The sequence below is a fragment of the Macaca fascicularis genome, chromosome 3, assembly GCF_037993035.2.
Source record: "Macaca fascicularis isolate 582-1 chromosome 3, T2T-MFA8v1.1".
Classification (NCBI taxonomy): domain Eukaryota; kingdom Metazoa; phylum Chordata; class Mammalia; order Primates; family Cercopithecidae; genus Macaca; species Macaca fascicularis.
The window spans coordinates 40,138,994-40,211,082 of NC_088377.1; positions in this window are offsets into that span (position 1 = coordinate 40,138,994).

Here is a 72,089-nt window from a genome sequence, read left to right on the forward strand (position 1 = left end):
CATGCTTCTGGGGATCATTCTCCTGAAAATGGTGGCTCCTTTCTCCCTGTGGAGCAACTCTCTACGCAGCGCTTCTTTCCTCCCCCAGGACTCATTTCATCGGGCCCGGGAAGCCTTCTGATTCAACACACCTGACCCATGAAAAGAAAAGGGAAAGAAAGGAGGCCAAAGGTCACACTCTCCTCATTCCACCATCCTCCCTAAAATCATCCTGATTTCATGGGCCCTGAGACCGGGGATGCTTCTGTACACCTCGAGGCCTTGGCGCCTGGCCCAAATTCTATTCTCTTTCTCATTATCTGAAAAATTTTAAGAAAATCCCTAGAGCCAGGATCTTTATTCCTAGAAAGCCCAAAGTCCCAAAGAAACACCCAAATTCTGTCCCTCTTAGTTTGGGAAACAAGTCTACCTTCATCAGCATGACATTTTCCACCAAATGTGGTAACTGCAAGTCCACCACACAATGCTTCACTGGAATTGGAAGCAACATCTCAGACGATGAAAAATACATGCAAGAATCCCCAAGACAAATGGTTTATTTTTCCCTTTCTTACTAAAACAACTGCCAGTATTAACAATGGTATGCAAATCTCTTTTAGACGCCCTGCTTTTAAATCTCTATGTTTCTTCCTGAGACAGGGACTCATTCCCATCACCCAGGCATTTACAGTGTTTAATTCTGGTTATATGCTATTCTCAGATTTACAACTATTTATTTCATCTCTCTCAAATGTTGATCTATTATCACATACGTATTAAAATATTATCTCCCATGCCGCGTGATATGTTGTTTTTATATTCATCCTTTCTTAAACGAACCAAAGGTTTTAGTTGGATTAGATTGTGATTAGTCAAGTCTTCTGATTTCATGATTTCTTAAATTGCGGTCATACGACCTCAATCACTGGAAAGAGAATGTCATGAGTATTTCTCTTTACTTGCAATCACAAATTCGGGGAATGTCATCAATTGGTATGTCGGTGATTGCATGATTTCCTGAAAGTCTTTCACAGTCTAATTTGGGCACTAAGTATTTCGTCTAGGTTCAGTGCATGTTTCCAACACTTGATGCTTTATGATTTGGGTATATAGCTTCCACAAGAGCATTTCCTGCAAAGACATGTCTTGGTCCCCACTGGTAAGTCATTTCACTCGAACACGGAATCAATAGGCTGAACATGGAAAGGTTACTGCTAGAATACTTATTAGACTGCATGGATCTATTCTTTGATATTAAGGAAACAAATACACCGTGTTATTAACTGTACTTCATTGATGATTCTCAAGTCAGAAAGTACAGGTGTGACTTCCTGTCCTTCAATGCCTGAAAGGATGATCCTATCTGCCAAAAGCACATAGTTAGAAGCACATCGCAGCTCAAACACACACACACCCAGAAATATAAACAAAGAAACACTCACATGGGCATGATTCTGCATGTTTTAAGTAAACTAACGCATTTTAAGTAAACTACCACTTAAGTTTACTGTTTTAAGTAAACACCACTGTTTTAAGTAAACTAACGCATTCCCCAGGAGTTTCAAGTGAACTCCCTGGGGAATACAAGGGGACACACCCTATGATTCATTCTTTAACTGAGTGCTGATATTGGATTGGTGGACCGCGTACCTGATGGGTGGGTGGGGTGTTCGAGGTAGGCGGGGTTGAGTTATATAAGGGCTGATGCGGCCAGATGGCGTGTCATTTGAAGACTCTCTCGGAAGAGATAGCATCTTTCTGCAACGTGCGGTCCCAGCAGAGAAAGCTTGTGATCCTTGCTCCTGGCGACATGGAGGCCGATTCACTCCACTTGGGAGGTGAGTGGCAGTTCAACCACTTTTCAAAACTCACATCTTCTCGGCCAGATGCAGCTTTTGCTGAAATCCAGCGGACTTCTCTACCTGAGAAGTCACCACTGTCATCTGAGACCCATGTCGACCTCTGTGATGGTTTGGCTCCTGTGGCAAGACAGCCTGCCCCTGGGGAGAAGCTTCCTCTCAGTAGCAGGAGACCTGCTGCGGTGGGGGCTGGGCTCCAGAATATGGGAAATACTTGCTATGTGAATGCTTCCCTGCAGTGCCTGACATACACACCACCCCTTGCCAACTACATGCTGTCCCGGGAGCACTCTCAACTTTGTCATCATCACAAGTGCTGCATGCTGTGTACGATGGAAGCTCACATCACACGGGCCCTCCACCGTCCTGGCCACGTCATCCAGCCCTCACAGGCATTGGTTGCTGGCTTCCATCGAGGCAAGCAGGAAGATGCCCATGAATTTCTGATGTTCATTGTGGATGCCATGAAAAAGGCATGCCTTCCCGGGCACAAGCAGGTAGATCATGACTCTGAGGACACCACCCTCATCCACCAGATATTTGGAGGCTGCTGGAGATCTCAAATCAAGTGTCTCCACTGCCAGGGCGTTTCGGACACCTTTGACCCTTACCTGGACATTGCCCTGGATATCCAGGCAGCTCAGAGTGTGAAGCAAGCTTTGGAACAGGTGGTGAAGCCCGAAGAACTCAATGGAGAGAATGCCTATCATTGTGGTCTTTGTCTCCAGAAGGCGCCTGCCTCCAAGACGTTCACTCTACACACTTCTGCCAAGGTCCTCATCCTTGTATTGAAGAGATTCTCCGATGTCACAGGCAACAAACTTGCCAAGAATGTGCAATACCCTGAGTGCCTTGACATGCAGCCATACATGTCTCAGCAGAGCACAGGGCCTCTTGTCTATGTCCTCTATGCTGTGCTGGTCCATGCTGGGTGGAGTTGTCACAACGGACATTACCTCTCTTATGTCAAAGCTCCAGGAGGCCAGTGGTATAAAATGGATGACGCCGAGGTCACTGCCTGTAGCATCGCTTCTGTCCTGAGTCAACAGGCCTATGTCCTCTTTTACATCCAGAAGAGTCAACTGGAAAGATGCAGTGAGAGTGTGTCAATAGGCAGGGAACCAGGAGCCCTTGGTGCTGAACACGAAGACAGGCGAGCAACGCAAGGAGAGCTCCAGAGAGAACCCTGCCTCCAGGTACCCGACTTGGAGGAGCACTTGGTGGAAAGAGCCACTCAGGAAAGCACCTTAGACCACTGGAAGTTCCTCCAAGAGCAAAACAAAACCAAGCCTGACTTCAACGTCAGAAAAGTCGAATGTACCCTGCCTCCCAACGTGCTTGTGATTCATCCATCAAAATACAAGAGTGGGATGAACAACCGTCATCCTGAACAGCAAAGCTCCCTGCTGAACCTCTCTTCAAGGAACCTGGCACCTCAGGAGTCCATGAACACTGGCACACTCACTTCTCTGCAAGGGAGGACCAGGAGATCCAAAGGGAGGAACAAACACAGCAAGAGGGCTCTGTTTGTGTGCCAGTGATCTCAGGAAAAGTCTCCGTGCAAACGCAGGAGTGCATGCGCACACACACTGACACACACACACATACACGTACACACACACACACACACACCCACGAGGGGGTTCGCGCGCGCACACACACACACCATCACATACGCAGTCAATCCGACATAAAGTAATGAGGAGCCCAGGTGTCTGTCTACACAAGAGGGAAAACTGGATAGTGATGGCTGCGTTTCAGGATGAGCCCAGACATGGGAAACATCGAGTTTTGCAGTCGTGAGTCTTCTGAACCTGTGGAGGGATTGTCTGTGTGTTTGTGTTCACGGTAGATGTCATTCAGTGTGAATTTCTGAATATGACATATTGCGGTGTTGGGTTGCGCGTGAGGTTATTGCAGGGGACGGGGTTGACTATTTTCTCTTGGGGTGTGTTTCATTCGTCAGTTGTTGGTGAGCACCAGAAGTTGAAATTTTGCGAACGTGGGACTTCTGTGGACCCTTCTCGCTACCTTGAGTAGTGGAAACTGGAACGCATTTGAAGAGAGGAAGGGTGTTCTTCTTTTGAACCTGCCTCGCCTCTTTTACATTACTTGTTGAATGGACGTCAGGCGCCCTAGGACTTGTGCCCTTGGTGGAACCCACAGAATGCTGGAGACAGACAGACAGACACACTTGCCTATTGAATGGTGTCCATTTCCAATGAATTGAAGCAGAAAATCATCCCACTGGTTTGTGAGTCATTTGGAAGTAAGTCGTATTGATAATAAAGGAAATCAGACACAGGAGCGTGTGTGTATTCAACTAAAATAAAATCAGCAAGCACTGAAATAAATCGCATTTGGTGTGCATCAAAATGGCGTCTGGGAGATTCCGGGTCAATCGTCCAGCTGCGAAAGGTGCATCTCTGAAGCACAGTCCCTGACCTGCAGTGAGACTTGTTCATCCGAGGTGGTGTTGCAGTGGAAATGATTGTGGGAAATGGCCCCTTCCTTTTGTGTATTCGCTGATTGGATTTCAGGCTCCGTTTCTCGTTCGGTACAGCGATCCAAGTTGACCAACCCGAGGGGAAAGATGTCCAGGGCATAACTCAGGGCTCCATACAACCACAGAATCTTGGGTGCAACCCTGCTCAAGCACACAAATGCGCGTATTAACAGTGTCTCTGTGTGACGTGTGTGCAAAGTACAGTGTGATGAGCATGACTGGCAGACAGGTGATCCATTGGGCTCACCTGAAAATCAGTTATGAGCATGAAAGAACACCGACGCCCAGGTCCCCGCTTCAGACATAACACCCACCAGCGTCTTGTGTGAAGCCACGGCATCTGGACTGCTCATGCTTCTGGGGATCATTCTCCTGAAAATGGTGGCTCCTTTCTCCCTGTGGAGCAACTCTCTACGCAGCGCTTCTTTCCTCCCCCAGGACTCATTTCATCGGGCCCGGGAAGCCTTCTGATTCAACACACCTGACCCATGAAAAGAAAAGGGAAAGAAAGGAGGCCAAAGGTCACACTCTCCTCATTCCACCATCCTCCCTAAAATCATCCTGATTTCATGGGCCCTGAGACCGGGGATGCTTCTGTACACCTCGAGGCCTTGGCGCCTGGCCCAAATTCTATTCTCTTTCTCATTATCTGAAAAATTTTAAGAAAATCCCTAGAGCCAGGATCTTTATTCCTAGAAAGCCCAAAGTCCCAAAGAAACACCCAAATTCTGTCCCTCTTAGTTTGGGAAACAAGTCTACCTTCATCAGCATGACATTTTCCACCAAATGTGGTAACTGCAAGTCCACCACACAATGCTTCACTGGAATTGGAAGCAACATCTCAGACGATGAAAAATACATGCAAGAATCCCCAAGACAAATGGTTTATTTTTCCCTTTCTTACTAAAACAACTGCCAGTATTAACAATGGTATGCAAATCTCTTTTAGACGCCCTGCTTTTAAATCTCTATGTTTCTTCCTGAGACAGGGACTCATTCCCATCACCCAGGCATTTACAGTGTTTAATTCTGGTTATATGCTATTCTCAGATTTACAACTATTTATTTCATCTCTCTCAAATGTTGATCTATTATCACATACGTATTAAAATATTATCTCCCATGCCGCGTGATATGTTGTTTTTATATTCATCCTTTCTTAAACGAACCAAAGGTTTTAGTTGGATTAGATTGTGATTAGTCAAGTCTTCTGATTTCATGATTTCTTAAATTGCGGTCATACGACCTCAATCACTGGAAAGAGAATGTCATGAGTATTTCTCTTTACTTGCAATCACAAATTCGGGGAATGTCATCAATTGGTATGTCGGTGATTGCATGATTTCCTGAAAGTCTTTCACAGTCTAATTTGGGCACTAAGTATTTCGTCTAGGTTCAGTGCATGTTTCCAACACTTGATGCTTTATGATTTGGGTATATAGCTTCCACAAGAGCATTTCCTGCAAAGACATGTCTTGGTCCCCACTGGTAAGTCATTTCACTCGAACACGGAATCAATAGGCTGAACATGGAAAGGTTACTGCTAGAATACTTATTAGACTGCATGGATCTATTCTTTGATATTAAGGAAACAAATACACCGTGTTATTAACTGTACTTCATTGATGATTCTCAAGTCAGAAAGCACAGGTGTGACTTCCTGTCCTTCAATGCCTGAAAGGATGATCCTATCTGCCAAAAGCACATAGTTAGAAGCACATCGCAGCTCAAACACACACACACCCAGAAATATAAACAAACACAAAGAAACACTCACATGGGCATGATTCTGCATGTTTTAAGTAAACTAACGCATTTTAAGTAAACTACCACTTAAGTTTACTGTTTTAAGTAAACACCACTGTTTTAAGTAAACTAACGCATTCCCCAGGAGTTTCAAGTGAACTCCCTGGGGAATACAAGGGGACACACCCTATGATTCATTCTTTAACTGAGTGCTGATATTGGATTGGTGGACCGCGTACCTGATGGGTGGGTGGGGTGTTCGAGGTAGGCGGGGTTGAGTTATATAAGGGCTGATGCGGCCAGATGGCGTGTCATTTGAAGACTCTCTCGGAAGAGATAGCATCTTTCTGCAACGTGCGGTCCCAGCAGAGAAAGCTTGTGATCCTTGCTCCTGGCGACATGGAGGCCGATTCACTCCACTTGGGAGGTGAGTGGCAGTTCAACCACTTTTCAAAACTCACATCTTCTCGGCCAGATGCAGCTTTTGCTGAAATCCAGCGGACTTCTCTACCTGAGAAGTCACCACTGTCATCTGAGACCCATGTCGACCTCTGTGATGGTTTGGCTCCTGTGGCAAGACAGCCTGCCCCTGGGGAGAAGCTTCCTCTCAGTAGCAGGAGACCTGCTGCGGTGGGGGCTGGGCTCCAGAATATGGGAAATACTTGCTATGTGAATGCTTCCCTGCAGTGCCTGACATACACACCACCCCTTGCCAACTACATGCTGTCCCGGGAGCACTCTCAACTTTGTCATCATCACAAGTGCTGCATGCTGTGTACGATGGAAGCTCACATCACACGGGCCCTCCACCGTCCTGGCCACGTCATCCAGCCCTCACAGGCATTGGTTGCTGGCTTCCATCGAGGCAAGCAGGAAGATGCCCATGAATTTCTGATGTTCATTGTGGATGCCATGAAAAAGGCATGCCTTCCCGGGCACAAGCAGGTAGATCATGACTCTGAGGACACCACCCTCATCCACCAGATATTTGGAGGCTGCTGGAGATCTCAAATCAAGTGTCTCCACTGCCAGGGCGTTTCGGACACCTTTGACCCTTACCTGGACATTGCCCTGGATATCCAGGCAGCTCAGAGTGTGAAGCAAGCTTTGGAACAGGTGGTGAAGCCCGAAGAACTCAATGGAGAGAATGCCTATCATTGTGGTCTTTGTCTCCAGAAGGCGCCTGCCTCCAAGACGTTCACTCTACACACTTCTGCCAAGGTCCTCATCCTTGTATTGAAGAGATTCTCCGATGTCACAGGCAACAAACTTGCCAAGAATGTGCAATACCCTGAGTGCCTTGACATGCAGCCATACATGTCTCAGCAGAGCACAGGGCCTCTTGTCTATGTCCTCTATGCTGTGCTGGTCCATGCTGGGTGGAGTTGTCACAACGGACATTACCTCTCTTATGTCAAAGCTCCAGGAGGCCAGTGGTATAAAATGGATGACGCCGAGGTCACTGCCTGTAGCATCGCTTCTGTCCTGAGTCAACAGGCCTATGTCCTCTTTTACATCCAGAAGAGTCAACTGGAAAGATGCAGTGAGAGTGTGTCAATAGGCAGGGAACCAGGAGCCCTTGGTGCTGAACACGAAGACAGGCGAGCAACGCAAGGAGAGCTCCAGAGAGAACCCTGCCTCCAGGTACCCGACTTGGAGGAGCACTTGGTGGAAAGAGCCACTCAGGAAAGCACCTTAGACCACTGGAAGTTCCTCCAAGAGCAAAACAAAACCAAGCCTGACTTCAACGTCAGAAAAGTCGAATGTACCCTGCCTCCCAACGTGCTTGTGATTCATCCATCAAAATACAAGAGTGGGATGAACAACCGTCATCCTGAACAGCAAAGCTCCCTGCTGAACCTCTCTTCAAGGAACCTGGCACCTCAGGAGTCCATGAACACTGGCACACTCACTTCTCTGCAAGGGAGGACCAGGAGATCCAAAGGGAGGAACAAACACAGCAAGAGGGCTCTGTTTGTGTGCCAGTGATCTCAGGAAAAGTCTCCGTGCAAACGCAGGAGTGCATGCGCACACACACTGACACACACACACATACACGTACACACACACACACACACACCCACGAGGGGGTTCGCGCGCGCACACACACACACCATCACATACGCAGTCAATCCGACATAAAGTAATGAGGAGCCCAGGTGTCTGTCTACACAAGAGGGAAAACTGGATAGTGATGGCTGCGTTTCAGGATGAGCCCAGACATGGGAAACATCGAGTTTTGCAGTCGTGAGTCTTCTGAACCTGTGGAGGGATTGTCTGTGTGTTTGTGTTCACGGTAGATGTCATTCAGTGTGAATTTCTGAATATGACATATTGCGGTGTTGGGTTGCGCGTGAGGTTATTGCAGGGGACGGGGTTGACTATTTTCTCTTGGGGTGTGTTTCATTCGTCAGTTGTTGGTGAGCACCAGAAGTTGAAATTTTGCGAACGTGGGACTTCTGTGGACCCTTCTCGCTACCTTGAGTAGTGGAAACTGGAACGCATTTGAAGAGAGGAAGGGTGTTCTTCTTTTGAACCTGCCTCGCCTCTTTTACATTACTTGTTGAATGGACGTCAGGCGCCCTAGGACTTGTGCCCTTGGTGGAACCCACAGAATGCTGGAGACAGACAGACAGACACACTTGCCTATTGAATGGTGTCCATTTCCAATGAATTGAAGCAGAAAATCATCCCACTGGTTTGTGAGTCATTTGGAAGTAAGTCGTATTGATAATAAAGGAAATCAGACACAGGAGCGTGTGTGTATTCAACTAAAATAAAATCAGCAAGCACTGAAATAAATCGCATTTGGTGTGCATCAAAATGGCGTCTGGGAGATTCCGGGTCAATCGTCCAGCTGCGAAAGGTGCATCTCTGAAGCACAGTCCCTGACCTGCAGTGAGACTTGTTCATCCGAGGTGGTGTTGCAGTGGAAATGATTGTGGGAAATGGCCCCTTCCTTTTGTGTATTCGCTGATTGGATTTCAGGCTCCGTTTCTCGTTCGGTACAGCGATCCAAGTTGACCAACCCGAGGGGAAAGATGTCCAGGGCATAACTCAGGGCTCCATACAACCACAGAATCTTGGGTGCAACCCTGCTCAAGCACACAAATGCGCGTATTAACAGTGTCTCTGTGTGACGTGTGTGCAAAGTACAGTGTGATGAGCATGACTGGCAGACAGGTGATCCATTGGGCTCACCTGAAAATCAGTTATGAGCATGAAAGAACACCGACGCCCAGGTCCCCGCTTCAGACATAACACCCACCAGCGTCTTGTGTGAAGCCACGGCATCTGGACTGCTCATGCTTCTGGGGATCATTCTCCTGAAAATGGTGGCTCCTTTCTCCCTGTGGAGCAACTCTCTACGCAGCGCTTCTTTCCTCCCCCAGGACTCATTTCATCGGGCCCGGGAAGCCTTCTGATTCAACACACCTGACCCATGAAAAGAAAAGGGAAAGAAAGGAGGCCAAAGGTCACACTCTCCTCATTCCACCATCCTCCCTAAAATCATCCTGATTTCATGGGCCCTGAGACCGGGGATGCTTCTGTACACCTCGAGGCCTTGGCGCCTGGCCCAAATTCTATTCTCTTTCTCATTATCTGAAAAATTTTAAGAAAATCCCTAGAGCCAGGATCTTTATTCCTAGAAAGCCCAAAGTCCCAAAGAAACACCCAAATTCTGTCCCTCTTAGTTTGGGAAACAAGTCTACCTTCATCAGCATGACATTTTCCACCAAATGTGGTAACTGCAAGTCCACCACACAATGCTTCACTGGAATTGGAAGCAACATCTCAGACGATGAAAAATACATGCAAGAATCCCCAAGACAAATGGTTTATTTTTCCCTTTCTTACTAAAACAACTGCCAGTATTAACAATGGTATGCAAATCTCTTTTAGACGCCCTGCTTTTAAATCTCTATGTTTCTTCCTGAGACAGGGACTCATTCCCATCACCCAGGCATTTACAGTGTTTAATTCTGGTTATATGCTATTCTCAGATTTACAACTATTTATTTCATCTCTCTCAAATGTTGATCTATTATCACATACGTATTAAAATATTATCTCCCATGCCGCGTGATATGTTGTTTTTATATTCATCCTTTCTTAAACGAACCAAAGGTTTTAGTTGGATTAGATTGTGATTAGTCAAGTCTTCTGATTTCATGATTTCTTAAATTGCGGTCATACGACCTCAATCACTGGAAAGAGAATGTCATGAGTATTTCTCTTTACTTGCAATCACAAATTCGGGGAATGTCATCAATTGGTATGTCGGTGATTGCATGATTTCCTGAAAGTCTTTCACAGTCTAATTTGGGCACTAAGTATTTCGTCTAGGTTCAGTGCATGTTTCCAACACTTGATGCTTTATGATTTGGGTATATAGCTTCCACAAGAGCATTTCCTGCAAAGACATGTCTTGGTCCCCACTGGTAAGTCATTTCACTCGAACACGGAATCAATAGGCTGAACATGGAAAGGTTACTGCTAGAATACTTATTAGACTGCATGGATCTATTCTTTGATATTAAGGAAACAAATACACCGTGTTATTAACTGTACTTCATTGATGATTCTCAAGTCAGAAAGCACAGGTGTGACTTCCTGTCCTTCAATGCCTGAAAGGATGATCCTATCTGCCAAAAGCACATAGTTAGAAGCACATCGCAGCTCAAACACACACACACCCAGAAATATAAACAAACACAAAGAAACACTCACATGGGCATGATTCTGCATGTTTTAAGTAAACTAACGCATTTTAAGTAAACTACCACTTAAGTTTACTGTTTTAAGTAAACACCACTGTTTTAAGTAAACTAACGCATTCCCCAGGAGTTTCAAGTGAACTCCCTGGGGAATACAAGGGGACACACCCTATGATTCATTCTTTAACTGAGTGCTGATATTGGATTGGTGGACCGCGTACCTGATGGGTGGGTGGGGTGTTCGAGGTAGGCGGGGTTGAGTTATATAAGGGCTGATGCGGCCAGATGGCGTGTCATTTGAAGACTCTCTCGGAAGAGATAGCATCTTTCTGCAACGTGCGGTCCCAGCAGAGAAAGCTTGTGATCCTTGCTCCTGGCGACATGGAGGCCGATTCACTCCACTTGGGAGGTGAGTGGCAGTTCAACCACTTTTCAAAACTCACATCTTCTCGGCCAGATGCAGCTTTTGCTGAAATCCAGCGGACTTCTCTACCTGAGAAGTCACCACTGTCATCTGAGACCCATGTCGACCTCTGTGATGGTTTGGCTCCTGTGGCAAGACAGCCTGCCCCTGGGGAGAAGCTTCCTCTCAGTAGCAGGAGACCTGCTGCGGTGGGGGCTGGGCTCCAGAATATGGGAAATACTTGCTATGTGAATGCTTCCCTGCAGTGCCTGACATACACACCACCCCTTGCCAACTACATGCTGTCCCGGGAGCACTCTCAACTTTGTCATCATCACAAGTGCTGCATGCTGTGTACGATGGAAGCTCACATCACACGGGCCCTCCACCGTCCTGGCCACGTCATCCAGCCCTCACAGGCATTGGTTGCTGGCTTCCATCGAGGCAAGCAGGAAGATGCCCATGAATTTCTGATGTTCATTGTGGATGCCATGAAAAAGGCATGCCTTCCCGGGCACAAGCAGGTAGATCATGACTCTGAGGACACCACCCTCATCCACCAGATATTTGGAGGCTGCTGGAGATCTCAAATCAAGTGTCTCCACTGCCAGGGCGTTTCGGACACCTTTGACCCTTACCTGGACATTGCCCTGGATATCCAGGCAGCTCAGAGTGTGAAGCAAGCTTTGGAACAGGTGGTGAAGCCCGAAGAACTCAATGGAGAGAATGCCTATCATTGTGGTCTTTGTCTCCAGAAGGCGCCTGCCTCCAAGACGTTCACTCTACACACTTCTGCCAAGGTCCTCATCCTTGTATTGAAGAGATTCTCCGATGTCACAGGCAACAAACTTGCCAAGAATGTGCAATACCCTGAGTGCCTTGACATGCAGCCATACATGTCTCAGCAGAGCACAGGGCCTCTTGTCTATGTCCTCTATGCTGTGCTGGTCCATGCTGGGTGGAGTTGTCACAACGGACATTACCTCTCTTATGTCAAAGCTCCAGGAGGCCAGTGGTATAAAATGGATGACGCCGAGGTCACTGCCTGTAGCATCGCTTCTGTCCTGAGTCAACAGGCCTATGTCCTCTTTTACATCCAGAAGAGTCAACTGGAAAGATGCAGTGAGAGTGTGTCAATAGGCAGGGAACCAGGAGCCCTTGGTGCTGAACACGAAGACAGGCGAGCAACGCAAGGAGAGCTCCAGAGAGAACCCTGCCTCCAGGTACCCGACTTGGAGGAGCACTTGGTGGAAAGAGCCACTCAGGAAAGCACCTTAGACCACTGGAAGTTCCTCCAAGAGCAAAACAAAACCAAGCCTGACTTCAACGTCAGAAAAGTCGAATGTACCCTGCCTCCCAACGTGCTTGTGATTCATCCATCAAAATACAAGAGTGGGATGAACAACCGTCATCCTGAACAGCAAAGCTCCCTGCTGAACCTCTCTTCAAGGAACCTGGCACCTCAGGAGTCCATGAACACTGGCACACTCACTTCTCTGCAAGGGAGGACCAGGAGATCCAAAGGGAGGAACAAACACAGCAAGAGGGCTCTGTTTGTGTGCCAGTGATCTCAGGAAAAGTCTCCGTGCAAACGCAGGAGTGCATGCGCACACACACTGACACACACACACATACACGTACACACACACACACACACACCCACGAGGGGGTTCGCGCGCGCACACACACACACCATCACATACGCAGTCAATCCGACATAAAGTAATGAGGAGCCCAGGTGTCTGTCTACACAAGAGGGAAAACTGGATAGTGATGGCTGCGTTTCAGGATGAGCCCAGACATGGGAAACATCGAGTTTTGCAGTCGTGAGTCTTCTGAACCTGTGGAGGGATTGTCTGTGTGTTTGTGTTCACGGTAGATGTCATTCAGTGTGAATTTCTGAATATGACATATTGCGGTGTTGGGTTGCGCGTGAGGTTATTGCAGGGGACGGGGTTGACTATTTTCTCTTGGGGTGTGTTTCATTCGTCAGTTGTTGGTGAGCACCAGAAGTTGAAATTTTGCGAACGTGGGACTTCTGTGGACCCTTCTCGCTACCTTGAGTAGTGGAAACTGGAACGCATTTGAAGAGAGGAAGGGTGTTCTTCTTTTGAACCTGCCTCGCCTCTTTTACATTACTTGTTGAATGGACGTCAGGCGCCCTAGGACTTGTGCCCTTGGTGGAACCCACAGAATGCTGGAGACAGACAGACAGACACACTTGCCTATTGAATGGTGTCCATTTCCAATGAATTGAAGCAGAAAATCATCCCACTGGTTTGTGAGTCATTTGGAAGTAAGTCGTATTGATAATAAAGGAAATCAGACACAGGAGCGTGTGTGTATTCAACTAAAATAAAATCAGCAAGCACTGAAATAAATCGCATTTGGTGTGCATCAAAATGGCGTCTGGGAGATTCCGGGTCAATCGTCCAGCTGCGAAAGGTGCATCTCTGAAGCACAGTCCCTGACCTGCAGTGAGACTTGTTCATCCGAGGTGGTGTTGCAGTGGAAATGATTGTGGGAAATGGCCCCTTCCTTTTGTGTATTCGCTGATTGGATTTCAGGCTCCGTTTCTCGTTCGGTACAGCGATCCAAGTTGACCAACCCGAGGGGAAAGATGTCCAGGGCATAACTCAGGGCTCCATACAACCACAGAATCTTGGGTGCAACCCTGCTCAAGCACACAAATGCGCGTATTAACAGTGTCTCTGTGTGACGTGTGTGCAAAGTACAGTGTGATGAGCATGACTGGCAGACAGGTGATCCATTGGGCTCACCTGAAAATCAGTTATGAGCATGAAAGAACACCGACGCCCAGGTCCCCGCTTCAGACATAACACCCACCAGCGTCTTGTGTGAAGCCACGGCATCTGGACTGCTCATGCTTCTGGGGATCATTCTCCTGAAAATGGTGGCTCCTTTCTCCCTGTGGAGCAACTCTCTACGCAGCGCTTCTTTCCTCCCCCAGGACTCATTTCATCGGGCCCGGGAAGCCTTCTGATTCAACACACCTGACCCATGAAAAGAAAAGGGAAAGAAAGGAGGCCAAAGGTCACACTCTCCTCATTCCACCATCCTCCCTAAAATCATCCTGATTTCATGGGCCCTGAGACCGGGGATGCTTCTGTACACCTCGAGGCCTTGGCGCCTGGCCCAAATTCTATTCTCTTTCTCATTATCTGAAAAATTTTAAGAAAATCCCTAGAGCCAGGATCTTTATTCCTAGAAAGCCCAAAGTCCCAAAGAAACACCCAAATTCTGTCCCTCTTAGTTTGGGAAACAAGTCTACCTTCATCAGCATGACATTTTCCACCAAATGTGGTAACTGCAAGTCCACCACACAATGCTTCACTGGAATTGGAAGCAACATCTCAGACGATGAAAAATACATGCAAGAATCCCCAAGACAAATGGTTTATTTTTCCCTTTCTTACTAAAACAACTGCCAGTATTAACAATGGTATGCAAATCTCTTTTAGACGCCCTGCTTTTAAATCTCTATGTTTCTTCCTGAGACAGGGACTCATTCCCATCACCCAGGCATTTACAGTGTTTAATTCTGGTTATATGCTATTCTCAGATTTACAACTATTTATTTCATCTCTCTCAAATGTTGATCTATTATCACATACGTATTAAAATATTATCTCCCATGCCGCGTGATATGTTGTTTTTATATTCATCCTTTCTTAAACGAACCAAAGGTTTTAGTTGGATTAGATTGTGATTAGTCAAGTCTTCTGATTTCATGATTTCTTAAATTGCGGTCATACGACCTCAATCACTGGAAAGAGAATGTCATGAGTATTTCTCTTTACTTGCAATCACAAATTCGGGGAATGTCATCAATTGGTATGTCGGTGATTGCATGATTTCCTGAAAGTCTTTCACAGTCTAATTTGGGCACTAAGTATTTCGTCTAGGTTCAGTGCATGTTTCCAACACTTGATGCTTTATGATTTGGGTATATAGCTTCCACAAGAGCATTTCCTGCAAAGACATGTCTTGGTCCCCACTGGTAAGTCATTTCACTCGAACACGGAATCAATAGGCTGAACATGGAAAGGTTACTGCTAGAATACTTATTAGACTGCATGGATCTATTCTTTGATATTAAGGAAACAAATACACCGTGTTATTAACTGTACTTCATTGATGATTCTCAAGTCAGAAAGTACAGGTGTGACTTCCTGTCCTTCAATGCCTGAAAGGATGATCCTATCTGCCAAAAGCACATAGTTAGAAGCACATCGCAGCTCAAACACACACACACCCAGAAATATAAACAAACACAAAGAAACACTCACATGGGCATGATTCTGCATGTTTTAAGTAAACTAACGCATTTTAAGTAAACTACCACTTAAGTTTACTGTTTTAAGTAAACACCACTGTTTTAAGTAAACTAACGCATTCCCCAGGAGTTTCAAGTGAACTCCCTGGGGAATACAAGGGGACACACCCTATGATTCATTCTTTAACTGAGTGCTGATATTGGATTGGTGGACCGCGTACCTGATGGGTGGGTGGGGTGTTCGAGGTAGGCGGGGTTGAGTTATATAAGGGCTGATGCGGCCAGATGGCGTGTCATTTGAAGACTCTCTCGGAAGAGATAGCATCTTTCTGCAACGTGCGGTCCCAGCAGAGAAAGCTTGTGATCCTTGCTCCTGGCGACACGGAGGCCGATTCACTCCACTTGGGAGGTGAGTGGCAGTTCAACCACTTTTCAAAACTCACATCTTCTCGGCCAGATGCAGCTTTTGCTGAAATCCAGCGGACTTCTCTACCTGAGAAGTCACCACTGTCATCTGAGACCCATGTCGACCTCTGTGATGGTTTGGCTCCTGTGGCAAGACAGCCTGCCCCTGGGGAGAAGCTTCCTCTCAGTAGCAGGAGACCTGCTGCGGTGGGGGCTGGGCTCCAGAATATGGGAAATACTTGCTATGTGAATGCTTCCCTGCAGTGCCTGACATACACACCACCCCTTGCCAACTACATGCTGTCCCGGGAGCACTCTCAACTTTGTCATCATCACAAGTGCTGCATGCTGTGTACGATGGAAGCTCACATCACACGGGCCCTCCACCGTCCTGGCCACGTCATCCAGCCCTCACAGGCATTGGTTGCTGGCTTCCATCGAGGCAAGCAGGAAGATGCCCATGAATTTCTGATGTTCATTGTGGATGCCATGAAAAAGGCATGCCTTCCCGGGCACAAGCAGGTAGATCATGACTCTGAGGACACCACCCTCATCCACCAGATATTTGGAGGCTGCTGGAGATCTCAAATCAAGTGTCTCCACTGCCAGGGCGTTTCGGACACCTTTGACCCTTACCTGGACATTGCCCTGGATATCCAGGCAGCTCAGAGTGTGAAGCAAGCTTTGGAACAGGTGGTGAAGCCCGAAGAACTCAATGGAGAGAATGCCTATCATTGTGGTCTTTGTCTCCAGAAGGCGCCTGCCTCCAAGACGTTCACTCTACACACTTCTGCCAAGGTCCTCATCCTTGTATTGAAGAGATTCTCCGATGTCACAGGCAACAAACTTGCCAAGAATGTGCAATACCCTGAGTGCCTTGACATGCAGCCATACATGTCTCAGCAGAGCACAGGACCTCTTGTCTATGTCCTCTATGCTGTGCTGGTCCATGCTGGGTGGAGTTGTCACAACGGACATTACCTCTCTTATGTCAAAGCTCCAGGAGGCCAGTGGTATAAAATGGATGACGCCGAGGTCACTGCCTGTAGCATCGCTTCTGTCCTGAGTCAACAGGCCTATGTCCTCTTTTACATCCAGAAGAGTCAACTGGAAAGATGCAGTGAGAGTGTGTCAATAGGCAGGGAACCAGGAGCCCTTGGTGCTGAACACGAAGACAGGCGAGCAACGCAAGGAGAGCTCCAGAGAGAACCCTGCCTCCAGGTACCCGACTTGGAGGAGCACTTGGTGGAAAGAGCCACTCAGGAAAGCACCTTAGACCACTGGAAGTTCCTCCAAGAGCAAAACAAAACCAAGCCTGACTTCAACGTCAGAAAAGTCGAATGTACCCTGCCTCCCAACGTGCTTGTGATTCATCCATCAAAATACAAGAGTGGGATGAACAACCGTCATCCTGAACAGCAAAGCTCCCTGCTGAACCTCTCTTCAAGGAACCTGGCACCTCAGGAGTCCATGAACACTGGCACACTCACTTCTCTGCAAGGGAGGACCAGGAGATCCAAAGGGAGGAACAAACACAGCAAGAGGGCTCTGTTTGTGTGCCAGTGATCTCAGGAAAAGTCTCCGTGCAAACGCAGGAGTGCATGCGCACACACACTGACACACACACACATACACGTACACACACACACACACACACCCACGAGGGGGTTCGCGCGCGCACACACACACACCATCACATACGCAGTCAATCCGACATAAAGTAATGAGGAGCCCAGGTGTCTGTCTACACAAGAGGGAAAACTGGATAGTGATGGCTGCGTTTCAGGATGAGCCCAGACATGGGAAACATCGAGTTTTGCAGTCGTGAGTCTTCTGAACCTGTGGAGGGATTGTCTGTGTGTTTGTGTTCACGGTAGATGTCATTCAGTGTGAATTTCTGAATATGACATATTGCGGTGTTGGGTTGCGCGCGAGGTTATTGCAGGGGACGGGGTTGACTATTTTCTCTTGGGGTGTGTTTCATTCGTCAGTTGTTGGTGAGCACCAGAAGTTGAAATTTTGCGAACGTGGGACTTCTGTGGACCCTTCTCGCTACCTTGAGTAGTGGAAACTGGAACGCATTTGAAGAGAGGAAGGGTGTTCTTCTTTTGAACCTGCCTCGCCTCTTTTACATTACTTGTTGAATGGACGTCAGGCGCCCTAGGACTTGTGCCCTTGGTGGAACCCACAGAATGCTGGAGACAGACAGACAGACACACTTGCCTATTGAATGGTGTCCATTTCCAATGAATTGAAGCAGAAAATCATCCCACTGGTTTGTGAGTCATTTGGAAGTAAGTCGTATTGATAATAAAGGAAATCAGACACAGGAGCGTGTGTGTATTCAACTAAAATAAAATCAGCAAGCACTGAAATAAATCGCATTTGGTGTGCATCAAAATGGCGTCTGGGAGATTCCGGGTCAATCGTCCAGCTGCGAAAGGTGCATCTCTGAAGCACAGTCCCTGACCTGCAGTGAGACTTGTTCATCCGAGGTGGTGTTGCAGTGGAAATGATTGTGGGAAATGGCCCCTTCCTTTTGTGTATTCGCTGATTGGATTTCAGGCTCCGTTTCTCGTTCGGTACAGCGATCCAAGTTGACCAACCCGAGGGGAAAGATGTCCAGGGCATAACTCAGGGCTCCATACAACCACAGAATCTTGGGTGCAACCCTGCTCAAGCACACAAATGCGCGTATTAACAGTGTCTCTGTGTGACGTGTGTGCAAAGTACAGTGTGATGAGCATGACTGGCAGACAGGTGATCCATTGGGCTCACCTGAAAATCAGTTATGAGCATGAAAGAACACCGACGCCCAGGTCCCCGCTTCAGACATAACACCCACCAGCGTCTTGTGTGAAGCCACGGCATCTGGACTGCTCATGCTTCTGGGGATCATTCTCCTGAAAATGGTGGCTCCTTTCTCCCTGTGGAGCAACTCTCTACGCAGCGCTTCTTTCCTCCCCCAGGACTCATTTCATCGGGCCCGGGAAGCCTTCTGATTCAACACACCTGACCCATGAAAAGAAAAGGGAAAGAAAGGAGGCCAAAGGTCACACTCTCCTCATTCCACCATCCTCCCTAAAATCATCCTGATTTCATGGGCCCTGAGACCGGGGATGCTTCTGTACACCTCGAGGCCTTGGCGCCTGGCCCAAATTCTATTCTCTTTCTCATTATCTGAAAAATTTTAAGAAAATCCCTAGAGCCAGGATCTTTATTCCTAGAAAGCCCAAAGTCCCAAAGAAACACCCAAATTCTGTCCCTCTTAGTTTGGGAAACAAGTCTACCTTCATCAGCATGACATTTTCCACCAAATGTGGTAACTGCAAGTCCACCACACAATGCTTCACTGGAATTGGAAGCAACATCTCAGACGATGAAAAATACATGCAAGAATCCCCAAGACAAATGGTTTATTTTTCCCTTTCTTACTAAAACAACTGCCAGTATTAACAATGGTATGCAAATCTCTTTTAGACGCCCTGCTTTTAAATCTCTATGTTTCTTCCTGAGACAGGGACTCATTCCCATCACCCAGGCATTTACAGTGTTTAATTCTGGTTATATGCTATTCTCAGATTTACAACTATTTATTTCATCTCTCTCAAATGTTGATCTATTATCACATACGTATTAAAATATTATCTCCCATGCCGCGTGATATGTTGTTTTTATATTCATCCTTTCTTAAACGAACCAAAGGTTTTAGTTGGATTAGATTGTGATTAGTCAAGTCTTCTGATTTCATGATTTCTTAAATTGCGGTCATACGACCTCAATCACTGGAAAGAGAATGTCATGAGTATTTCTCTTTACTTGCAATCACAAATTCGGGGAATGTCATCAATTGGTATGTCGGTGATTGCATGATTTCCTGAAAGTCTTTCACAGTCTAATTTGGGCACTAAGTATTTCGTCTAGGTTCAGTGCATGTTTCCAACACTTGATGCTTTATGATTTGGGTATATAGCTTCCACAAGAGCATTTCCTGCAAAGACATGTCTTGGTCCCCACTGGTAAGTCATTTCACTCGAACACGGAATCAATAGGCTGAACATGGAAAGGTTACTGCTAGAATACTTATTAGACTGCATGGATCTATTCTTTGATATTAAGGAAACAAATACACCGTGTTATTAACTGTACTTCATTGATGATTCTCAAGTCAGAAAGTACAGGTGTGACTTCCTGTCCTTCAATGCCTGAAAGGATGATCGTATCTGCCAAAAGCACATAGTTAGAAGCACATCGCAGCTCAAACACACACACACCCAGAAATATAAACAAACACAAAGAAACACTCACATGGGCATGATTCTGCATGTTTTAAGTAAACTAACGCATTTTAAGTAAACTACCACTTAAGTTTACTGTTTTAAGTAAACACCACTGTTTTAAGTAAACTAACGCATTCCCCAGGAGTTTCAAGTGAACTCCCTGGGGAATACAAGGGGACACACCCTATGATTCATTCTTTAACTGAGTGCTGATATTGGATTGGTGGACCGCGTACCTGATGGGTGGGTGGGGTGTTCGAGGTAGGCGGGGTTGAGTTATATAAGGGCTGATGCGGCCAGATGGCGTGTCATTTGAAGACTCTCTCGGAAGAGATAGCATCTTTCTGCAACGTGCGGTCCCAGCAGAGAAAGCTTGTGATCCTTGCTCCTGGCGACATGGAGGCCGATTCACTCCACTTGGGAGGTGAGTGGCAGTTCAACCACTTTTCAAAACTCACATCTTCTCGGCCAGATGCAGCTTTTGCTGAAATCCAGCGGACTTCTCTACCTGAGAAGTCACCACTGTCATCTGAGACCCATGTCGACCTCTGTGATGGTTTGGCTCCTGTGGCAAGACAGCCTGCCCCTGGGGAGAAGCTTCCTCTCAGTAGCAGGAGACCTGCTGCGGTGGGGGCTGGGCTCCAGAATATGGGAAATACTTGCTATGTGAATGCTTCCCTGCAGTGCCTGACATACACACCACCCCTTGCCAACTACATGCTGTCCCGGGAGCACTCTCAACTTTGTCATCATCACAAGTGCTGCATGCTGTGTACGATGGAAGCTCACATCACACGGGCCCTCCACCGTCCTGGCCACGTCATCCAGCCCTCACAGGCATTGGTTGCTGGCTTCCATCGAGGCAAGCAGGAAGATGCCCATGAATTTCTGATGTTCATTGTGGATGCCATGAAAAAGACATGCCTTCCCGGGCACAAGCAGGTAGATCATGACTCTGAGGACACCACCCTCATCCACCAGATATTTGGAGGCTGCTGGAGATCTCAAATCAAGTGTCTCCACTGCCAGGGCGTTTCGGACACCTTTGACCCTTACCTGGACATTGCCCTGGATATCCAGGCAGCTCAGAGTGTGAAGCAAGCTTTGGAACAGGTGGTGAAGCCCGAAGAACTCAATGGAGAGAATGCCTATCATTGTGGTCTTTGTCTCCAGAAGGCGCCTGCCTCCAAGACGTTCACTCTACACACTTCTGCCAAGGTCCTCATCCTTGTATTGAAGAGATTCTCCGATGTCACAGGCAACAAACTTGCCAAGAATGTGCAATACCCTGAGTGCCTTGACATGCAGCCATACATGTCTCAGCAGAGCACAGGGCCTCTTGTCTATGTCCTCTATGCTGTGCTGGTCCATGCTGGGTGGAGTTGTCACAACGGACATTACCTCTCTTATGTCAAAGCTCCAGGAGGCCAGTGGTATAAAATGGATGACGCCGAGGTCACTGCCTGTAGCATCGCTTCTGTCCTGAGTCAACAGGCCTATGTCCTCTTTTACATCCAGAAGAGTCAACTGGAAAGATGCAGTGAGAGTGTGTCAATAGGCAGGGAACCAGGAGCCCTTGGTGCTGAACACGAAGACAGGCGAGCAACGCAAGGAGAGCTCCAGAGAGAACCCTGCCTCCAGGTACCCGACTTGGAGGAGCACTTGGTGGAAAGAGCCACTCAGGAAAGCACCTTAGACCACTGGAAGTTCCTCCAAGAGCAAAACAAAACCAAGCCTGACTTCAACGTCAGAAAAGTCGAATGTACCCTGCCTCCCAACGTGCTTGTGATTCATCCATCAAAATACAAGAGTGGGATGAACAACCGTCATCCTGAACAGCAAAGCTCCCTGCTGAACCTCTCTTCAAGGAACCTGGCACCTCAGGAGTCCATGAACACTGGCACACTCACTTCTCTGCAAGGGAGGACCAGGAGATCCAAAGGGAGGAACAAACACAGCAAGAGGGCTCTGTTTGTGTGCCAGTGATCTCAGGAAAAGTCTCCGTGCAAACGCAGGAGTGCATGCGCACACACACTGACACACACACACATACACGTACACACACACACACACACACCCACGAGGGGGTTCGCGCGCGCGCACACACACACCATCACATACGCAGTCAATCCGACATAAAGTAATGAGGAGCCCAGGTGTCTGTCTACACAAGAGGGAAAACTGGATAGTGATGGCTGCGTTTCAGGATGAGCCCAGACATGGGAAACATCGAGTTTTGCAGTCGTGAGTCTTCTGAACCTGTGGAGGGATTGTCTGTGTGTTTGTGTTCACGGTAGATGTCATTCAGTGTGAATTTCTGAATATGACATATTGCGGTGTTGGGTTGCGCGTGAGGTTATTGCAGGGGACGGGGTTGACTATTTTCTCTTGGGGTGTGTTTCATTCGTCAGTTGTTGGTGAGCACCAGAAGTTGAAATTTTGCGAACGTGGGACTTCTGTGGACCCTTCTCGCTACCTTGAGTAGTGGAAACTGGAACGCATTTGAAGAGAGGAAGGGTGTTCTTCTTTTGAACCTGCCTCGCCTCTTTTACATTACTTGTTGAATGGACGTCAGGCGCCCTAGGACTTGTGCCCTTGGTGGAACCCACAGAATGCTGGAGACAGACAGACAGACACACTTGCCTATTGAATGGTGTCCATTTCCAATGAATTGAAGCAGAAAATCATCCCACTGGTTTGTGAGTCATTTGGAAGTAAGTCGTATTGATAATAAAGGAAATCAGACACAGGAGCGTGTGTGTATTCAACTAAAATAAAATCAGCAAGCACTGAAATAAATCGCATTTGGTGTGCATCAAAATGGCGTCTGGGAGATTCCGGGTCAATCGTCCAGCTGCGAAAGGTGCATCTCTGAAGCACAGTCCCTGACCTGCAGTGAGACTTGTTCATCCGAGGTGGTGTTGCAGTGGAAATGATTGTGGGAAATGGCCCCTTCCTTTTGTGTATTCGCTGATTGGATTTCAGGCTCCGTTTCTCGTTCGGTACAGCGATCCAAGTTGACCAACCCGAGGGGAAAGATGTCCAGGGCATAACTCAGGGCTCCATACAACCACAGAATCTTGGGTGCAACCCTGCTCAAGCACACAAATGCGCGTATTAACAGTGTCTCTGTGTGACGTGTGTGCAAAGTACAGTGTGATGAGCATGACTGGCAGACAGGTGATCCATTGGGCTCACCTGAAAATCAGTTATGAGCATGAAAGAACACCGACGCCCAGGTCCCCGCTTCAGACATAACACCCACCAGCGTCTTGTGTGAAGCCACGGCATCTGGACTGCTCATGCTTCTGGGGATCATTCTCCTGAAAATGGTGGCTCCTTTCTCCCTGTGGAGCAACTCTCTACGCAGCGCTTCTTTCCTCCCCCAGGACTCATTTCATCGGGCCCGGGAAGCCTTCTGATTCAACACACCTGACCCATGAAAAGAAAAGGGAAAGAAAGGAGGCCAAAGGTCACACTCTCCTCATTCCACCATCCTCCCTAAAATCATCCTGATTTCATGGGCCCTGAGACCGGGGATGCTTCTGTACACCTCGAGGCCTTGGCGCCTGGCCCAAATTCTATTCTCTTTCTCATTATCTGAAAAATTTTAAGAAAATCCCTAGAGCCAGGATCTTTATTCCTAGAAAGCCCAAAGTCCCAAAGAAACACCCAAATTCTGTCCCTCTTAGTTTGGGAAACAAGTCTACCTTCATCAGCATGACATTTTCCACCAAATGTGGTAACTGCAAGTCCACCACACAATGCTTCACTGGAATTGGAAGCAACATCTCAGACGATGAAAAATACATGCAAGAATCCCCAAGACAAATGGTTTATTTTTCCCTTTCTTACTAAAACAACTGCCAGTATTAACAATGGTATGCAAATCTCTTTTAGACGCCCTGCTTTTAAATCTCTATGTTTCTTCCTGAGACAGGGACTCATTCCCATCACCCAGGCATTTACAGTGTTTAATTCTGGTTATATGCTATTCTCAGATTTACAACTATTTATTTCATCTCTCTCAAATGTTGATCTATTATCACATACGTATTAAAATATTATCTCCCATGCCGCGTGATATGTTGTTTTTATATTCATCCTTTCTTAAACGAACCAAAGGTTTTAGTTGGATTAGATTGTGATTAGTCAAGTCTTCTGATTTCATGATTTCTTAAATTGCGGTCATACGACCTCAATCACTGGAAAGAGAATGTCATGAGTATTTCTCTTTACTTGCAATCACAAATTCGGGGAATGTCATCAATTGGTATGTCGGTGATTGCATGATTTCCTGAAAGTCTTTCACAGTCTAATTTGGGCACTAAGTATTTCGTCTAGGTTCAGTGCATGTTTCCAACACTTGATGCTTTATGATTTGGGTATATAGCTTCCACAAGAGCATTTCCTGCAAAGACATGTCTTGGTCCCCACTGGTAAGTCATTTCACTCGAACACGGAATCAATAGGCTGAACATGGAAAGGTTACTGCTAGAATACTTATTAGACTGCATGGATCTATTCTTTGATATTAAGGAAACAAATACACCGTGTTATTAACTGTACTTCATTGATGATTCTCAAGTCAGAAAGTACAGGTGTGACTTCCTGTCCTTCAATGCCTGAAAGGATGATCGTATCTGCCAAAAGCACATAGTTAGAAGCACATCGCAGCTCAAACACACACACACCCAGAAATATAAACAAACACAAAGAAACACTCACATGGGCATGATTCTGCATGTTTTAAGTAAACTAACGCATTTTAAGTAAACTACCACTTAAGTTTACTGTTTTAAGTAAACACCACTGTTTTAAGTAAACTAACGCATTCCCCAGGAGTTTCAAGTGAACTCCCTGGGGAATACAAGGGGACACACCCTATGATTCATTCTTTAACTGAGTGCTGATATTGGATTGGTGGACCGCGTACCTGATGGGTGGGTGGGGTGTTCGAGGTAGGCGGGGTTGAGTTATATAAGGGCTGATGCGGCCAGATGGCGTGTCATTTGAAGACTCTCTCGGAAGAGATAGCATCTTTCTGCAACGTGCGGTCCCAGCAGAGAAAGCTTGTGATCCTTGCTCCTGGCGACATGGAGGCCGATTCACTCCACTTGGGAGGTGAGTGGCAGTTCAACCACTTTTCAAAACTCACATCTTCTCGGCCAGATGCAGCTTTTGCTGAAATCCAGCGGACTTCTCTACCTGAGAAGTCACCACTGTCATCTGAGACCCATGTCGACCTCTGTGATGGTTTGGCTCCTGTGGCAAGACAGCCTGCCCCTGGGGAGAAGCTTCCTCTCAGTAGCAGGAGACCTGCTGCGGTGGGGGCTGGGCTCCAGAATATGGGAAATACTTGCTATGTGAATGCTTCCCTGCAGTGCCTGACATACACACCACCCCTTGCCAACTACATGCTGTCCCGGGAGCACTCTCAACTTTGTCATCATCACAAGTGCTGCATGCTGTGTACGATGGAAGCTCACATCACACGGGCCCTCCACCGTCCTGGCCACGTCATCCAGCCCTCACAGGCATTGGTTGCTGGCTTCCATCGAGGCAAGCAGGAAGATGCCCATGAATTTCTGATGTTCATTGTGGATGCCATGAAAAAGGCATGCCTTCCCGGGCACAAGCAGGTAGATCATGACTCTGAGGACACCACCCTCATCCACCAGATATTTGGAGGCTGCTGGAGATCTCAAATCAAGTGTCTCCACTGCCAGGGCGTTTCGGACACCTTTGACCCTTACCTGGACATTGCCCTGGATATCCAGGCAGCTCAGAGTGTGAAGCAAGCTTTGGAACAGGTGGTGAAGCCCGAAGAACTCAATGGAGAGAATGCCTATCATTGTGGTCTTTGTCTCCAGAAGGCGCCTGCCTCCAAGACGTTCACTCTACACACTTCTGCCAAGGTCCTCATCCTTGTATTGAAGAGATTCTCCGATGTCACAGGCAACAAACTTGCCAAGAATGTGCAATACCCTGAGTGCCTTGACATGCAGCCATACATGTCTCAGCAGAGCACAGGGCCTCTTGTCTATGTCCTCTATGCTGTGCTGGTCCATGCTGGGTGGAGTTGTCACAACGGACATTACCTCTCTTATGTCAAAGCTCCAGGAGGCCAGTGGTATAAAATGGATGACGCCGAGGTCACTGCCTGTAGCATCGCTTCTGTCCTGAGTCAACAGGCCTATGTCCTCTTTTACATCCAGAAGAGTCAACTGGAAAGATGCAGTGAGAGTGTGTCAATAGGCAGGGAACCAGGAGCCCTTGGTGCTGAACACGAAGACAGGCGAGCAACGCAAGGAGAGCTCCAGAGAGAACCCTGCCTCCAGGTACCCGACTTGGAGGAGCACTTGGTGGAAAGAGCCACTCAGGAAAGCACCTTAGACCACTGGAAGTTCCTCCAAGAGCAAAACAAAACCAAGCCTGACTTCAACGTCAGAAAAGTCGAATGTACCCTGCCTCCCAACGTGCTTGTGATTCATCCATCAAAATACAAGAGTGGGATGAACAACCGTCATCCTGAACAGCAAAGCTCCCTGCTGAACCTCTCTTCAAGGAACCTGGCACCTCAGGAGTCCATGAACACTGGCACACTCACTTCTCTGCAAGGGAGGACCAGGAGATCCAAAGGGAGGAACAAACACAGCAAGAGGGCTCTGTTTGTGTGCCAGTGATCTCAGGAAAAGTCTCCGTGCAAACGCAGGAGTGCATGCGCACACACACTGACACACACACACATACACGTACACACACACACACACACACCCACGAGGGGGTTCGCGCGCGCACACACACACACCATCACATACGCAGTCAATCCGACATAAAGTAATGAGGAGCCCAGGTGTCTGTCTACACAAGAGGGAAAACTGGATAGTGATGGCTGCGTTTCAGGATGAGCCCAGACATGGGAAACATCGAGTTTTGCAGTCGTGAGTCTTCTGAACCTGTGGAGGGATTGTCTGTGTGTTTGTGTTCACGGTAGATGTCATTCAGTGTGAATTTCTGAATATGACATATTGCGGTGTTGGGTTGCGCGTGAGGTTATTGCAGGGGACGGGGTTGACTATTTTCTCTTGGGGTGTGTTTCATTCGTCAGTTGTTGGTGAGCACCAGAAGTTGAAATTTTGCGAACGTGGGACTTCTGTGGACCCTTCTCGCTACCTTGAGTAGTGGAAACTGGAACGCATTTGAAGAGAGGAAGGGTGTTCTTCTTTTGAACCTGCCTCGCCTCTTTTACATTACTTGTTGAATGGACGTCAGGCGCCCTAGGACTTGTGCCCTTGGTGGAACCCACAGAATGCTGGAGACAGACAGACAGACACACTTGCCTATTGAATGGTGTCCATTTCCAATGAATTGAAGCAGAAAATCATCCCACTGGTTTGTGAGTCATTTGGAAGTAAGTCGTATTGATAATAAAGGAAATCAGACACAGGAGCGTGTGTGTATTCAACTAAAATAAAATCAGCAAGCACTGAAATAAATCGCATTTGGTGTGCATCAAAATGGCGTCTGGGAGATTCCGGGTCAATCGTCCAGCTGCGAAAGGTGCATCTCTGAAGCACAGTCCCTGACCTGCAGTGAGACTTGTTCATCCGAGGTGGTGTTGCAGTGGAAATGATTGTGGGAAATGGCCCCTTCCTTTTGTGTATTCGCTGATTGGATTTCAGGCTCCGTTTCTCGTTCGGTACAGCGATCCAAGTTGACCAACCCGAGGGGAAAGATGTCCAGGGCATAACTCAGGGCTCCATACAACCACAGAATCTTGGGTGCAACCCTGCTCAAGCACACAAATGCGCGTATTAACAGTGTCTCTGTGTGACGTGTGTGCAAAGTACAGTGTGATGAGCATGACTGGCAGACAGGTGATCCATTGGGCTCACCTGAAAATCAGTTATGAGCATGAAAGAACACCGACGCCCAGGTCCCCGCTTCAGACATAACACCCACCAGCGTCTTGTGTGAAGCCACGGCATCTGGACTGCTCATGCTTCTGGGGATCATTCTCCTGAAAATGGTGGCTCCTTTCTCCCTGTGGAGCAACTCTCTACGCAGCGCTTCTTTCCTCCCCCAGGACTCATTTCATCGGGCCCGGGAAGCCTTCTGATTCAACACACCTGACCCATGAAAAGAAAAGGGAAAGAAAGGAGGCCAAAGGTCACACTCTCCTCATTCCACCATCCTCCCTAAAATCATCCTGATTTCATGGGCCCTGAGACCGGGGATGCTTCTGTACACCTCGAGGCCTTGGCGCCTGGCCCAAATTCTATTCTCTTTCTCATTATCTGAAAAATTTTAAGAAAATCCCTAGAGCCAAGATCTTTATTCCTAGAAAGCCCAAAGTCCCAAAGAAACACCCAAATTCTGTCCCTCTTAGTTTGGGAAACAAGTCTACCTTCATCAGCATGACATTTTCCACCAAATGTGGTAACTGCAAGTCCACCACACAATGCTTCACTGGAATTGGAAGCAACATCTCAGACGATGAAAAATACATGCAAGAATCCCCAAGACAAATGGTTTATTTTTCCCTTTCTTACTAAAACAACTGCCAGTATTAACAATGGTATGCAAATCTCTTTTAGACGCCCTGCTTTTAAATCTCTATGTTTCTTCCTGAGACAGGGACTCATTCCCATCACCCAGGCATTTACAGTGTTTAATTCTGGTTATATGCTATTCTCAGATTTACAACTATTTATTTCATCTCTCTCAAATGTTGATCTATTATCACATACGTATTAAAATATTATCTCCCATGCCGCGTGATATGTTGTTTTTATATTCATCCTTTCTTAAACGAACCAAAGGTTTTAGTTGGATTAGATTGTGATTAGTCAAGTCTTCTGATTTCATGATTTCTTAAATTGCGGTCATACGACCTCAATCACTGGAAAGAGAATGTCATGAGTATTTCTCTTTACTTGCAATCACAAATTCGGGGAATGTCATCAATTGGTATGTCGGTGATTGCATGATTTCCTGAAAGTCTTTCACAGTCTAATTTGGGCACTAAGTATTTCGTCTAGGTTCAGTGCATGTTTCCAACACTTGATGCTTTATGATTTGGGTATATAGCTTCCACAAGAGCATTTCCTGCAAAGACATGTCTTGGTCCCCACTGGTAAGTCATTTCACTCGAACACGGAATCAATAGGCTGAACATGGAAAGGTTACTGCTAGAATACTTATTAGACTGCATGGATCTATTCTTTGATATTAAGGAAACAAATACACCGTGTTATTAACTGTACTTCATTGATGATTCTCAAGTCAGAAAGTACAGGTGTGACTTCCTGTCCTTCAATGCCTGAAAGGATGATCGTATCTGCCAAAAGCACATAGTTAGAAGCACATCGCAGCTCAAACACACACACACCCAGAAATATAAACAAACACAAAGAAACACTCACATGGGCATGATTCTGCATGTTTTAAGTAAACTAACGCATTTTAAGTAAACTACCACTTAAGTTTACTGTTTTAAGTAAACACCACTGTTTTAAGTAAACTAACGCATTCCCCAGGAGTTTCAAGTGAACTCCCTGGGGAATACAAGGGGACACACCCTATGATTCATTCTTTAACTGAGTGCTGATATTGGATTGGTGGACCGCGTACCTGATGGGTGGGTGGGGTGTTCGAGGTAGGCGGGGTTGAGTTATATAAGGGCTGATGCGGCCAGATGGCGTGTCATTTGAAGACTCTCTCGGAAGAGATAGCATCTTTCTGCAACGTGCGGTCCCAGCAGAGAAAGCTTGTGATCCTTGCTCCTGGCGACATGGAGGCCGATTCACTCCACTTGGGAGGTGAGTGGCAGTTCAACCACTTTTCAAAACTCACATCTTCTCGGCCAGATGCAGCTTTTGCTGAAATCCAGCGGACTTCTCTACCTGAGAAGTCACCACTGTCATCTGAGACCCATGTCGACCTCTGTGATGGTTTGGCTCCTGTGGCAAGACAGCCTGCCCCTGGGGAGAAGCTTCCTCTCAGTAGCAGGAGACCTGCTGCGGTGGGGGCTGGGCTCCAGAATATGGGAAATACTTGCTATGTGAATGCTTCCCTGCAGTGCCTGACATACACACCACCCCTTGCCAACTACATGCTGTCCCGGGAGCACTCTCAACTTTGTCATCATCACAAGTGCTGCATGCTGTGTACGATGGAAGCTCACATCACACGGGCCCTCCACCGTCCTGGCCACGTCATCCAGCCCTCACAGGCATTGGTTGCTGGCTTCCATCGAGGCAAGCAGGAAGATGCCCATGAATTTCTGATGTTCATTGTGGATGCCATGAAAAAGGCATGCCTTCCCGGGCACAAGCAGGTAGATCATGACTCTGAGGACACCACCCTCATCCACCAGATATTTGGAGGCTGCTGGAGATCTCAAATCAAGTGTCTCCACTGCCAGGGCGTTTCGGACACCTTTGACCCTTACCTGGACATTGCCCTGGATATCCAGGCAGCTCAGAGTGTGAAGCAAGCTTTGGAACAGGTGGTGAAGCCCGAAGAACTCAATGGAGAGAATGCCTATCATTGTGGTCTTTGTCTCCAGAAGGCGCCTGCCTCCAAGACGTTCACTCTACACACTTCTGCCAAGGTCCTCATCCTTGTATTGAAGAGATTCTCCGATGTCACAGGCAACAAACTTGCCAAGAATGTGCAATACCCTGAGTGCCTTGACATGCAGCCATACATGTCTCAGCAGAGCACAGGGCCTCTTGTCTATGTCCTCTATGCTGTGCTGGTCCATGCTGGGTGGAGTTGTCACAACGGACATTACCTCTCTTATGTCAAAGCTCCAGGAGGCCAGTGGTATAAAATGGATGACGCCGAGGTCACTGCCTGTAGCATCGCTTCTGTCCTGAGTCAACAGGCCTATGTCCTCTTTTACATCCAGAAGAGTCAACTGGAAAGATGCAGTGAGAGTGTGTCAATAGGCAGGGAACCAGGAGCCCTTGGTGCTGAACACGAAGACAGGCGAGCAACGCAAGGAGAGCTCCAGAGAGAACCCTGCCTCCAGGTACCCGACTTGGAGGAGCACTTGGTGGAAAGAGCCACTCAGGAAAGCACCTTAGACCACTGGAAGTTCCTCCAAGAGCAAAACAAAACCAAGCCTGACTTCAACGTCAGAAAAGTCGAATGTACCCTGCCTCCCAACGTGCTTGTGATTCATCCATCAAAATACAAGAGTGGGATGAACAACCGTCATCCTGAACAGCAAAGCTCCCTGCTGAACCTCTCTTCAAGGAACCTGGCACCTCAGGAGTCCATGAACACTGGCACACTCACTTCTCTGCAAGGGAGGACCAGGAGATCCAAAGGGAGGAACAAACACAGCAAGAGGGCTCTGTTTGTGTGCCAGTGATCTCAGGAAAAGTCTCCGTGCAAACGCAGGAGTGCATGCGCACACACACTGACACACACACACATACACGTACACACACACACACACACACCCACGAGGGGGTTCGCGCGCGCACACACACACACCATCACATACGCAGTCAATCCGACATAAAGTAATGAGGAGCCCAGGTGTCTGTCTACACAAGAGGGAAAACTGGATAGTGATGGCTGCGTTTCAGGATGAGCCCAGACATGGGAAACATCGAGTTTTGCAGTCGTGAGTCTTCTGAACCTGTGGAGGGATTGTCTGTGTGTTTGTGTTCACGGTAGATGTCATTCAGTGTGAATTTCTGAATATGACATATTGCGGTGTTGGGTTGCGCGTGAGGTTATTGCAGGGGACGGGGTTGACTATTTTCTCTTGGGGTGTGTTTCATTCGTCAGTTGTTGGTGAGCACCAGAAGTTGAAATTTTGCGAACGTGGGACTTCTGTGGACCCTTCTCGCTACCTTGAGTAGTGGAAACTGGAACGCATTTGAAGAGAGGAAGGGTGTTCTTCTTTTGAACCTGCCTCGCCTCTTTTACATTACTTGTTGAATGGACGTCAGGCGCCCTAGGACTTGTGCCCTTGGTGGAACCCACAGAATGCTGGAGACAGACAGACAGACACACTTGCCTATTGAATGGTGTCCATTTCCAATGAATTGAAGCAGAAAATCATCCCACTGGTTTGTGAGTCATTTGGAAGTAAGTCGTATTGATAATAAAGGAAATCAGACACAGGAGCGTGTGTGTATTCAACTAAAATAAAATCAGCAAGCACTGAAATAAATCGCATTTGGTGTGCATCAAAATGGCGTCTGGGAGATTCCGGGTCAATCGTCCAGCTGCGAAAGGTGCATCTCTGAAGCACAGTCCCTGACCTGCAGTGAGACTTGTTCATCCGAGGTGGTGTTGCAGTGGAAATGATTGTGGGAAATGGCCCCTTCCTTTTGTGTATTCGCTGATTGGATTTCAGGCTCCGTTTCTCGTTCGGTACAGCGATCCAAGTTGACCAACCCGAGGGGAAAGATGTCCAGGGCATAACTCAGGGCTCCATACAACCACAGAATCTTGGGTGCAACCCTGCTCAAGCACACAAATGCGCGTATTAACAGTGTCTCTGTGTGACGTGTGTGCAAAGTACAGTGTGATGAGCATGACTGGCAGACAGGTGATCCATTGGGCTCACCTGAAAATCAGTTATGAGCATGAAAGAACACCGACGCCCAGGTCCCCGCTTCAGACATAACACCCACCAGCGTCTTGTGTGAAGCCACGGCATCTGGACTGCTCATGCTTCTGGGGATCATTCTCCTGAAAATGGTGGCTCCTTTCTCCCTGTGGAGCAACTCTCTACGCAGCGCTTCTTTCCTCCCCCAGGACTCATTTCATCGGGCCCGGGAAGCCTTCTGATTCAACACACCTGACCCATGAAAAGAAAAGGGAAAGAAAGGAGGCCAAAGGTCACACTCTCCTCATTCCACCATCCTCCCTAAAATCATCCTGATTTCATGGGCCCTGAGACCGGGGATGCTTCTGTACACCTCGAGGCCTTGGCGCCTGGCCCAAATTCTATTCTCTTTCTCATTATCTGAAAAATTTTAAGAAAATCCCTAGAGCCAGGATCTTTATTCCTAGAAAGCCCAAAGTCCCAAAGAAACACCCAAATTCTGTCCCTCTTAGTTTGGGAAACAAGTCTACCTTCATCAGCATGACATTTTCCACCAAATGTGGTAACTGCAAGTCCACCACACAATGCTTCACTGGAATTGGAAGCAACATCTCAGACGATGAAAAATACATGCAAGAATCCCCAAGACAAATGGTTTATTTTTCCCTTTCTTACTAAAACAACTGCCAGTATTAACAATGGTATGCAAATCTCTTTTAGACGCCCTGCTTTTAAATCTCTATGTTTCTTCCTGAGACAGGAACTCATTCCCATCACCCAGGCATTTACAGTGTTTAATTCTGGTTATATGCTATTCTCAGATTTACAACTATTTATTTCATCTCTCTCAAATGTTGATCTATTATCACATACGTATTAAAATATTATCTCCCATGCCGCGTGATATGTTGTTTTTATATTCATCCTTTCTTAAACGAACCAAAGGTTTTAGTTGGATTAGATTGTGATTAGTCAAGTCTTCTGATTTCATGATTTCTTAAATTGCGGTCATACGACCTCAATCACCGGAAAGAGAATGTCATGAGTATTTCTCTTTACTTGGAATCACAAATTCGGGGAATGTCATCAATTGGTATGTCGGTGATTGCATGATTTCCTGAAAGTCTTTCACAGTCTAATTTGGGCACTAAGTATTTCGTCTAGGTTCAGTGCATGTTTCCAACACTTGATGCTTTATGATTTGGGTATATAGCTTCCACAAGAGCATTTCCTGCAAAGACATGTCTTGGTCCCCACTGGTAAGTCATTTCACTCGAACACGGAATCAATAGGCTGAACATGGAAAGGTTACTGCTAGAATACTTATTAGACTGCATGGATCTATTCTTTGATATTAAGGAAACAAATACACCGTGTTATTAACTGTACTTCATTGATGATTCTCAAGTCAGAAAGTACAGGTGTGACTTCCTGTCCTTCAATGCCTGAAAGGATGATCCTATCTGCCAAAAGCACATAGTTAGAAGCACATCGCAGCTCAAACACACACACACCCAGAAATATAAACAAACACAAAGAAACACTCACATGGGCATGATTCTGCATGTTTTAAGTAAACTAACGCATTTTAAGTAAACTACCACTTAAGTTTACTGTTTTAAGTAAACACCACTGTTTTAAGTAAACTAACGCATTCCCCAGGAGTTTCAAGTGAACTCCCTGGGGAATACAAGGGGACACACCCTATGATTCATTCTTTAACTGAGTGCTGATATTGGATTGGTGGACCGCGTACCTGATGGGTGGGTGGGGTGTTCGAGGTAGGCGGGGTTGAGTTATATAAGGGCTGATGCGGCCAGATGGCGTGTCATTTGAAGACTCTCTCGGAAGAGATAGCATCTTTCTGCAACGTGCGGTCCCAGCAGAGAAAGCTTGTGATCCTTGCTCCTGGCGACATGGAGGCCGATTCACTCCACTTGGGAGGTGAGTGGCAGTTCAACCACTTTTCAAAACTCACATCTTCTCGGCCAGATGCAGCTTTTGCTGAAATCCAGCGGACTTCTCTACCTGAGAAGTCACCACTGTCATCTGAGACCCATGTCGACCTCTGTGATGGTTTGGCTCCTGTGGCAAGACAGCCTGCCCCTGGGGAGAAGCTTCCTCTCAGTAGCAGGAGACCTGCTGCGGTGGGGGCTGGGCTCCAGAATATGGGAAATACTTGCTATGTGAATGCTTCCCTGCAGTGCCTGACATACACACCACCCCTTGCCAACTACATGCTGTCCCGGGAGCACTCTCAACTTTGTCATCATCACAAGTGCTGCATGCTGTGTACGATGGAAGCTCACATCACACGGGCCCTCCACCGTCCTGGCCACGTCATCCAGCCCTCACAGGCATTGGTTGCTGGCTTCCATCGAGGCAAGCAGGAAGATGCCCATGAATTTCTGATGTTCATTGTGGATGCCATGAAAAAGGCATGCCTTCCCGGGCACAAGCAGGTAGATCATGACTCTGAGGACACCACCCTCATCCACCAGATATTTGGAGGCTGCTGGAGATCTCAAATCAAGTGTCTCCACTGCCAGGGCGTTTCGGACACCTTTGACCCTTACCTGGACATTGCCCTGGATATCCAGGCAGCTCAGAGTGTGAAGCAAGCTTTGGAACAGGTGGTGAAGCCCGAAGAACTCAATGGAGAGAATGCCTATCATTGTGGTCTTTGTCTCCAGAAGGCGCCTGCCTCCAAGACGTTCACTCTACACACTTCTGCCAAGGTCCTCATCCTTGTATTGAAGAGATTCTCCGATGTCACAGGCAACAAACTTGCCAAGAATGTGCAATACCCTGAGTGCCTTGACATGCAGCCATACATGTCTCAGCAGAGCACAGGACCTCTTGTCTATGTCCTCTATGCTGTGCTGGTCCATGCTGGGTGGAGTTGTCACAACGGACATTACCTCTCTTATGTCAAAGCTCCAGGAGGCCAGTGGTATAAAATGGATGACGCCGAGGTCACTGCCTGTAGCATCGCTTCTGTCCTGAGTCAACAGGCCTATGTCCTCTTTTACATCCAGAAGAGTCAACTGGAAAGATGCAGTGAGAGTGTGTCAATAGGCAGGGAACCAGGAGCCCTTGGTGCTGAACACGAAGACAGGCGAGCAACGCAAGGAGAGCTCCAGAGAGAACCCTGCCTCCAGGTACCCGACTTGGAGGAGCACTTGGTGGAAAGAGCCACTCAGGAAAGCACCTTAGACCACTGGAAGTTCCTCCAAGAGCAAAACAAAACCAAGCCTGACTTCAACGTCAGAAAAGTCGAATGTACCCTGCCTCCCAACGTGCTTGTGATTCATCCATCAAAATACAAGAGTGGGATGAACAACCGTCATCCTGAACAGCAAAGCTCCCTGCTGAACCTCTCTTCAAGGAACCTGGCACCTCAGGAGTCCATGAACACTGGCACACTCACTTCTCTGCAAGGGAGGACCAGGAGATCCAAAGGGAGGAACAAACACAGCAAGAGGGCTCTGTTTGTGTGCCAGTGATCTCAGGAAAAGTCTCCGTGCAAACGCAGGAGTGCATGCGCACACACACTGACACACACACACATACACGTACACACACACACACACACACCCACGAGGGGGTTCGCGCGCGCACACACACACACCATCACATACGCAGTCAATCCGACATAAAGTAATGAGGAGCCCAGGTGTCTGTCTACACAAGAGGGAAAACTGGATAGTGATGGCTGCGTTTCAGGATGAGCCCAGACATGGGAAACATCGAGTTTTGCAGTCGTGAGTCTTCTGAACCTGTGGAGGGATTGTCTGTGTGTTTGTGTTCACGGTAGATGTCATTCAGTGTGAATTTCTGAATATGACATATTGCGGTGTTGGGTTGCGCGTGAGGTTATTGCAGGGGACGGGGTTGACTATTTTCTCTTGGGGTGTGTTTCATTCGTCAGTTGTTGGTGAGCACCAGAAGTTGAAATTTTGCGAACGTGGGACTTCTGTGGACCCTTCTCGCTACCTTGAGTAGTGGAAACTGGAACGCATTTGAAGAGAGGAAGGGTGTTCTTCTTTTGAACCTGCCTCGCCTCTTTTACATTACTTGTTGAATGGACGTCAGGCGCCCTAGGACTTGTGCCCTTGGTGGAACCCACAGAATGCTGGAGACAGACAGACAGACACACTTGCCTATTGAATGGTGTCCATTTCCAATGAATTGAAGCAGAAAATCATCCCACTGGTTTGTGAGTCATTTGGAAGTAAGTCGTATTGATAATAAAGGAAATCAGACACAGGAGCGTCTGTGTATTCAACTAAAATAAAATCAGCAAGCACTGAAATAAATCGCATTTGGTGTGCATCAAAATGGCGTCTGGGAGATTCCGGGTCAATCGTCCAGCTGCGAAAGGTGCATCTCTGAAGCACAGTCCCTGACCTGCAGTGAGACTTGTTCATCCGAGGTGGTGTTGCAGTGGAAATGATTGTGGGAAATGGCCCCTTCCTTTTGTGTATTCGCTGATTGGATTTCAGGCTCCGTTTCTCGTTCGGTACAGCGATCCAAGTTGACCAACCCGAGGGGAAAGATGTCCAGGGCATAACTCAGGGCTCCATACAACCACAGAATCTTGGGTGCAACCCTGCTCAAGCACACAAATGCGCGTATTAACAGTGTCTCTGTGTGACGTGTGTGCAAAGTACAGTGTGATGAGCATGACTGGCAGACAGGTGATCCATTGGGCTCACCTGAAAATCAGTTATGAGCATGAAAGAACACCGACGCCCAGGTCCCCGCTTCAGACATAACACCCACCAGCGTCTTGTGTGAAGCCACGGCATCTGGACTGCTCATGCTTCTGGGGATCATTCTCCTGAAAATGGTGGCTCCTTTCTCCCTGTGGAGCAACTCTCTACGCAGCGCTTCTTTCCTCCCCCAGGACTCATTTCATCGGGCCCGGGAAGCCTTCTGATTCAACACACCTGACCCATGAAAAGAAAAGGGAAAGAAAGGAGGCCAAAGGTCACACTCTCCTCATTCCACCATCCTCCCTAAAATCATCCTGATTTCATGGGCCCTGAGACCGGGGATGCTTCTGTACACCTCGAGGCCTTGGCGCCTGGCCCAAATTCTATTCTCTTTCTCATTATCTGAAAAATTTTAAGAAAATCCCTAGAGCCAGGATCTTTATTCCTAGAAAGCCCAAAGTCCCAAAGAAACACCCAAATTCTGTCCCTCTTAGTTTGGGAAACAAGTCTACCTTCATCAGCATGACATTTTCCACCAAATGTGGTAACTGCAAGTCCACCACACAATGCTTCACTGGAATTGGAAGCAACATCTCAGACGATGAAAAATACATGCAAGAATCCCCAAGACAAATGGTTTATTTTTCCCTTTCTTACTAAAACAACTGCCAGTATTAACAATGGTATGCAAATCTCTTTTAGACGCCCTGCTTTTAAATCTCTATGTTTCTTCCTGAGACAGGGACTCATTCCCATCACCCAGGCATTTACAGTGTTTAATTCTGGTTATATGCTATTCTCAGATTTACAACTATTTATTTCATCTCTCTCAAATGTTGATCTATTATCACATACGTATTAAAATATTATCTCCCATGCCGCGTGATATGTTGTTTTTATATTCATCCTTTCTTAAACGAACCAAAGGTTTTAGTTGGATTAGATTGTGATTAGTCAAGTCTTCTGATTTCATGATTTCTTAAATTGCGGTCATACGACCTCAATCACTGGAAAGAGAATGTCATGAGTATTTCTCTTTACTTGCAATCACAAATTCGGGGAATGTCATCAATTGGTATGTCGGTGATTGCATGATTTCCTGAAAGTCTTTCACAGTCTAATTTGGGCACTAAGTATTTCGTCTAGGTTCAGTGCATGTTTCCAACACTTGATGCTTTATGATTTGGGTATATAGCTTCCACAAGAGCATTTCCTGCAAAGACATGTCTTGGTCCCCACTGGTAAGTCATTTCACTCGAACACGGAATCAATAGGCTGAACATGGAAAGGTTACTGCTAGAATACTTATTAGACTGCATGGATCTATTCTTTGATATTAAGGAAACAAATACACCGTGTTATTAACTGTACTTCATTGATGATTCTCAAGTCAGAAAGTACAGGTGTGACTTCCTGTCCTTCAATGCCTGAAAGGATGATCCTATCTGCCAAAAGCACATAGTTAGAAGCACATCGCAGCTCAAACACACACACACCCAGAAATATAAACAAACACAAAGAAACACTCACATGGGCATGATTCTGCATGTTTTAAGTAAACTAACGCATTTTAAGTAAACTACCACTTAAGTTTACTGTTTTAAGTAAACACCACTGTTTTAAGTAAACTAACGCATTCCCCAGGAGTTTCAAGTGAACTCCCTGGGGAATACAAGGGGACACACCCTATGATTCATTCTTTAACTGAGTGCTGATATTGGATTGGTGGACCGCGTACCTGATGGGTGGGTGGGGTGTTCGAGGTAGGCGGGGTTGAGTTATATAAGGGCTGATGCGGCCAGATGGCGTGTCATTTGAAGACTCTCTCGGAAGAGATAGCATCTTTCTGCAACGTGCGGTCCCAGCAGAGAAAGCTTGTGATCCTTGCTCCTGGCGACATGGAGGCCGATTCACTCCACTTGGGAGGTGAGTGGCAGTTCAACCACTTTTCAAAACTCACATCTTCTCGGCCAGATGCAGCTTTTGCTGAAATCCAGCGGACTTCTCTACCTGAGAAGTCACCACTGTCATCTGAGACCCATGTCGACCTCTGTGATGGTTTGGCTCCTGTGGCAAGACAGCCTGCCCCTGGGGAGAAGCTTCCTCTCAGTAGCAGGAGACCTGCTGCGGTGGGGGCTGGGCTCCAGAATATGGGAAATACTTGCTATGTGAATGCTTCCCTGCAGTGCCTGACATACACACCACCCCTTGCCAACTACATGCTGTCCCGGGAGCACTCTCAACTTTGTCATCATCACAAGTGCTGCATGCTGTGTACGATGGAAGCTCACATCACACGGGCCCTCCACCGTCCTGGCCACGTCATCCAGCCCTCACAGGCATTGGTTGCTGGCTTCCATCGAGGCAAGCAGGAAGATGCCCATGAATTTCTGATGTTCATTGTGGATGCCATGAAAAAGGCATGCCTTCCCGGGCACAAGCAGGTAGATCATGACTCTGAGGACACCACCCTCATCCACCAGATATTTGGAGGCTGCTGGAGATCTCAAATCAAGTGTCTCCACTGCCAGGGCGTTTCGGACACCTTTGACCCTTACCTGGACATTGCCCTGGATATCCAGGCAGCTCAGAGTGTGAAGCAAGCTTTGGAACAGGTGGTGAAGCCCGAAGAACTCAATGGAGAGAATGCCTATCATTGTGGTCTTTGTCTCCAGAAGGCGCCTGCCTCCAAGACGTTCACTCTACACACTTCTGCCAAGGTCCTCATCCTTGTATTGAAGAGATTCTCCGATGTCACAGGCAACAAACTTGCCAAGAATGTGCAATACCCTGAGTGCCTTGACATGCAGCCATACATGTCTCAGCAGAGCACAGGGCCTCTTGTCTATGTCCTCTATGCTGTGCTGGTCCATGCTGGGTGGAGTTGTCACAACGGACATTACCTCTCTTATGTCAAAGCTCCAGGAGGCCAGTGGTATAAAATGGATGACGCCGAGGTCACTGCCTGTAGCATCGCTTCTGTCCTGAGTCAACAGGCCTATGTCCTCTTTTACATCCAGAAGAGTCAACTGGAAAGATGCAGTGAGAGTGTGTCAATAGGCAGGGAACCAGGAGCCCTTGGTGCTGAACACGAAGACAGGCGAGCAACGCAAGGAGAGCTCCAGAGAGAACCCTGCCTCCAGGTACCCGACTTGGAGGAGCACTTGGTGGAAAGAGCCACTCAGGAAAGCACCTTAGACCACTGGAAGTTCCTCCAAGAGCAAAACAAAACCAAGCCTGACTTCAACGTCAGAAAAGTCGAATGTACCCTGCCTCCCAACGTGCTTGTGATTCATCCATCAAAATACAAGAGTGGGATGAACAACCGTCATCCTGAACAGCAAAGCTCCCTGCTGAACCTCTCTTCAAGGAACCTGGCACCTCAGGAGTCCATGAACACTGGCACACTCACTTCTCTGCAAGGGAGGACCAGGAGATCCAAAGGGAGGAACAAACACAGCAAGAGGGCTCTGTTTGTGTGCCAGTGATCTCAGGAAAAGTCTCCGTGCAAACGCAGGAGTGCATGCGCACACACACTGACACACACACACATACACGTACACACACACACACACACACCCACGAGGGGGTTCGCGCGCGCACACACACACACCATCACATACGCAGTCAATCCGACATAAAGTAATGAGGAGCCCAGGTGTCTGTCTACACAAGAGGGAAAACTGGATAGTGATGGCTGCGTTTCAGGATGAGCCCAGACATGGGAAACATCGAGTTTTGCAGTCGTGAGTCTTCTGAACCTGTGGAGGGATTGTCTGTGTGTTTGTGTTCACGGTAGATGTCATTCAGTGTGAATTTCTGAATATGACATATTGCGGTGTTGGGTTGCGCGTGAGGTTATTGCAGGGGACGGGGTTGACTATTTTCTCTTGGGGTGTGTTTCATTCGTCAGTTGTTGGTGAGCACCAGAAGTTGAAATTTTGCGAACGTGGGACTTCTGTGGACCCTTCTCGCTACCTTGAGTAGTGGAAACTGGAACGCATTTGAAGAGAGGAAGGGTGTTCTTCTTTTGAACCTGCCTCGCCTCTTTTACATTACTTGTTGAATGGACGTCAGGCGCCCTAGGACTTGTGCCCTTGGTGGAACCCACAGAATGCTGGAGACAGACAGACAGACACACTTGCCTATTGAATGGTGTCCATTTCCAATGAATTGAAGCAGAAAATCATCCCACTGGTTTGTGAGTCATTTGGAAGTAAGTCGTATTGATAATAAAGGAAATCAGACACAGGAGCGTGTGTGTATTCAACTAAAATAAAATCAGCAAGCACTGAAATAAATCGCATTTGGTGTGCATCAAAATGGCGTCTGGGAGATTCCGGGTCAATCGTCCAGCTGCGAAAGGTGCATCTCTGAAGCACAGTCCCTGACCTGCAGTGAGACTTGTTCATCCGAGGTGGTGTTGCAGTGGAAATGATTGTGGGAAATGGCCCCTTCCTTTTGTGTATTCGCTGATTGGATTTCAGGCTCCGTTTCTCGTTCGGTACAGCGATCCAAGTTGACCAACCCGAGGGGAAAGATGTCCAGGGCATAACTCAGGGCTCCATACAACCACAGAATCTTGGGTGCAACCCTGCTCAAGCACACAAATGCGCGTATTAACAGTGTCTCTGTGTGACGTGTGTGCAAAGTACAGTGTGATGAGCATGACTGGCAGACAGGTGATCCATTGGGCTCACCTGAAAATCAGTTATGAGCATGAAAGAACACCGACGCCCAGGTCCCCGCTTCAGACATAACACCCACCAGCGTCTTGTGTGAAGCCACGGCATCTGGACTGCTCATGCTTCTGGGGATCATTCTCCTGAAAATGGTGGCTCCTTTCTCCCTGTGGAGCAACTCTCTACGCAGCGCTTCTTTCCTCCCCCAGGACTCATTTCATCGGGCCCGGGAAGCCTTCTGATTCAACACACCTGACCCATGAAAAGAAAAGGGAAAGAAAGGAGGCCAAAGGTCACACTCTCCTCATTCCACCATCCTCCCTAAAATCATCCTGATTTCATGGGCCCTGAGACCGGGGATGCTTCTGTACACCTCGAGGCCTTGGCGCCTGGCCCAAATTCTATTCTCTTTCTCATTATCTGAAAAATTTTAAGAAAATCCCTAGAGCCAGGATCTTTATTCCTAGAAAGCCCAAAGTCCCAAAGAAACACCCAAATTCTGTCCCTCTTAGTTTGGGAAACAAGTCTACCTTCATCAGCATGACATTTTCCACCAAATGTGGTAACTGCAAGTCCACCACACAATGCTTCACTGGAATTGGAAGCAACATCTCAGACGATGAAAAATACATGCAAGAATCCCTAAGACAAATGGTTTATTTTTCCCTTTCTTACTAAAACAACTGCCAGTATTAACAATGGTATGCAAATCTCTTTTAGACGCCCTGCTTTTAAATCTCTATGTTTCTTCCTGAGACAGGGACTCATTCCCATCACCCAGGCATTTACAGTGTTTAATTCTGGTTATATGCTATTCTCAGATTTACAACTATTTATTTCATCTCTCTCAAATGTTGATCTATTATCACATACGTATTAAAATATTATCTCCCATGCCGCGTGATATGTTGTTTTTATATTCATCCTTTCTTAAACGAACCAAAGGTTTTAGTTGGATTAGATTGTGATTAGTCAAGTCTTCTGATTTCATGATTTCTTAAATTGCGGTCATACGACCTCAATCACTGGAAAGAGAATGTCATGAGTATTTCTCTTTACTTGCAATCACAAATTCGGGGAATGTCATCAATTGGTATGTCGGTGATTGCATGATTTCCTGAAAGTCTTTCACAGTCTAATTTGGGCACTAAGTATTTCGTCTAGGTTCAGTGCATGTTTCCAACACTTGATGCTTTATGATTTGGGTATATAGCTTCCACAAGAGCATTTCCTGCAAAGACATGTCTTGGTCCCCACTGGTAAGTCATTTCACTCGAACACGGAATCAATAGGCTGAACATGGAAAGGTTACTGCTAGAATACTTATTAGACTGCATGGATCTATTCTTTGATATTAAGGAAACAAATACACCGTGTTATTAACTGTACTTCATTGATGATTCTCAAGTCAGAAAGTACAGGTGTGACTTCCTGTCCTTCAATGCCTGAAAGGATGATCCTATCTGCCAAAAGCACATAGTTAGAAGCACATCGCAGCTGAAACACACACACACCCAGAAATATAAACAAACACAAAGAAACACTCACATGGGCATGATTCTGCATGTTTTAAGAAAACTAACGCATTTTAAGTAAACTACCACTTAAGTTTACTGTTTTAAGTAAACACCACTGTTTTAAGTAAACTAACGCATTCCCCAGGAGTTTCAAGTGAACTCCCTGGGGAATACAAGGGGACACACCCTATGATTCATTCTTTAACTGAGTGCTGATATTGGATTGGTGGACCGCGTACCTGATGGGTGGGTGGGGTGTTCGAGGTAGGCGGGGTTGAGTTATATAAGGGCTGATGCGGCCAGATGGCGTGTCATTTGAAGACTCTCTCGGAAGAGATAGCATCTTTCTGCAACGTGCGGTCCCAGCAGAGAAAGCTTGTGATCCTTGCTCCTGGCGACATGGAGGCCGATTCACTCCACTTGGGAGGTGAGTGGCAGTTCAACCACTTTTCAAAACTCACATCTTCTCGGCCAGATGCAGCTTTTGCTGAAATCCAGCGGACTTCTCTACCTGAGAAGTCACCACTGTCATCTGAGACCCATGTCGACCTCTGTGATGGTTTGGCTCCTGTGGCAAGACAGCCTGCCCCTGGGGAGAAGCTTCCTCTCAGTAGCAGGAGACCTGCTGCGGTGGGGGCTGGGCTCCAGAATATGGGAAATACTTGCTATGTGAATGCTTCCCTGCAGTGCCTGACATACACACCACCCCTTGCCAACTACATGCTGTCCCGGGAGCACTCTCAACTTTGTCATCATCACAAGTGCTGCATGCTGTGTACGATGGAAGCTCACATCACACGGGCCCTCCACCGTCCTGGCCACGTCATCCAGCCCTCACAGGCATTGGTTGCTGGCTTCCATCGAGGCAAGCAGGAAGATGCCCATGAATTTCTGATGTTCATTGTGGATGCCATGAAAAAGGCATGCCTTCCCGGGCACAAGCAGGTAGATCATGACTCTGAGGACACCACCCTCATCCACCAGATATTTGGAGGCTGCTGGAGATCTCAAATCAAGTGTCTCCACTGCCAGGGCGTTTCGGACACCTTTGACCCTTACCTGGACATTGCCCTGGATATCCAGGCAGCTCAGAGTGTGAAGCAAGCTTTGGAACAGGTGGTGAAGCCCGAAGAACTCAATGGAGAGAATGCCTATCATTGTGGTCTTTGTCTCCAGAAGGCGCCTGCCTCCAAGACGTTCACTCTACACACTTCTGCCAAGGTCCTCATCCTTGTATTGAAGAGATTCTCCGATGTCACAGGCAACAAACTTGCCAAGAATGTGCAATACCCTGAGTGCCTTGACATGCAGCCATACATGTCTCAGCAGAGCACAGGGCCTCTTGTCTATGTCCTCTATGCTGTGCTGGTCCATGCTGGGTGGAGTTGTCACAACGGACATTACCTCTCTTATGTCAAAGCTCCAGGAGGCCAGTGGTATAAAATGGATGACGCCGAGGTCACTGCCTGTAGCATCGCTTCTGTCCTGAGTCAACAGGCCTATGTCCTCTTTTACATCCAGAAGAGTCAACTGGAAAGATGCAGTGAGAGTGTGTCAATAGGCAGGGAACCAGGAGCCCTTGGTGCTGAACACGAAGACAGGCGAGCAACGCAAGGAGAGCTCCAGAGAGAACCCTGCCTCCAGGTACCCGACTTGGAGGAGCACTTGGTGGAAAGAGCCACTCAGGAAAGCACCTTAGACCACTGGAAGTTCCTCCAAGAGCAAAACAAAACCAAGCCTGACTTCAACGTCAGAAAAGTCGAATGTACCCTGCCTCCCAACGTGCTTGTGATTCATCCATCAAAATACAAGAGTGGGATGAACAACCGTCATCCTGAACAGCAAAGCTCCCTGCTGAACCTCTCTTCAAGGAACCTGGCACCTCAGGAGTCCATGAACACTGGCACACTCACTTCTCTGCAAGGGAGGACCAGGAGATCCAAAGGGAGGAACAAACACAGCAAGAGGGCTCTGTTTGTGTGCCAGTGATCTCAGGAAAAGTCTCCGTGCAAACGCAGGAGTGCATGCGCACACACACTGACACACACACACATACACGTACACACACACACACACACACCCACGAGGGGGTTCGCGCGCGCACACACACACACCATCACATACGCAGTCAATCCGACATAAAGTAATGAGGAGCCCAGGTGTCTGTCTACACAAGAGGGAAAACTGGATAGTGATGGCTGCGTTTCAGGATGAGCCCAGACATGGGAAACATCGAGTTTTGCAGTCGTGAGTCTTCTGAACCTGTGGAGGGATTGTCTGTGTGTTTGTGTTCACGGTAGATGTCATTCAGTGTGAATTTCTGAATATGACATATTGCGGTGTTGGGTTGCGCGTGAGGTTATTGCAGGGGACGGGGTTGACTATTTTCTCTTGGGGTGTGTTTCATTCGTCAGTTGTTGGTGAGCACCAGAAGTTGAAATTTTGCGAACGTGGGACTTCTGTGGACCCTTCTCGCTACCTTGAGTAGTGGAAACTGGAACGCATTTGAAGAGAGGAAGGGTGTTCTTCTTTTGAACCTGCCTCGCCTCTTTTACATTACTTGTTGAATGGACGTCAGGCGCCCTAGGACTTGTGCCCTTGGTGGAACCCACAGAATGCTGGAGACAGACAGACAGACACACTTGCCTATTGAATGGTGTCCATTTCCAATGAATTGAAGCAGAAAATCATCCCACTGGTTTGTGAGTCATTTGGAAGTAAGTCGTATTGATAATAAAGGAAATCAGACACAGGAGCGTGTGTGTATTCAACTAAAATAAAATCAGCAAGCACTGAAATAAATCGCATTTGGTGTGCATCAAAATGGCGTCTGGGAGATTCCGGGTCAATCGTCCAGCTGCGAAAGGTGCATCTCTGAAGCACAGTCCCTGACCTGCAGTGAGACTTGTTCATCCGAGGTGGTGTTGCAGTGGAAATGATTGTGGGAAATGGCCCCTTCCTTTTGTGTATTCGCTGATTGGATTTCAGGCTCCGTTTCTCGTTCGGTACAGCGATCCAAGTTGACCAACCCGAGGGGAAAGATGTCCAGGGCATAACTCAGGGCTCCATACAACCACAGAATCTTGGGTGCAACCCTGCTCAAGCACACAAATGCGCGTATTAACAGTGTCTCTGTGTGACGTGTGTGCAAAGTACAGTGTGATGAGCATGACTGGCAGACAGGTGATCCATTGGGCTCACCTGAAAATCAGTTATGAGCATGAAAGAACACCGACGCCCAGGTCCCCGCTTCAGACATAACACCCACCAGCGTCTTGTGTGAAGCCACGGCATCTGGACTGCTCATGCTTCTGGGGATCATTCTCCTGAAAATGGTGGCTCCTTTCTCCCTGTGGAGCAACTCTCTACGCAGCGCTTCTTTCCTCCCCCAGGACTCATTTCATCGGGCCCGGGAAGCCTTCTGATTCAACACACCTGACCCATGAAAAGAAAAGGGAAAGAAAGGAGGCCAAAGGTCACACTCTCCTCATTCCACCATCCTCCCTAAAATCATCCTGATTTCATGGGCCCTGAGACCGGGGATGCTTCTGTACACCTCGAGGCCTTGGCGCCTGGCCCAAATTCTATTCTCTTTCTCATTATCTGAAAAATTTTAAGAAAATCCCTAGAGCCAGGATCTTTATTCCTAGAAAGCCCAAAGTCCCAAAGAAACACCCAAATTCTGTCCCTCTTAGTTTGGGAAACAAGTCTACCTTCATCAGCATGACATTTTCCACCAAATGTGGTAACTGCAAGTCCACCACACAATGCTTCACTGGAATTGGAAGCAACATCTCAGACGATGAAAAATACATGCAAGAATCCCCAAGACAAATGGTTTATTTTTCCCTTTCTTACTAAAACAACTGCCAGTATTAACAATGGTATGCAAATCTCTTTTAGACGCCCTGCTTTTAAATCTCTATGTTTCTTCCTGAGACAGGAACTCATTCCCATCACCCAGGCATTTACAGTGTTTAATTCTGGTTATATGCTATTCTCAGATTTACAACTATTTATTTCATCTCTCTCAAATGTTGATCTATTATCACATACGTATTAAAATATTATCTCCCATGCCGCGTGATATGTTGTTTTTATATTCATCCTTTCTTAAACGAACCAAAGGTTTTAGTTGGATTAGATTGTGATTAGTCAAGTCTTCTGATTTCATGATTTCTTAAATTGCGGTCATACGACCTCAATCACCGGAAAGAGAATGTCATGAGTATTTCTCTTTACTTGGAATCACAAATTCGGGGAATGTCATCAATTGGTATGTCGGTGATTGCATGATTTCCTGAAAGTCTTTCACAGTCTAATTTGGGCACTAAGTATTTCGTCTAGGTTCAGTGCATGTTTCCAACACTTGATGCTTTATGATTTGGGTATATAGCTTCCACAAGAGCATTTCCTGCAAAGACATGTCTTGGTCCCCACTGGTAAGTCATTTCACTCGAACACGGAATCAATAGGCTGAACATGGAAAGGTTACTGCTAGAATACTTATTAGACTGCATGGATCTATTCTTTGATATTAAGGAAACAAATACACCGTGTTATTAACTGTACTTCATTGATGATTCTCAAGTCAGAAAGTACAGGTGTGACTTCCTGTCCTTCAATGCCTGAAAGGATGATCCTATCTGCCAAAAGCACATAGTTAGAAGCACATCGCAGCTCAAACACACACACACCCAGAAATATAAACAAACACAAAGAAACACTCACATGGGCATGATTCTGCATGTTTTAAGTAAACTAACGCATTTTAAGTAAACTACCACTTAAGTTTACTGTTTTAAGTAAACACCACTGTTTTAAGTAAACTAACGCATTCCCCAGGAGTTTCAAGTGAACTCCCTGGGGAATACAAGGGGACACACCCTATGATTCATTCTTTAACTGAGTGCTGATATTGGATTGGTGGACCGCGTACCTGATGGGTGGGTGGGGTGTTCGAGGTAGGCGGGGTTGAGTTATATAAGGGCTGATGCGGCCAGATGGCGTGTCATTTGAAGACTCTCTCGGAAGAGATAGCATCTTTCTGCAACGTGCGGTCCCAGCAGAGAAAGCTTGTGATCCTTGCTCCTGGCGACATGGAGGCCGATTCACTCCACTTGGGAGGTGAGTGGCAGTTCAACCACTTTTCAAAACTCACATCTTCTCGGCCAGATGCAGCTTTTGCTGAAATCCAGCGGACTTCTCTACCTGAGAAGTCACCACTGTCATCTGAGACCCATGTCGACCTCTGTGATGGTTTGGCTCCTGTGGCAAGACAGCCTGCCCCTGGGGAGAAGCTTCCTCTCAGTAGCAGGAGACCTGCTGCGGTGGGGGCTGGGCTCCAGAATATGGGAAATACTTGCTATGTGAATGCTTCCCTGCAGTGCCTGACATACACACCACCCCTTGCCAACTACATGCTGTCCCGGGAGCACTCTCAACTTTGTCATCATCACAAGTGCTGCATGCTGTGTACGATGGAAGCTCACATCACACGGGCCCTCCACCGTCCTGGCCACGTCATCCAGCCCTCACAGGCATTGGTTGCTGGCTTCCATCGAGGCAAGCAGGAAGATGCCCATGAATTTCTGATGTTCATTGTGGATGCCATGAAAAAGGCATGCCTTCCCGGGCACAAGCAGGTAGATCATGACTCTGAGGACACCACCCTCATCCACCAGATATTTGGAGGCTGCTGGAGATCTCAAATCAAGTGTCTCCACTGCCAGGGCGTTTCGGACACCTTTGACCCTTACCTGGACATTGCCCTGGATATCCAGGCAGCTCAGAGTGTGAAGCAAGCTTTGGAACAGGTGGTGAAGCCCGAAGAACTCAATGGAGAGAATGCCTATCATTGTGGTCTTTGTCTCCAGAAGGCGCCTGCCTCCAAGACGTTCACTCTACACACTTCTGCCAAGGTCCTCATCCTTGTATTGAAGAGATTCTCCGATGTCACAGGCAACAAACTTGCCAAGAATGTGCAATACCCTGAGTGCCTTGACATGCAGCCATACATGTCTCAGCAGAGCACAGGACCTCTTGTCTATGTCCTCTATGCTGTGCTGGTCCATGCTGGGTGGAGTTGTCACAACGGACATTACCTCTCTTATGTCAAAGCTCCAGGAGGCCAGTGGTATAAAATGGATGACGCCGAGGTCACTGCCTGTAGCATCGCTTCTGTCCTGAGTCAACAGGCCTATGTCCTCTTTTACATCCAGAAGAGTCAACTGGAAAGATGCAGTGAGAGTGTGTCAATAGGCAGGGAACCAGGAGCCCTTGGTGCTGAACACGAAGACAGGCGAGCAACGCAAGGAGAGCTCCAGAGAGAACCCTGCCTCCAGGTACCCGACTTGGAGGAGCACTTGGTGGAAAGAGCCACTCAGGAAAGCACCTTAGACCACTGGAAGTTCCTCCAAGAGCAAAACAAAACCAAGCCTGACTTCAACGTCAGAAAAGTCGAATGTACCCTGCCTCCCAACGTGCTTGTGATTCATCCATCAAAATACAAGAGTGGGATGAACAACCGTCATCCTGAACAGCAAAGCTCCCTGCTGAACCTCTCTTCAAGGAACCTGGCACCTCAGGAGTCCATGAACACTGGCACACTCACTTCTCTGCAAGGGAGGACCAGGAGATCCAAAGGGAGGAACAAACACAGCAAGAGGGCTCTGTTTGTGTGCCAGTGATCTCAGGAAAAGTCTCCGTGCAAACGCAGGAGTGCATGCGCACACACACTGACACACACACACATACACGTACACACACACACACACACACCCACGAGGGGGTTCGCGCGCGCACACACACACACCATCACATACGCAGTCAATCCGACATAAAGTAATGAGGAGCCCAGGTGTCTGTCTACACAAGAGGGAAAACTGGATAGTGATGGCTGCGTTTCAGGATGAGCCCAGACATGGGAAACATCGAGTTTTGCAGTCGTGAGTCTTCTGAACCTGTGGAGGGATTGTCTGTGTGTTTGTGTTCACGGTAGATGTCATTCAGTGTGAATTTCTGAATATGACATATTGCGGTGTTGGGTTGCGCGTGAGGTTATTGCAGGGGACGGGGTTGACTATTTTCTCTTGGGGTGTGTTTCATTCGTCAGTTGTTGGTGAGCACCAGAAGTTGAAATTTTGCGAACGTGGGACTTCTGTGGACCCTTCTCGCTACCTTGAGTAGTGGAAACTGGAACGCATTTGAAGAGAGGAAGGGTGTTCTTCTTTTGAACCTGCCTCGCCTCTTTTACATTACTTGTTGAATGGACGTCAGGCGCCCTAGGACTTGTGCCCTTGGTGGAACCCACAGAATGCTGGAGACAGACAGACAGACACACTTGCCTATTGAATGGTGTCCATTTCCAATGAATTGAAGCAGAAAATCATCCCACTGGTTTGTGAGTCATTTGGAAGTAAGTCGTATTGATAATAAAGGAAATCAGACACAGGAGCGTCTGTGTATTCAACTAAAATAAAATCAGCAAGCACTGAAATAAATCGCATTTGGTGTGCATCAAAATGGCGTCTGGGAGATTCCGGGTCAATCGTCCAGCTGCGAAAGGTGCATCTCTGAAGCACAGTCCCTGACCTGCAGTGAGACTTGTTCATCCGAGGTGGTGTTGCAGTGGAAATGATTGTGGGAAATGGCCCCTTCCTTTTGTGTATTCGCTGATTGGATTTCAGGCTCCGTTTCTCGTTCGGTACAGCGATCCAAGTTGACCAACCCGAGGGGAAAGATGTCCAGGGCATAACTCAGGGCTCCATACAACCACAGAATCTTGGGTGCAACCCTGCTCAAGCACACAAATGCGCGTATTAACAGTGTCTCTGTGTGACGTGTGTGCAAAGTACAGTGTGATGAGCATGACTGGCAGACAGGTGATCCATTGGGCTCACCTGAAAATCAGTTATGAGCATGAAAGAACACCGACGCCCAGGTCCCCGCTTCAGACATAACACCCACCAGCGTCTTGTGTGAAGCCACGGCATCTGGACTGCTCATGCTTCTGGGGATCATTCTCCTGAAAATGGTGGCTCCTTTCTCCCTGTGGAGCAACTCTCTACGCAGCGCTTCTTTCCTCCCCCAGGACTCATTTCATCGGGCCCGGGAAGCCTTCTGATTCAACACACCTGACCCATGAAAAGAAAAGGGAAAGAAAGGAGGCCAAAGGTCACACTCTCCTCATTCCACCATCCTCCCTAAAATCATCCTGATTTCATGGGCCCTGAGACCGGGGATGCTTCTGTACACCTCGAGGCCTTGGCGCCTGGCCCAAATTCTATTCTCTTTCTCATTATCTGAAAAATTTTAAGAAAATCCCTAGAGCCAGGATCTTTATTCCTAGAAAGCCCAAAGTCCCAAAGAAACACCCAAATTCTGTCCCTCTTAGTTTGGGAAACAAGTCTACCTTCATCAGCATGACATTTTCCACCAAATGTGGTAACTGCAAGTCCACCACACAATGCTTCACTGGAATTGGAAGCAACATCTCAGACGATGAAAAATACATGCAAGAATCCCCAAGACAAATGGTTTATTTTTCCCTTTCTTACTAAAACAACTGCCAGTATTAACAATGGTATGCAAATCTCTTTTAGACGCCCTGCTTTTAAATCTCTATGTTTCTTCCTGAGACAGGGACTCATTCCCATCACCCAGGCATTTACAGTGTTTAATTCTGGTTATATGCTATTCTCAGATTTACAACTATTTATTTCATCTCTCTCAAATGTTGATCTATTATCACATACGTATTAAAATATTATCTCCCATGCCGCGTGATATGTTGTTTTTATATTCATCCTTTCTTAAACGAACCAAAGGTTTTAGTTGGATTAGATTGTGATTAGTCAAGTCTTCTGATTTCATGATTTCTTAAATTGCGGTCATACGACCTCAATCACTGGAAAGAGAATGTCATGAGTATTTCTCTTTACTTGCAATCACAAATTCGGGGAATGTCATCAATTGGTATGTCGGTGATTGCATGATTTCCTGAAAGTCTTTCACAGTCTAATTTGGGCACTAAGTATTTCGTCTAGGTTCAGTGCATGTTTCCAACACTTGATGCTTTATGATTTGGGTATATAGCTTCCACAAGAGCATTTCCTGCAAAGACATGTCTTGGTCCCCACTGGTAAGTCATTTCACTCGAACACGGAATCAATAGGCTGAACATGGAAAGGTTACTGCTAGAATACTTATTAGACTGCATGGATCTATTCTTTGATATTAAGGAAACAAATACACCGTGTTATTAACTGTACTTCATTGATGATTCTCAAGTCAGAAAGTACAGGTGTGACTTCCTGTCCTTCAATGCCTGAAAGGATGATCCTATCTGCCAAAAGCACATAGTTAGAAGCACATCGCAGCTCAAACACACACACACCCAGAAATATAAACAAACACAAAGAAACACTCACATGGGCATGATTCTGCATGTTTTAAGTAAACTAACGCATTTTAAGTAAACTACCACTTAAGTTTACTGTTTTAAGTAAACACCACTGTTTTAAGTAAACTAACGCATTCCCCAGGAGTTTCAAGTGAACTCCCTGGGGAATACAAGGGGACACACCCTATGATTCATTCTTTAACTGAGTGCTGATATTGGATTGGTGGACCGCGTACCTGATGGGTGGGTGGGGTGTTCGAGGTAGGCGGGGTTGAGTTATATAAGGGCTGATGCGGCCAGATGGCGTGTCATTTGAAGACTCTCTCGGAAGAGATAGCATCTTTCTGCAACGTGCGGTCCCAGCAGAGAAAGCTTGTGATCCTTGCTCCTGGCGACATGGAGGCCGATTCACTCCACTTGGGAGGTGAGTGGCAGTTCAACCACTTTTCAAAACTCACATCTTCTCGGCCAGATGCAGCTTTTGCTGAAATCCAGCGGACTTCTCTACCTGAGAAGTCACCACTGTCATCTGAGACCCATGTCGACCTCTGTGATGGTTTGGCTCCTGTGGCAAGACAGCCTGCCCCTGGGGAGAAGCTTCCTCTCAGTAGCAGGAGACCTGCTGCGGTGGGGGCTGGGCTCCAGAATATGGGAAATACTTGCTATGTGAATGCTTCCCTGCAGTGCCTGACATACACACCACCCCTTGCCAACTACATGCTGTCCCGGGAGCACTCTCAACTTTGTCATCATCACAAGTGCTGCATGCTGTGTACGATGGAAGCTCACATCACACGGGCCCTCCACCGTCCTGGCCACGTCATCCAGCCCTCACAGGCATTGGTTGCTGGCTTCCATCGAGGCAAGCAGGAAGATGCCCATGAATTTCTGATGTTCATTGTGGATGCCATGAAAAAGGCATGCCTTCCCGGGCACAAGCAGGTAGATCATGACTCTGAGGACACCACCCTCATCCACCAGATATTTGGAGGCTGCTGGAGATCTCAAATCAAGTGTCTCCACTGCCAGGGCGTTTCGGACACCTTTGACCCTTACCTGGACATTGCCCTGGATATCCAGGCAGCTCAGAGTGTGAAGCAAGCTTTGGAACAGGTGGTGAAGCCCGAAGAACTCAATGGAGAGAATGCCTATCATTGTGGTCTTTGTCTCCAGAAGGCGCCTGCCTCCAAGACGTTCACTCTACACACTTCTGCCAAGGTCCTCATCCTTGTATTGAAGAGATTCTCCGATGTCACAGGCAACAAACTTGCCAAGAATGTGCAATACCCTGAGTGCCTTGACATGCAGCCATACATGTCTCAGCAGAGCACAGGGCCTCTTGTCTATGTCCTCTATGCTGTGCTGGTCCATGCTGGGTGGAGTTGTCACAACGGACATTACCTCTCTTATGTCAAAGCTCCAGGAGGCCAGTGGTATAAAATGGATGACGCCGAGGTCACTGCCTGTAGCATCGCTTCTGTCCTGAGTCAACAGGCCTATGTCCTCTTTTACATCCAGAAGAGTCAACTGGAAAGATGCAGTGAGAGTGTGTCAATAGGCAGGGAACCAGGAGCCCTTGGTGCTGAACACGAAGACAGGCGAGCAACGCAAGGAGAGCTCCAGAGAGAACCCTGCCTCCAGGTACCCGACTTGGAGGAGCACTTGGTGGAAAGAGCCACTCAGGAAAGCACCTTAGACCACTGGAAGTTCCTCCAAGAGCAAAACAAAACCAAGCCTGACTTCAACGTCAGAAAAGTCGAATGTACCCTGCCTCCCAACGTGCTTGTGATTCATCCATCAAAATACAAGAGTGGGATGAACAACCGTCATCCTGAACAGCAAAGCTCCCTGCTGAACCTCTCTTCAAGGAACCTGGCACCTCAGGAGTCCATGAACACTGGCACACTCACTTCTCTGCAAGGGAGGACCAGGAGATCCAAAGGGAGGAACAAACACAGCAAGAGGGCTCTGTTTGTGTGCCAGTGATCTCAGGAAAAGTCTCCGTGCAAACGCAGGAGTGCATGCGCACACACACTGACACACACACACATACACGTACACACACACACACACACACCCACGAGGGGGTTCGCGCGCGCACACACACACACCATCACATACGCAGTCAATCCGACATAAAGTAATGAGGAGCCCAGGTGTCTGTCTACACAAGAGGGAAAACTGGATAGTGATGGCTGCGTTTCAGGATGAGCCCAGACATGGGAAACATCGAGTTTTGCAGTCGTGAGTCTTCTGAACCTGTGGAGGGATTGTCTGTGTGTTTGTGTTCACGGTAGATGTCATTCAGTGTGAATTTCTGAATATGACATATTGCGGTGTTGGGTTGCGCGTGAGGTTATTGCAGGGGACGGGGTTGACTATTTTCTCTTGGGGTGTGTTTCATTCGTCAGTTGTTGGTGAGCACCAGAAGTTGAAATTTTGCGAACGTGGGACTTCTGTGGACCCTTCTCGCTACCTTGAGTAGTGGAAACTGGAACGCATTTGAAGAGAGGAAGGGTGTTCTTCTTTTGAACCTGCCTCGCCTCTTTTACATTACTTGTTGAATGGACGTCAGGCGCCCTAGGACTTGTGCCCTTGGTGGAACCCACAGAATGCTGGAGACAGACAGACAGACACACTTGCCTATTGAATGGTGTCCATTTCCAATGAATTGAAGCAGAAAATCATCCCACTGGTTTGTGAGTCATTTGGAAGTAAGTCGTATTGATAATAAAGGAAATCAGACACAGGAGCGTGTGTGTATTCAACTAAAATAAAATCAGCAAGCACTGAAATAAATCGCATTTGGTGTGCATCAAAATGGCGTCTGGGAGATTCCGGGTCAATCGTCCAGCTGCGAAAGGTGCATCTCTGAAGCACAGTCCCTGACCTGCAGTGAGACTTGTTCATCCGAGGTGGTGTTGCAGTGGAAATGATTGTGGGAAATGGCCCCTTCCTTTTGTGTATTCGCTGATTGGATTTCAGGCTCCGTTTCTCGTTCGGTACAGCGATCCAAGTTGACCAACCCGAGGGGAAAGATGTCCAGGGCATAACTCAGGGCTCCATACAACCACAGAATCTTGGGTGCAACCCTGCTCAAGCACACAAATGCGCGTATTAACAGTGTCTCTGTGTGACGTGTGTGCAAAGTACAGTGTGATGAGCATGACTGGCAGACAGGTGATCCATTGGGCTCACCTGAAAATCAGTTATGAGCATGAAAGAACACCGACGCCCAGGTCCCCGCTTCAGACATAACACCCACCAGCGTCTTGTGTGAAGCCACGGCATCTGGACTGCTCATGCTTCTGGGGATCATTCTCCTGAAAATGGTGGCTCCTTTCTCCCTGTGGAGCAACTCTCTACGCAGCGCTTCTTTCCTCCCCCAGGACTCATTTCATCGGGCCCGGGAAGCCTTCTGATTCAACACACCTGACCCATGAAAAGAAAAGGGAAAGAAAGGAGGCCAAAGGTCACACTCTCCTCATTCCACCATCCTCCCTAAAATCATCCTGATTTCATGGGCCCTGAGACCGGGGATGCTTCTGTACACCTCGAGGCCTTGGCGCCTGGCCCAAATTCTATTCTCTTTCTCATTATCTGAAAAATTTTAAGAAAATCCCTAGAGCCAGGATCTTTATTCCTAGAAAGCCCAAAGTCCCAAAGAAACACCCAAATTCTGTCCCTCTTAGTTTGGGAAACAAGTCTACCTTCATCAGCATGACATTTTCCACCAAATGTGGTAACTGCAAGTCCACCACACAATGCTTCACTGGAATTGGAAGCAACATCTCAGACGATGAAAAATACATGCAAGAATCCCTAAGACAAATGGTTTATTTTTCCCTTTCTTACTAAAACAACTGCCAGTATTAACAATGGTATGCAAATCTCTTTTAGACGCCCTGCTTTTAAATCTCTATGTTTCTTCCTGAGACAGGGACTCATTCCCATCACCCAGGCATTTACAGTGTTTAATTCTGGTTATATGCTATTCTCAGATTTACAACTATTTATTTCATCTCTCTCAAATGTTGATCTATTATCACATACGTATTAAAATATTATCTCCCATGCCGCGTGATATGTTGTTTTTATATTCATCCTTTCTTAAACGAACCAAAGGTTTTAGTTGGATTAGATTGTGATTAGTCAAGTCTTCTGATTTCATGATTTCTTAAATTGCGGTCATACGACCTCAATCACTGGAAAGAGAATGTCATGAGTATTTCTCTTTACTTGCAATCACAAATTCGGGGAATGTCATCAATTGGTATGTCGGTGATTGCATGATTTCCTGAAAGTCTTTCACAGTCTAATTTGGGCACTAAGTATTTCGTCTAGGTTCAGTGCATGTTTCCAACACTTGATGCTTTATGATTTGGGTATATAGCTTCCACAAGAGCATTTCCTGCAAAGACATGTCTTGGTCCCCACTGGTAAGTCATTTCACTCGAACACGGAATCAATAGGCTGAACATGGAAAGGTTACTGCTAGAATACTTATTAGACTGCATGGATCTATTCTTTGATATTAAGGAAACAAATACACCGTGTTATTAACTGTACTTCATTGATGATTCTCAAGTCAGAAAGTACAGGTGTGACTTCCTGTCCTTCAATGCCTGAAAGGATGATCCTATCTGCCAAAAGCACATAGTTAGAAGCACATCGCAGCTGAAACACACACACACCCAGAAATATAAACAAACACAAAGAAACACTCACATGGGCATGATTCTGCATGTTTTAAGAAAACTAACGCATTTTAAGTAAACTACCACTTAAGTTTACTGTTTTAAGTAAACACCACTGTTTTAAGTAAACTAACGCATTCCCCAGGAGTTTCAAGTGAACTCCCTGGGGAATACAAGGGGACACACCCTATGATTCATTCTTTAACTGAGTGCTGATATTGGATTGGTGGACCGCGTACCTGATGGGTGGGTGGGGTGTTCGAGGTAGGCGGGGTTGAGTTATATAAGGGCTGATGCGGCCAGATGGCGTGTCATTTGAAGACTCTCTCGGAAGAGATAGCATCTTTCTGCAACGTGCGGTCCCAGCAGAGAAAGCTTGTGATCCTTGCTCCTGGCGACATGGAGGCCGATTCACTCCACTTGGGAGGTGAGTGGCAGTTCAACCACTTTTCAAAACTCACATCTTCTCGGCCAGATGCAGCTTTTGCTGAAATCCAGCGGACTTCTCTACCTGAGAAGTCACCACTGTCATCTGAGACCCATGTCGACCTCTGTGATGGTTTGGCTCCTGTGGCAAGACAGCCTGCCCCTGGGGAGAAGCTTCCTCTCAGTAGCAGGAGACCTGCTGCGGTGGGGGCTGGGCTCCAGAATATGGGAAATACTTGCTATGTGAATGCTTCCCTGCAGTGCCTGACATACACACCACCCCTTGCCAACTACATGCTGTCCCGGGAGCACTCTCAACTTTGTCATCATCACAAGTGCTGCATGCTGTGTACGATGGAAGCTCACATCACACGGGCCCTCCACCGTCCTGGCCACGTCATCCAGCCCTCACAGGCATTGGTTGCTGGCTTCCATCGAGGCAAGCAGGAAGATGCCCATGAATTTCTGATGTTCATTGTGGATGCCATGAAAAAGGCATGCCTTCCCGGGCACAAGCAGGTAGATCATGACTCTGAGGACACCACCCTCATCCACCAGATATTTGGAGGCTGCTGGAGATCTCAAATCAAGTGTCTCCACTGCCAGGGCGTTTCGGACACCTTTGACCCTTACCTGGACATTGCCCTGGATATCCAGGCAGCTCAGAGTGTGAAGCAAGCTTTGGAACAGGTGGTGAAGCCCGAAGAACTCAATGGAGAGAATGCCTATCATTGTGGTCTTTGTCTCCAGAAGGCGCCTGCCTCCAAGACGTTCACTCTACACACTTCTGCCAAGGTCCTCATCCTTGTATTGAAGAGATTCTCCGATGTCACAGGCAACAAACTTGCCAAGAATGTGCAATACCCTGAGTGCCTTGACATGCAGCCATACATGTCTCAGCAGAGCACAGGACCTCTTGTCTATGTCCTCTATGCTGTGCTGGTCCATGCTGGGTGGAGTTGTCACAACGGACATTACCTCTCTTATGTCAAAGCTCCAGGAGGCCAGTGGTATAAAATGGATGACGCCGAGGTCACTGCCTGTAGCATCGCTTCTGTCCTGAGTCAACAGGCCTATGTCCTCTTTTACATCCAGAAGAGTCAACTGGAAAGATGCAGTGAGAGTGTGTCAATAGGCAGGGAACCAGGAGCCCTTGGTGCTGAACACGAAGACAGGCGAGCAACGCAAGGAGAGCTCCAGAGAGAACCCTGCCTCCAGGTACCCGACTTGGAGGAGCACTTGGTGGAAAGAGCCACTCAGGAAAGCACCTTAGACCACTGGAAGTTCCTCCAAGAGCAAAACAAAACCAAGCCTGACTTCAACGTCAGAAAAGTCGAATGTACCCTGCCTCCCAACGTGCTTGTGATTCATCCATCAAAATACAAGAGTGGGATGAACAACCGTCATCCTGAACAGCAAAGCTCCCTGCTGAACCTCTCTTCAAGGAACCTGGCACCTCAGGAGTCCATGAACACTGGCACACTCACTTCTCTGCAAGGGAGGACCAGGAGATCCAAAGGGAGGAACAAACACAGCAAGAGGGCTCTGTTTGTGTGCCAGTGATCTCAGGAAAAGTCTCCGTGCAAACGCAGGAGTGCATGCGCACACACACTGACACACACACACATACACGTACACACACACACACACACACCCACGAGGGGGTTCGCGCGCACACACACACACACCATCACATACGCAGTCAATCCGACATAAAGTAATGAGGAGCCCAGGTGTCTGTCTACACAAGAGGGAAAACTGGATAGTGATGGCTGCGTTTCAGGATGAGCCCAGACATGGGAAACATCGAGTTTTGCAGTCGTGAGTCTTCTGAACCTGTGGAGGGATTGTCTGTGTGTTTGTGTTCACGGTAGATGTCATTCAGTGTGAATTTCTGAATATGACATATTGCGGTGTTGGGTTGCGCGTGAGGTTATTGCAGGGGACGGGGTTGACTATTTTCTCTTGGGGTGTGTTTCATTCGTCAGTTGTTGGTGAGCACCAGAAGTTGAAATTTTGCGAACGTGGGACTTCTGTGGACCCTTCTCGCTACCTTGAGTAGTGGAAACTGGAACGCATTTGAAGAGAGGAAGGGTGTTCTTCTTTTGAACCTGCCTCGCCTCTTTTACATTACTTGTTGAATGGACGTCAGGCGCCCTAGGACTTGTGCCCTTGGTGGAACCCACAGAATGCTGGAGACAGACAGACAGACACACTTGCCTATTGAATGGTGTCCATTTCCAATGAATTGAAGCAGAAAATCATCCCACTGGTTTGTGAGTCATTTGGAAGTAAGTCGTATTGATAATAAAGGAAATCAGACACAGGAGCGTGTGTGTATTCAACTAAAATAAAATCAGCAAGCACTGAAATAAATCGCATTTGGTGTGCATCAAAATGGCGTCTGGGAGATTCCGGGTCAATCGTCCAGCTGCGAAAGGTGCATCTCTGAAGCACAGTCCCTGACCTGCAGTGAGACTTGTTCATCCGAGGTGGTGTTGCAGTGGAAATGATTGTGGGAAATGGCCCCTTCCTTTTGTGTATTCGCTGATTGGATTTCAGGCTCCGTTTCTCGTTCGGTACAGCGATCCAAGTTGACCAACCCGAGGGGAAAGATGTCCAGGGCATAACTCAGGGCTCCATACAACCACAGAATCTTGGGTGCAACCCTGCTCAAGCACACAAATGCGCGTATTAACAGTGTCTCTGTGTGACGTGTGTGCAAAGTACAGTGTGATGAGCATGACTGGCAGACAGGTGATCCATTGGGCTCACCTGAAAATCAGTTATGAGCATGAAAGAACACCGACGCCCAGGTCCCCGCTTCAGACATAACACCCACCAGCGTCTTGTGTGAAGCCACGGCATCTGGACTGCTCATGCTTCTGGGGATCATTCTCCTGAAAATGGTGGCTCCTTTCTCCCTGTGGAGCAACTCTCTACGCAGCGCTTCTTTCCTCCCCCAGGACTCATTTCATCGGGCCCGGGAAGCCTTCTGATTCAACACACCTGACCCATGAAAAGAAAAGGGAAAGAAAGGAGGCCAAAGGTCACACTCTCCTCATTCCACCATCCTCCCTAAAATCATCCTGATTTCATGGGCCCTGAGACCGGGGATGCTTCTGTACACCTCGAGGCCTTGGCGCCTGGCCCAAATTCTATTCTCTTTCTCATTATCTGAAAAATTTTAAGAAAATCCCTAGAGCCAGGATCTTTATTCCTAGAAAGCCCAAAGTCCCAAAGAAACACCCAAATTCTGTCCCTCTTAGTTTGGGAAACAAGTCTACCTTCATCAGCATGACATTTTCCACCAAATGTGGTAACTGCAAGTCCACCACACAATGCTTCACTGGAATTGGAAGCAACATCTCAGACGATGAAAAATACATGCAAGAATCCCCAAGACAAATGGTTTATTTTTCCCTTTCTTACTAAAACAACTGCCAGTATTAACAATGGTATGCAAATCTCTTTTAGACGCCCTGCTTTTAAATCTCTATGTTTCTTCCTGAGACAGGGACTCATTCCCATCACCCAGGCATTTACAGTGTTTAATTCTGGTTATATGCTATTCTCAGATTTACAACTATTTATTTCATCTCTCTCAAATGTTGATCTATTATCACATACGTATTAAAATATTATCTCCCATGCCGCGTGATATGTTGTTTTTATATTCATCCTTTCTTAAACGAACCAAAGGTTTTAGTTGGATTAGATTGTGATTAGTCAAGTCTTCTGATTTCATGATTTCTTAAATTGCGGTCATACGACCTCAATCACTGGAAAGAGAATGTCATGAGTATTTCTCTTTACTTGCAATCACAAATTCGGGGAATGTCATCAATTGGTATGTCGGTGATTGCATGATTTCCTGAAAGTCTTTCACAGTCTAATTTGGGCACTAAGTATTTCGTCTAGGTTCAGTGCATGTTTCCAACACTTGATGCTTTATGATTTGGGTATATAGCTTCCACAAGAGCATTTCCTGCAAAGACATGTCTTGGTCCCCACTGGTAAGTCATTTCACTCGAACACGGAATCAATAGGCTGAACATGGAAAGGTTACTGCTAGAATACTTATTAGACTGCATGGATCTATTCTTTGATATTAAGGAAACAAATACACCGTGTTATTAACTGTACTTCATTGATGATTCTCAAGTCAGAAAGTACAGGTGTGACTTCCTGTCCTTCAATGCCTGAAAGGATGATCCTATCTGCCAAAAGCACATAGTTAGAAGCACATCGCAGCTCAAACACACACACACCCAGAAATATAAACAAACACAAAGAAACACTCACATGGGCATGATTCTGCATGTTTTAAGTAAACTAACGCATTTTAAGTAAACTACCACTTAAGTTTACTGTTTTAAGTAAACACCACTGTTTTAAGTAAACTAACGCATTCCCCAGGAGTTTCAAGTGAACTCCCTGGGGAATACAAGGGGACACACCCTATGATTCATTCTTTAACTGAGTGCTGATATTGGATTGGTGGACCGCGTACCTGATGGGTGGGTGGGGTGTTCGAGGTAGGCGGGGTTGAGTTATATAAGGGCTGATGCGGCCAGATGGCGTGTCATTTGAAGACTCTCTCGGAAGAGATAGCATCTTTCTGCAACGTGCGGTCCCAGCAGAGAAAGCTTGTGATCCTTGCTCCTGGCGACATGGAGGCCGATTCACTCCACTTGGGAGGTGAGTGGCAGTTCAACCACTTTTCAAAACTCACATCTTCTCGGCCAGATGCAGCTTTTGCTGAAATCCAGCGGACTTCTCTACCTGAGAAGTCACCACTGTCATCTGAGACCCATGTCGACCTCTGTGATGGTTTGGCTCCTGTGGCAAGACAGCCTGCCCCTGGGGAGAAGCTTCCTCTCAGTAGCAGGAGACCTGCTGCGGTGGGGGCTGGGCTCCAGAATATGGGAAATACTTGCTATGTGAATGCTTCCCTGCAGTGCCTGACATACACACCACCCCTTGCCAACTACATGCTGTCCCGGGAGCACTCTCAACTTTGTCATCATCACAAGTGCTGCATGCTGTGTACGATGGAAGCTCACATCACACGGGCCCTCCACCGTCCTGGCCACGTCATCCAGCCCTCACAGGCATTGGTTGCTGGCTTCCATCGAGGCAAGCAGGAAGATGCCCATGAATTTCTGATGTTCATTGTGGATGCCATGAAAAAGGCATGCCTTCCCGGGCACAAGCAGGTAGATCATGACTCTGAGGACACCACCCTCATCCACCAGATATTTGGAGGCTGCTGGAGATCTCAAATCAAGTGTCTCCACTGCCAGGGCGTTTCGGACACCTTTGACCCTTACCTGGACATTGCCCTGGATATCCAGGCAGCTCAGAGTGTGAAGCAAGCTTTGGAACAGGTGGTGAAGCCCGAAGAACTCAATGGAGAGAATGCCTATCATTGTGGTCTTTGTCTCCAGAAGGCGCCTGCCTCCAAGACGTTCACTCTACACACTTCTGCCAAGGTCCTCATCCTTGTATTGAAGAGATTCTCCGATGTCACAGGCAACAAACTTGCCAAGAATGTGCAATACCCTGAGTGCCTTGACATGCAGCCATACATGTCTCAGCAGAGCACAGGGCCTCTTGTCTATGTCCTCTATGCTGTGCTGGTCCATGCTGGGTGGAGTTGTCACAACGGACATTACCTCTCTTATGTCAAAGCTCCAGGAGGCCAGTGGTATAAAATGGATGACGCCGAGGTCACTGCCTGTAGCATCGCTTCTGTCCTGAGTCAACAGGCCTATGTCCTCTTTTACATCCAGAAGAGTCAACTGGAAAGATGCAGTGAGAGTGTGTCAATAGGCAGGGAACCAGGAGCCCTTGGTGCTGAACACGAAGACAGGCGAGCAACGCAAGGAGAGCTCCAGAGAGAACCCTGCCTCCAGGTACCCGACTTGGAGGAGCACTTGGTGGAAAGAGCCACTCAGGAAAGCACCTTAGACCACTGGAAGGTCCTCCAAGAGCAAAACAAAACCAAGCCTGACTTCAACGTCAGAAAAGTCGAATGTACCCTGCCTCCCAACGTGCTTGTGATTCATCCATCAAAATACAAGAGTGGGATGAACAACCGTCATCCTGAACAGCAAAGCTCCCTGCTGAACCTCTCTTCAAGGAACCTGGCACCTCAGGAGTCCAGGAACACTGGCACACTCACTTCTCTGCAAGGGAGGACCAGGAGATCCAAAGGGAGGAACAAACACAGCAAGAGGGCTCTGTTTGTGTGCCAGTGATCTCAGGAAAAGTCTCCGTGCAAACGCAGGAGTGCATGCGCACACACACTGACACACACACACATACACGTACACACACACACACACACACCCACGAGGGGGTTCGCGCGCGCACACACACACACCATCACATACGCAGTCAATCCGACATAAAGTAATGAGGAGCCCAGGTGTCTGTCTACACAAGAGGGAAAACTGGATAGTGATGGCTGCGTTTCAGGATGAGCCCAGACATGGGAAACATCGAGTTTTGCAGTCGTGAGTCTTCTGAACCTGTGGAGGGATTGTCTGTGTGTTTGTGTTCACGGTAGATGTCATTCAGTGTGAATTTCTGAATATGACATATTGCGGTGTTGGGTTGCGCGTGAGGTTATTGCAGGGGACGGGGTTGACTATTTTCTCTTGGGGTGTGTTTCATTCGTCAGTTGTTGGTGAGCACCAGAAGTTGAAATTTTGCGAACGTGGGACTTCTGTGGACCCTTCTCGCTACCTTGAGTAGTGGAAACTGGAACGCATTTGAAGAGAGGAAGGGTGTTCTTCTTTTGAACCTGCCTCGCCTCTTTTACATTACTTGTTGAATGGACGTCAGGCGCCCTAGGACTTGTGCCCTTGGTGGAACCCACAGAATGCTGGAGACAGACAGACAGACACACTTGCCTATTGAATGGTGTCCATTTCCAATGAATTGAAGCAGAAAATCATCCCACTGGTTTGTGAGTCATTTGGAAGTAAGTCGTATTGATAATAAAGGAAATCAGACACAGGAGCGTCTGTGTATTCAACTAAAATAAAATCAGCAAGCACTGAAATAAATCGCATTTGGTGTGCATCAAAATGGCGTCTGGGAGATTCCGGGTCAATCGTCCAGCTGCGAAAGGTGCATCTCTGAAGCACAGTCCCTGACCTGCAGTGAGACTTGTTCATCCGAGGTGGTGTTGCAGTGGAAATGATTGTGGGAAATGGCCCCTTCCTTTTGTGTATTCGCTGATTGGATTTCAGGCTCCGTTTCTCGTTCGGTACAGCGATCCAAGTTGACCAACCCGAGGGGAAAGATGTCCAGGGCATAACTCAGGGCTCCATACAACCACAGAATCTTGGGTGCAACCCTGCTCAAGCACACAAATGCGCGTATTAACAGTGTCTCTGTGTGACGTGTGTGCAAAGTACAGTGTGATGAGCATGACTGGCAGACAGGTGATCCATTGGGCTCACCTGAAAATCAGTTATGAGCATGAAAGAACACCGACGCCCAGGTCCCCGCTTCAGACATAACACCCACCAGCGTCTTGTGTGAAGCCACGGCATCTGGACTGCTCATGCTTCTGGGGATCATTCTCCTGAAAATGGTGGCTCCTTTCTCCCTGTGGAGCAACTCTCTACGCAGCGCTTCTTTCCTCCCCCAGGACTCATTTCATCGGGCCCGGGAAGCCTTCTGATTCAACACACCTGACCCATGAAAAGAAAAGGGAAAGAAAGGAGGCCAAAGGTCACACTCTCCTCATTCCACCATCCTCCCTAAAATCATCCTGATTTCATGGGCCCTGAGACCGGGGATGCTTCTGTACACCTCGAGGCCTTGGCGCCTGGCCCAAATTCTATTCTCTTTCTCATTATCTGAAAAATTTTAAGAAAATCCCTAGAGCCAGGATCTTTATTCCTAGAAAGCCCAAAGTCCCAAAGAAACACCCAAATTCTGTCCCTCTTAGTTTGGGAAACAAGTCTACCTTCATCAGCATGACATTTTCCACCAAATGTGGTAACTGCAAGTCCACCACACAATGCTTCACTGGAATTGGAAGCAACATCTCAGACGATGAAAAATACATGCAAGAATCCCCAAGACAAATGGTTTATTTTTCCCTTTCTTACTAAAACAACTGCCAGTATTAACAATGGTATGCAAATCTCTTTTAGACGCCCTGCTTTTAAATCTCTATGTTTCTTCCTGAGACAGGGACTCATTCCCATCACCCAGGCATTTACAGTGTTTAATTCTGGTTATATGCTATTCTCAGATTTACAACTATTTATTTCATCTCTCTCAAATGTTGATCTATTATCACATACGTATTAAAATATTATCTCCCATGCCGCGTGATATGTTGTTTTTATATTCATCCTTTCTTAAACGAACCAAAGGTTTTAGTTGGATTAGATTGTGATTAGTCAAGTCTTCTGATTTCATGATTTCTTAAATTGCGGTCATACGACCTCAATCACCGGAAAGAGAATGTCATGAGTATTTCTCTTTACTTGCAATCACAAATTCGGGGAATGTCATCAATTGGTATGTCGGTGATTGCATGATTTCCTGAAAGTCTTTCACAGTCTAATTTGGGCACTAAGTATTTCGTCTAGGTTCAGTGCATGTTTCCAACACTTGATGCTTTATGATTTGGGTATATAGCTTCCACAAGAGCATTTCCTGCAAAGACATGTCTTGGTCCCCACTGGTAAGTCATTTCACTCGAACACGGAATCAATAGGCTGAACATGGAAAGGTTACTGCTAGAATACTTATTAGACTGCATGGATCTATTCTTTGATATTAAGGAAACAAATACACCGTGTTATTAACTGTACTTCATTGATGATTCTCAAGTCAGAAAGTACAGGTGTGACTTCCTGTCCTTCAATGCCTGAAAGGATGATCCTATCTGCCAAAAGCACATAGTTAGAAGCACATCGCAGCTCAAACACACACACACCCAGAAATATAAACAAACACAAAGAAACACTCACATGGGCATGATTCTGCATGTTTTAAGTAAACTAACGCATTTTAAGTAAACTACCACTTAAGTTTACTGTTTTAAGTAAACACCACTGTTTTAAGTAAACTAACGCATTCCCCAGGAGTTTCAAGTGAACTCCCTGGGGAATACAAGGGGACACACCCTATGATTCATTCTTTAACTGAGTGCTGATATTGGATTGGTGGACCGCGTACCTGATGGGTGGGTGGGGTGTTCGAGGTAGGCGGGGTTGAGTTATATAAGGGCTGATGCGGCCAGATGGCGTGTCATTTGAAGACTCTCTCGGAAGAGATAGCATCTTTCTGCAACGTGCGGTCCCAGCAGAGAAAGCTTGTGATCCTTGCTCCTGGCGACATGGAGGCCGATTCACTCCACTTGGGAGGTGAGTGGCAGTTCAACCACTTTTCAAAACTCACATCTTCTCGGCCAGATGCAGCTTTTGCTGAAATCCAGCGGACTTCTCTACCTGAGAAGTCACCACTGTCATCTGAGACCCATGTCGACCTCTGTGATGGTTTGGCTCCTGTGGCAAGACAGCCTGCCCCTGGGGAGAAGCTTCCTCTCAGTAGCAGGAGACCTGCTGCGGTGGGGGCTGGGCTCCAGAATATGGGAAATACTTGCTATGTGAATGCTTCCCTGCAGTGCCTGACATACACACCACCCCTTGCCAACTACATGCTGTCCCGGGAGCACTCTCAACTTTGTCATCATCACAAGTGCTGCATGCTGTGTACGATGGAAGCTCACATCACACGGGCCCTCCACCGTCCTGGCCACGTCATCCAGCCCTCACAGGCATTGGTTGCTGGCTTCCATCGAGGCAAGCAGGAAGATGCCCATGAATTTCTGATGTTCATTGTGGATGCCATGAAAAAGGCATGCCTTCCCGGGCACAAGCAGGTAGATCATGACTCTGAGGACACCACCCTCATCCACCAGATATTTGGAGGCTGCTGGAGATCTCAAATCAAGTGTCTCCACTGCCAGGGCGTTTCGGACACCTTTGACCCTTACCTGGACATTGCCCTGGATATCCAGGCAGCTCAGAGTGTGAAGCAAGCTTTGGAACAGGTGGTGAAGCCCGAAGAACTCAATGGAGAGAATGCCTATCATTGTGGTCTTTGTCTCCAGAAGGCGCCTGCCTCCAAGACGTTCACTCTACACACTTCTGCCAAGGTCCTCATCCTTGTATTGAAGAGATTCTCCGATGTCACAGGCAACAAACTTGCCAAGAATGTGCAATACCCTGAGTGCCTTGACATGCAGCCATACATGTCTCAGCAGAGCACAGGGCCTCTTGTCTATGTCCTCTATGCTGTGCTGGTCCATGCTGGGTGGAGTTGTCACAACGGACATTACCTCTCTTATGTCAAAGCTCCAGGAGGCCAGTGGTATAAAATGGATGACGCCGAGGTCACTGCCTGTAGCATCGCTTCTGTCCTGAGTCAACAGGCCTATGTCCTCTTTTACATCCAGAAGAGTCAACTGGAAAGATGCAGTGAGAGTGTGTCAATAGGCAGGGAACCAGGAGCCCTTGGTGCTGAACACGAAGACAGGCGAGCAACGCAAGGAGAGCTCCAGAGAGAACCCTGCCTCCAGGTACCCGACTTGGAGGAGCACTTGGTGGAAAGAGCCACTCAGGAAAGCACCTTAGACCACTGGAAGTTCCTCCAAGAGCAAAACAAAACCAAGCCTGACTTCAACGTCAGAAAAGTCGAATGTACCCTGCCTCCCAACGTGCTTGTGATTCATCCATCAAAATACAAGAGTGGGATGAACAACCGTCATCCTGAACAGCAAAGCTCCCTGCTGAACCTCTCTTCAAGGAACCTGGCACCTCAGGAGTCCATGAACACTGGCACACTCACTTCTCTGCAAGGGAGGACCAGGAGATCCAAAGGGAGGAACAAACACAGCAAGAGGGCTCTGTTTGTGTGCCAGTGATCTCAGGAAAAGTCTCCGTGCAAACGCAGGAGTGCATGCGCACACACACTGACACACACACACATACACGTACACACACACACACACACACCCACGAGGGGGTTCGCGCGCGCACACACACACACCATCACATACGCAGTCAATCCGACATAAAGTAATGAGGAGCCCAGGTGTCTGTCTACACAAGAGGGAAAACTGGATAGTGATGGCTGCGTTTCAGGATGAGCCCAGACATGGGAAACATCGAGTTTTGCAGTCGTGAGTCTTCTGAACCTGTGGAGGGATTGTCTGTGTGTTTGTGTTCACGGTAGATGTCATTCAGTGTGAATTTCTGAATATGACATATTGCGGTGTTGGGTTGCGCGTGAGGTTATTGCAGGGGACGGGGTTGACTATTTTCTCTTGGGGTGTGTTTCATTCGTCAGTTGTTGGTGAGCACCAGAAGTTGAAATTTTGCGAACGTGGGACTTCTGTGGACCCTTCTCGCTACCTTGAGTAGTGGAAACTGGAACGCATTTGAAGAGAGGAAGGGTGTTCTTCTTTTGAACCTGCCTCGCCTCTTTTACATTACTTGTTGAATGGACGTCAGGCGCCCTAGGACTTGTGCCCTTGGTGGAACCCACAGAATGCTGGAGACAGACAGACAGACACACTTGCCTATTGAATGGTGTCCATTTCCAATGAATTGAAGCAGAAAATCATCCCACTGGTTTGTGAGTCATTTGGAAGTAAGTCGTATTGATAATAAAGGAAATCAGACACAGGAGCGTCTGTGTATTCAACTAAAATAAAATCAGCAAGCACTGAAATAAATCGCATTTGGTGTGCATCAAAATGGCGTCTGGGAGATTCCGGGTCAATCGTCCAGCTGCGAAAGGTGCATCTCTGAAGCACAGTCCCTGACCTGCAGTGAGACTTGTTCATCCGAGGTGGTGTTGCAGTGGAAATGATTGTGGGAAATGGCCCCTTCCTTTTGTGTATTCGCTGATTGGATTTCAGGCTCCGTTTCTCGTTCGGTACAGCGATCCAAGTTGACCAACCCGAGGGGAAAGATGTCCAGGGCATAACTCAGGGCTCCATACAACCACAGAATCTTGGGTGCAACCCTGCTCAAGCACACAAATGCGCGTATTAACAGTGTCTCTGTGTGACGTGTGTGCAAAGTACAGTGTGATGAGCATGACTGGCAGACAGGTGATCCATTGGGCTCACCTGAAAATCAGTTATGAGCATGAAAGAACACCGACGCCCAGGTCCCCGCTTCAGACATAACACCCACCAGCGTCTTGTGTGAAGCCACGGCATCTGGACTGCTCATGCTTCTGGGGATCATTCTCCTGAAAATGGTGGCTCCTTTCTCCCTGTGGAGCAACTCTCTACGCAGCGCTTCTTTCCTCCCCCAGGACTCATTTCATCGGGCCCGGGAAGCCTTCTGATTCAACACACCTGACCCATGAAAAGAAAAGGGAAAGAAAGGAGGCCAAAGGTCACACTCTCCTCATTCCACCATCCTCCCTAAAATCATCCTGATTTCATGGGCCCTGAGACCGGGGATGCTTCTGTACACCTCGAGGCCTTGGCGCCTGGCCCAAATTCTATTCTCTTTCTCATTATCTGAAAAATTTTAAGAAAATCCCTAGAGCCAGGATCTTTATTCCTAGAAAGCCCAAAGTCCCAAAGAAACACCCAAATTCTGTCCCTCTTAGTTTGGGAAACAAGTCTACCTTCATCAGCATGACATTTTCCACCAAATGTGGTAACTGCAAGTCCACCACACAATGCTTCACTGGAATTGGAAGCAACATCTCAGACGATGAAAAATACATGCAAGAATCCCCAAGACAAATGGTTTATTTTTCCCTTTCTTACTAAAACAACTGCCAGTATTAACAATGGTATGCAAATCTCTTTTAGACGCCCTGCTTTTAAATCTCTATGTTTCTTCCTGAGACAGGGACTCATTCCCATCACCCAGGCATTTACAGTGTTTAATTCTGGTTATATGCTATTCTCAGATTTACAACTATTTATTTCATCTCTCTCAAATGTTGATCTATTATCACATACGTATTAAAATATTATCTCCCATGCCGCGTGATATGTTGTTTTTATATTCATCCTTTCTTAAACGAACCAAAGGTTTTAGTTGGATTAGATTGTGATTAGTCAAGTCTTCTGATTTCATGATTTCTTAAATTGCGGTCATACGACCTCAATCACTGGAAAGAGAATGTCATGAGTATTTCTCTTTACTTGCAATCACAAATTCGGGGAATGTCATCAATTGGTATGTCGGTGATTGCATGATTTCCTGAAAGTCTTTCACAGTCTAATTTGGGCACTAAGTATTTCGTCTAGGTTCAGTGCATGTTTCCAACACTTGATGCTTTATGATTTGGGTATATAGCTTCCACAAGAGCATTTCCTGCAAAGACATGTCTTGGTCCCCACTGGTAAGTCATTTCACTCGAACACGGAATCAATAGGCTGAACATGGAAAGGTTACTGCTAGAATACTTATTAGACTGCATGGATCTATTCTTTGATATTAAGGAAACAAATACACCGTGTTATTAACTGTACTTCATTGATGATTCTCAAGTCAGAAAGTACAGGTGTGACTTCCTGTCCTTCAATGCCTGAAAGGATGATCCTATCTGCCAAAAGCACATAGTTAGAAGCACATCGCAGCTCAAACACACACACACCCAGAAATATAAACAAACACAAAGAAACACTCACATGGGCATGATTCTGCATGTTTTAAGTAAACTAACGCATTTTAAGTAAACTACCACTTAAGTTTACTGTTTTAAGTAAACACCACTGTTTTAAGTAAACTAACGCATTCCCCAGGAGTTTCAAGTGAACTCCCTGGGGAATACAAGGGGACACACCCTATGATTCATT